At 42.4% G+C, this 71,469-nt stretch overlaps 3 protein-coding genes across 5 annotated transcripts; all 3 read right to left on the bottom strand.

Annotated features, from left to right (window-relative positions):
• Positions 1 to 6,822: 6,822 nt before the first annotated feature.
• On the bottom strand, positions 6,823 to 23,489 carry AP1S3 (adaptor related protein complex 1 subunit sigma 3). Its single transcript, XM_079314737.1, has 5 exons — positions 23,286 to 23,489; positions 10,617 to 10,795; positions 9,335 to 9,443; positions 8,261 to 8,398; positions 6,823 to 7,309 (listed from the first exon to the last, which is right to left on the bottom strand). The coding sequence occupies exons 1-5, from the start codon at positions 23,286 to 23,288 to the stop codon at positions 7,274 to 7,276; spliced, it is 465 nt and encodes a 154-aa protein (XP_079170863.1). The 5' UTR covers positions 23,289 to 23,489; the 3' UTR covers positions 6,823 to 7,273.
• A 6,697-nt stretch (positions 23,490 to 30,186) lies between these two features.
• On the bottom strand, positions 30,187 to 53,163 carry WDFY1 (WD repeat and FYVE domain containing 1). The gene is made up of 12 exons (XM_079315258.1): positions 52,925 to 53,163; positions 47,354 to 47,421; positions 46,580 to 46,653; positions 45,371 to 45,425; positions 43,889 to 44,039; positions 41,150 to 41,262; positions 38,690 to 38,816; positions 37,034 to 37,139; positions 35,560 to 35,661; positions 34,673 to 34,803; positions 33,610 to 33,718; positions 30,187 to 33,055 (listed from the first exon to the last, which is right to left on the bottom strand). The coding sequence occupies exons 1-12, from the start codon at positions 53,059 to 53,061 to the stop codon at positions 32,996 to 32,998; spliced, it is 1,233 nt and encodes a 410-aa protein (XP_079171384.1). The 5' UTR covers positions 53,062 to 53,163; the 3' UTR covers positions 30,187 to 32,995.
• A 6,955-nt stretch (positions 53,164 to 60,118) lies between these two features.
• On the bottom strand, positions 60,119 to 70,237 carry SERPINE2 (serpin family E member 2). 3 transcript variants are annotated; one of them, XM_079314794.1, is made up of 9 exons: positions 69,946 to 70,237; positions 68,632 to 68,751; positions 67,262 to 67,489; positions 66,003 to 66,200; positions 63,385 to 63,583; positions 63,146 to 63,246; positions 62,094 to 62,180; positions 61,555 to 61,638; positions 60,119 to 60,787 (listed from the first exon to the last, which is right to left on the bottom strand). In XM_079314794.1, the coding sequence occupies exons 1-9, from the start codon at positions 70,199 to 70,201 to the stop codon at positions 60,750 to 60,752; spliced, it is 1,311 nt and encodes a 436-aa protein (XP_079170920.1). In that variant the 5' UTR covers positions 70,202 to 70,237; the 3' UTR covers positions 60,119 to 60,749. The 3 variants fall into 3 exon arrangements, with proteins under 3 accessions (XP_079170920.1, XP_079170921.1, XP_079170922.1); XM_079314795.1 differs by having other exon boundaries at positions 68,632 to 68,748; XM_079314796.1 differs by lacking the exon at positions 68,632 to 68,751.
• Between the last annotated feature and the right edge of the window lie 1,232 nt (positions 70,238 to 71,469).

Raw genomic sequence — 71,469 nt, 5'->3', positions numbered from 1 at the left:
TGAAGAGAATGGGGGCAGCAGCGATGCACAAAGAGAGCAGGATGTGTGAAAGCTGTATTCCCCTCCAAATGCTGTGGAAACTGCCCCCAAAAACCCCCTTCTCACCCTTCCCCCTTGCAAAAGCCTCTCCTTCCCGTGGGCTGCTGACCCTCCGTGCCCTGCCAGGCAGGGATGCTGGAAGCAGGGCAGTCTGCCCTGCTCCCCCCAGCTGCCACTGGGCATTTCTCTGATGCTCTTGGCTGCCATCCCTGACTGAGAGATTTCCTGCTTCCCCAGCCTGTGCCAAGGGGAACTGTGTGCCAGAGACCTGGAGGATCTCCCTCCTGCTCCTGGCTGGGATCACCTTGGAGCAGGAGGGGAGCAGTAAGCATTTCACTCCTGTTGATTTGTGCCACACTGTTACTGCTTGGCCTCACACACACAGCCCTCAGCAGCCGCACAAAGTCATCTCTAGAAGAAATGGCAGACAGTCCTCAACACATTTATAAATAAATTTTGTATTTTCATTAAGGAACACAAGAAAAATGGAGGTTCTCGGTCTCTAAGAATCCATTTGCTTTTCTGATAGTTTTTCCTTTTACCAGAGTAATCTGCAAATATTTAGGGTCCCAGAATTTTCCCCTTTGGGAGAGAACTGGATGCTCCACTATGGCTACTGTGACAACCTTTGCACATGACACACAGGCTTCTCTGCCTGTTAGTGCATGGCAGGACAAGCCAAACAACAGCAAACCCTTGTGTCTCACTGCCAGCCCCTCAATTCCTTCTGCTGCCCCAAAGGATTTCTCCTCTCCAAGCCAACACATCCTGGGACACTGTTTGGGCACTTAGCTCCTGCTCACCCTCTGTCAGAGACCAGCTGTCCATGTGTGCTCTGAGCCATCCCCTCCACAGGCACCAGGCTGCAGCTGTGCCCAGCTGTGCTCCAGCACCCCACAGGAGAAGCCAGACAGCCAGACATCATCCCTTCTGAAATTCCTTCCTTCTCTCTCTGCCTTCAACCAAACCCCATTTCATATTTTAAGTTTCCAGCCTTGCCTGTTGAGCTCTTGTGCTGCTTCCTAGCTGGAAAATTACATGTGAGAACCTCACGCACAGAGCAGAACCTGTTAGAATTTAAACAAGCTTCATTTTTCATTAATTTTGTCTTAAAACATATCTCCAGAGTAATAAAAGTGAAAAGAACTCCCCGTTTCCTACAGCTGGAAAGGAACAGCTCTTTGCTCAGTGCTGAGCCAGCCAGGCAGGGGGTAATTTAAACTCAAGAATGCAGGTACCCCTTCAAAGCAGTCTGAGCTTTCCACCATGATTGTAACAGGGTAGAAAGCAGTTGCTGAGTCCAGGCCTCATGCTCAGCTGTTTTGAGCACTTACAGAGTGTAAAAAAAAACAGAAGAAAGAAATTGTGCTCCTGCTTTTCATCCATTTAGTTGCTATTTACATTTTCTGACCAGCTACTCATCACCACAACTGAATACAGTTCAAGGGAATCAAGGTTAAAACCACTCAAGAGCCCATACTGAAGGCACAGCCAGCCTTGTGCTTCACTGCTCCTGAGCATTACCTGGGAGCTGGACAGCAAAACAGAGAACCCCCCAAAAGGCTGCTGCAGGGAAATGGAATAGAGGCTTTTCCTTATCTGTGCCTGGTATCACAAGTAGTACTGGGCTTATGTTGCAATAAAGGAGCTGGCATTAGGAAAAGCATTTCATCTCAGACGGGGAGTTTAGATTCAGGGCAGATTCTTCAGGAATGTTTTGAAATGTCCACAGGCTGATTTGAAGAAGTTACAAAAACATCACGCAGAATTTAAGTGCAGCTGATGCTGCCTGTGACTGAAGGATGAACAAGATTGCTTGAAGTCTTAAGCTTTCCACTCTTGTGCCAGACTTGAACATAAATATTGGAATATACATTATGACATAATCCTTTTGACAATTAATTGTTTTCATCATTATTCAGACAGAACTGTCATGCTAAATGTTGATATTTCCTCATATTAACCCAAGAAGAATGAATCAATGTTTTACTACTGGATTTTAAAATAACTTATATTTCATTGCTCTCTGTGGTACTTTTTTGCCAGAACATTCTTGTCATTGCCAACACAGCACTGTGTCAGCCTTTGTCAAGCAATAACTCATTACCCAAGTCAGTTTTCCCTCTGAGAAAAGCAAGGACCACCTTGTCCTTGACAACAGACACCAAAAAAACCCCTCCTTCACCCCAGTGTAGCTGTCAGCTTACAAACCCAGCCAGCTCCTTGTACATTTTCCCAGAATTTTCCTTCTTGCTACATTGTCAGATTGTGTCTTCAGAGCTTTTATCCAGCATAATATTCACCTAGAACCTCACTCTAAGCCCTCTGGAGAAATAAAAAGATCCTTTCACTTGAAACTTCTGTGAAGATGTTCCCCTGTGACTTGTCATTGTTGGCTCAACCCAGCTAAGGCTGACTCCTCACTGTGAGCCTGGAGGAGGGCCCTGAAGTGTGATCTCCACAAGGCAGGGAGACTTAGAGCTGCTGGTAATTTATTCATGCAAGATCTTGGTCCAGAGGGCAGCTAAAATTCACAGCAAGCTGTAATGAATTTGTCATCCTGTGTAAACTAGGGATTCTACATTCAGCACTGTTTTTCACAACATACACAGAGATTCACCTCTGCAGGAGAAAAACATTCTATTCCCCACTGCAGAATCCAGTGTCTAATGATACATTTTGGGTTTGGAGCAGGAACTCTGGAAGAAAGAAGTCTCAGTGGGAATTCCAAAAGGAGATGGCAGAAAGGTGACACCAACTTTGGAACACCTTTTGTATGTTCCCCTCACCTCTTCCTTTCAGCATTGCAATCTTACCACACCAGTCAGGACTAACCAGATTTCTCCAAATGGTAAGTCCACAGAAATGTTCCCTACCTAATATCCCTGGACTCTCTGAAACCTACAACTACAGCCAAAAGGCAAAAATCCTCAGCTAAACTGCTACTAACCCTGGCCTATTGGGGCATTCCACAACAGTCACAAGTTCATCTCCAGTGTGTGCCTTCCACAAAGTTGAACAAATTTTGGAGTGTATTGGGAGTGCAAGTAACATGCTATTTATTTCTAGTCAGCCAAAGGATTAACTTTGATCTATTTTCTTTGCACAAAAACACACGGTTATAAGAGCTGCTGAATAAGTAAATAAGAAGACAAGGTTAAGTGAACTAGACAACAGAATCTGAAAAAACTAAAATCCATGGTATTGTATACTGCTGGTCTTGCTGAACACTAATTTCAAGAATAGCTTCTTCCTTTCCCTTAGCCTGTCTCATTAATCATGTTCCAAGGCAACAGGTTTCCATGACAGCAAACATTAACTCTCTTGCAGCACAGCCTGTTATTTCTGCCACAAACACAAAGCTTTCACTACTATACTCTAACCCAGCCCAGCTACCTTTATGAAAAAGATCCCTGAAATATGCTAACAGACATTTAAATCACAGCTCTATTTCATTTGCAGTGTGATCCTGCTGAAGAACACACCCAGTACTGAATTCAGCAGGAATGTCATCAGCCCCCAGAAGGACACTGGTACCTGGGCTGAGCTCACAGGCTCTGCCAGCTCTCTGAATGAGAGGTACAGTGATGCAGGATGATGATGCAGACTCCATGCTCATAAAGACACTGGATAAAGTTAATGAAAACCCCAGCACACGGATCATCAGCACAACTGAGACCTTTGGGCTTAGTCATCTCAGGCAGGGTGAGAGCAGCACCCCCTCACACAGGAGCTGTGCTGACAGAAATACTTTCGGACGCACTTTCAGTGGAACAGAACGTCATGCACAGGCAGGGATGGCAGCTCTCTGAGAACCGCTTTGTTATTTTGAGGGGACTCTGGACTCAACATCTCTGGCTATCTTTGCAAGCCCCACTCACACTCTGATCTTCCCTTATAAGCCAGCCCCTCCCAACAGCACATGTATTGGTTCTGGATGCTCCATTACTCCAATGCAGCACAGTGCTAAGCAGAGGATAAAAAATGCAAAATACTGAAAGGACTGTGAAATAAAGGAAAAACGAGGAATTCATACTTTTACAAGTAGATTGTTCTGTTCAAGGAAAATTCAGATGCAGAATCACACCTAAACTTTACCAGGATTTTCCCACTGGCATTTCTGAAAGCACAGGTGGGTTGCAGGAGCAGCTGGGGAAGGTGTTGAAGATTTTCAGTGGCCCTTGGTAAAACAAAAGTTGATAGGAGTCAGCCTAAATGTCAGTTTTCTTAAATTATTTCTAAGAATTTACACCTTTTAATAAACACTCAGAAACTCACAATGAAAAAAGAAACAAAAATGATAAAAAATCATGAATCCTGCCCAATCCTGCTGCTGCTATTGCCTCTCACTCACGATGATTTGTCACATTTCTATTACTTTTGACACGATTACACTTATTTTTATCCTAGTCTAATATTTGTCTCTTCTGCCTTGGTATGTTCAGAGGTGTCTCAACTCATGTGTTGCAAACAGTTGCACAACAGAGAAGCAGCTCTGTCCCAACCATTGAGCAGCAAGATCACACCAAGAATCCTCCAGGCAGAGATGCTCACATGAAAATCAGGCAGCTTTTTGTTACATGCAGCTGGTAAGAGCAAGGAAGGGAATCTAGGCTAGCAACATGACCATGATTAATGGTTATATTAGCAAATGCAATTTTACAAACTAGGATGTGTGCTGGAAGCTTGTCAGCAAGTTGAGAGTTTAGGTAACAGCAAAAGGTGAGATGGGGAAAACTTCAGAAGCCTGCTAATAGATTCTTAAATAATAATTTCATAAAGTTTCACAGAAAACTTCACATTGAGCATTGCCTAGGATAGTCAAGCAAGTTGGAAAGGGAAACATCAATGGCAAATATAGATGTAGATGTTTCTTAAAGCATGAACATAACTCAGCAGTTCTTTCAGAGTACTTAACATGCTTTCCATTAATCTTTCTAGCACAGGGGCAGGTGGCACAACAGGCACATCATATTCCAATGAATCTTTGCACTAGGGCAAGGAAACCAGACTAACTCCTTCACACTTACCAGACTAATTCTTTCACACTTCAAGTTGACACTGGTTACACCAGCTTGGCAATGCTATTTATTTCAGATGCTACACTGATTATGACTGGTATAAGTACCTCTGTCCAGTCCATTATTTTCTTCCATCAGGAATTCTCTTCAACTTGATGCAGAAAGAAGCCTTCTAGCTGTTCTTAAAATGACTGAAAAGACAGCCTTATTTGTACCAAGAAATCAATTTGGTACTCCTATTTTGATCCAATTCATAATTCAACCAATTTGAAGAGTCAGAGAATCACATCATGGCTCCAAAAGGGAATAAAATCAAACTACTGATGATTTCAGTTAGTAGAAGTCACTTATAAAAGCAAAGAGTTGAAGGACCCTCTTTGCACATTTTGAAGTGATTTCTTAATGATTTCTTAATCAATTAAACACTATACTTAAAAAAGCCATGAGAAAGTATTATACAAATCATACTATTTCATTAATTTACTATTAAATTGAATGTCTTCAGAGCTATTAAAAGCCCTTCAGCAATTTTCACTGTTTTTTCCAGGCTGAAAGTATGCCTTTGACATCAATACAGAGAAAACAGATGGATAAAGTAATTATAAAAAAGAGCAACATGATGCTATGAACCAGTTTGTTACGGTTTTACTAGCAGACTGGAAAGCACAGGCAGAATAGTGGGCTGACAATGAATAAAGTTGTGTGGTGTGCAAGTGCCCCCACCCTCCAAACAACCCCCAGTGTCCCTCCTGCAGGAAGATACAAACTCACAAGGAAGGAAAGAAAGAGCAATGACAAAATCAGAGTAAGCACACAGGACATTTAAAGGTTAGAAAGACCTCAGAAAGAAAATACTGACTGTACATGCCAGAAATCAAGGGAAATATACATATTGAAGGGAAATGTGACAATGCTTGGACCATTCTGGCATATTTGTCTCACAACTTCCCTAATTTTTGTATAGAATGATTTCATGATTTTGACAGAAACAAAACATCTAGCTTGGAGTTATGGCCTCAACTAAACAGAATTTCTCTGAGCCTTGGATTCTGTTAAAAAAGAGGGCAATCTCTAAGGAAGCCAGTTCAATCAGTTCATGGAGATTAAACTGCATTGAAAGGAGTGTTAGCACAGCTGGCTCCACACGCACTCCACTGCAATGGTTTGTAACACACGGGAGGGCACACAGCCCAGCTGACTCCTACCATTGTATCCTTTTCACAGCTTGCAAAGTCATAAAAAGCTCATCAAACTACCCAACCTTCACAAAAACAGCATCCTCAACTACCAGAAAGCTGATCATCCCAATAGGTGTGTGAATCTGAGATTGGAAAACTCTACTAGTAAATATGGGTTTGGGATACCAAAAGATATACAAGATTATCTTCCAAAGGCTGGTTTTTTCTCTTCAGGCTTTTTCCTGTGCTCATGCTGTACAATTCCAAAGTTTGGAGCCTTTGCAGAGGTCCAAAGGATCTAAGAAGGGGATAGGAAAACAAGGAGAAAGACAGAAACAGGCCATTTGCATGCAGCAGCTAAAACAGAACTCATTAAACTTAGGAGAAGCCTATCTCCAAATAGTCTTCCAGATTAAATGGAGGTATGGAGTGAACTCTAGGAGCAACTGGAATTGTCTTATTAGCAGACTAGAGCCAGAAAAAAAAAAGTGAAAAAAAGGGGCTGCCCCAAAGAGACAATGTATTTCCTTGTATACTTCAAGGGTTAATCTTGTCACAAGTTTGTGAAATCAGGGCCCACAACATTTTGGCTTTTAGAAAAAAATTATTATTACAGCAGAATAACCATTACATTCAAAATAATGGACATTTGTACAAAAGTAGAGTCATAAAGTCAGCAGTGAACAAAACTAGTAAAAACACCTCTTTTCAAAGTATTGTCAGAGGAGCACTTTGTGATGACAAAACCCGTAGCTAAAAGACATGGTGCAAAACAAGAGCTGAGTCCAGCAAGGAGAAGAGAAACTAGATGGGGGTAATAACAACTCTGAGAAACTCACATACAGAGTAATGTAAAGCACAGAATTGTTAAACCCTTTGCTACATTAGCTGACCTTCATCTTCACCATTATACAAACAAGCCCCTTCAGTTATTGGTTTTTGGTATTTCTCTGAGGATCTGGCACATTGGGAAGCAATTTCAGGAAGTGCACTTCAGAGGTGCAAACAGCAGTTTTCTCTGCAGGTAGTTTAACATCAAAATGCAGGCTTGTTCATGTATTCTTCCACTGTCTAGGAAACAAAAACAAAACAAAATAAATAAAACTGATACATTATGGAGTGGTACAATAATATTCAGAGAAACCTTCTTGCCCTCTTTGAGGACAGCTATAGTTTTGCAGGAAATTAGATAAAATTCATTAAAATGCAGAAATAATTCTGCTTTAAAACATCTTAACAGAGTGGTTTAAAATCTGATGTTTAAATCATGCCATAGCACAGCTGTGGCTCAACTCATCACACCAGTGGCCTTTTAACACAGTGCCTGAGGTTCATGTGCACAGGGCAGAGCCCTGTGGAAACCTGCTCAACTCCCACAGCACATCCCAAGCCAGTTCTACCACTGTGCTGCTCCCTTCAGGGTATCATGATGGGTCTTTCACTAGTGAGGAAAAAAATGAATGAAACCCATCACATTCAAGTGTTTTTGCCATTCCTGGCTCAATGGTACCCCTTATGTTCCAAGTTACAAGACAATTCCTGCAGGGTTCTGTCTAAGGGTTACATATCTGTGCCCTGCAGAAAAACTACACAGGTGCTTCTGCATGAAAGCAGAATTTGCCAGCACACACTCTTTCAAATTTTAAATGCTTAACAGTAGGTCATGTTTCCAATGCATTAGTGAAATAGAAGAGACTTCTCTGTATTTAAATATACATATGCATACATAAAATACAACCTTAGATTATGTTCTTATATTAAAGAAGTATCTTAGATACATCTTAAACTACTTCTTAATAATCTGTAGAAGAGAGCAACAGCTTTATATAAAGAGCCTCCAGATGATACCAAGAGGGTTGAATTGAAAGCTTTTGTAACTGCACTGTTGTACCTGTTGAGACTGCATGTAAGACACACTTGGATAATTAAGTACCAGAAGTGCTTAGCTGTGTTTTCATCTCCTGTCAAACAAGGAAGATGTAGGAAGATGAGGTGTTTGCCTTTTGTCCTCCCCTGCCTTACCTCCTGCAGCATGTCAGACTCTTCTATGGCTTTCACTGCAATCTTCTTTGAAGTCTCTTGTACTTCTCCACCAATTATAAACTCATCAAGAATAAAATAAGCTTTTTCAAAATTAAAGATAATATCCAGCTCGCACACCTGCCAGAACAAGAGGCCACAACCACATTTAAATCACTTTTACAGTATTATAAGCACTATTAGGCCAAAAGCTGTTGTGATCATCAAATACCCTCAGCATATGCACCCCTGGGGCAGGTAGCAGGGTGAAGAAACCAACTGCATGTTATGTAATACTGAAGCACCTGCACATATTGTCTCCACATATACAGACTTACATCAAAGACATTGTACTTAATAATTAAGTTCATACTGGTTGTCAAAGTGACTCCCCACCCCACTAACCTTGTAAAAGCCTTTGGAATATGACTTACCTGCATTCACCATTTCACAGGGCAAGACAATTTCCTGCCCAGCAACAGCCACCAATTGCTTTTCAGTTTTGTAAAACTAAAGGCAGTACAGATATGAGTCATAGCACAGTGATTTAACTAAGATATGAATTAAGGTAGGCAGGATAATTTTTAAAAAATTCATAGAAAAGATGGGTCTCTTGTAGTCTCTAAAGACTTACTGAAAGACTTATTTGGACCCTCTTTAAGTCTTTTCTTTAAAAACCCAGTGATTTTATCTTTTGCCTCTATGTCCTTAATTACTACACAGTATTATGAAACAAACAAAACCAGTATATCTGAAGATGTCAGGAGAGAGAATTAAAATACTTTAAACTCTTTTGAGTTTTTTAAAAATAATTTTTCTTAAAATGTTCCCTTCAAATTCTATTCCAAGACAGACATAGAAAGCATCAAAATTAATTCTGGGTGAGTGGAAAAAGGATGGAAAAAACAATCTTATGATCATTTCAGCACTATTTTATAAAATACTCTAATAATTAATTTCATTCTGGATTGAGAGCACCTGCAGGGCAAGTGTAGCAGATGGAAGACAAAGCAAATCAGCTGCACATAATTTTGTTTACCAGACAGGAATGAGTTCATGGGAGAAAGTGAAACTCACATTTCCAAAGTATCTGTCCAGGAGCTCCACGTATCGATGAACGACCTCTAGTGTCAGGAGCTCGTTATCCTGGTCTTCTATTGCACAGCAGAAATACAAACTAGCATACCTGGGAAAACAGGCAAAAACATGGCAGTGAACAGCTGGGACCTCAGTGCTCTGCTCACCTCTTAGAGGTCATTCATATGACAGTTAATTCCTATCTAATCTCTAAAATAAACTTTTTATTTCTCTTATAGTGTCCTAGAGAACACTTTAGAAAATGAGATGATTTAAACAAATTGTTTTTTCAGTTGGAAGAACCAACTCCACCCTTGGTAAAGTGGGACACCTATAACACTAGACATAATAAAACAGGCAATAAATCAGTACTAAGTAGTGCTCTCAGGTGTCCTCCATCTGCTGCAATAGCACTTCAGTAAGTGGGGTTAATTAAACTGCAGGACAAGCTACCCCTTCTAATTAAAAAATAAAAAAAAGGCAAAGGTGAAAGGAGTTACATCTCAGCAAGCCTGCTAACTGTCGAATGACAGTGTTTTACAGAGGGCCAGAATGCACCAAGCTGCTTAGATCAAACAAGCTAAATTGCACCAAAACTTTATGTTTAAACCAACTCAAGATCTATTAAGCTTGCTGATACTGTGGCTGGAGGCCAACTTGTCACAGCTTCTGGTCAGATGCTTATATCCCTCCCTTCACAGTATGGAACTCAATTTTTACTAAATACGAGATGTTTAATCTACCCAGTGTAGTACACATTAAGGCTACATTTTTACTTTAGGAGAACAAACAGGCAGTTAGCATTAGCCATTGTGTAACTGCAGACCAGGGATTACTTTGTAAAAGGAAATGGGAATTAATACTTTCCAGAGCAACAAATATTTCAAAACCAAAATTTGACAAAATTATGAAAGTGCCTTGGAACAGTTCCTGCAGTCTCCATAGCTGATAAAACCCAGCACACACATCTCAGCCAGGCTATCCTGGGGAATTTGTAGGGGCAGTGAGGTCCAACAGCTTCTAAACACTAATACCTATCAGGTTCTTCCTGTTTTTCTCATTTGACATACCATACAAGTGTTTTGCACCCCACAATTACCCTGCTGGTTTGTCCAGGGACACTGCCCTGCTATACCCAGATTGCCAATGGCAGGCTCCTAACTCAGCCCACCACCACGAGTGTTGTTTGCTGCTTTTCCTTAAGTGAGCTTTTGTTTTTCCTCTTCTAGCATGTGTTACTCATATGAATAGCGATTATATGTTCTTACAAAACTACTCACACCTTTTGTAAACAAGCTTGAGGTCTTTCCAGTCAACAAAACTACTTGTTTTTTGATTGCGAGACAAAATAATCTGAACAATTTCTCGAATGATCTTTTTCTTCTCTTTATCAGGTAGCGTCGTGTACCATTTCTGAAGCCTTAACTTCCCCTGCCGACTGAACAGCAGTATAAAGTGTATCTAGAGTAAACAAAGCAACATGGTTAACACCAGGGCCACGGCCAGGGAAGAGCATTCCTCTGCCTGGGACCAGAAATCCCAGTCCTGGCACACACCTCCAAACCTGGACACGGTGTCAGTGAGGTCTGGGGGAGGCTCGGCATGGGAAAGATCCTTCTCTCTCCTGTTTCTTTCCCAGGCAGCTCTCCCCTCCCTGTGGCACATCTTCCTTAGGTAAACCCTTTACATCCTCTCCTACCTATCCTCCTTACCTTGTGCAAACAGCAGTTTTGCTTCCTCTTCTGCCCCTGCCCTGAGGAACAGGAACATCCCCACTTTGCAGTGGTGAGAAGAGGGCACCACCCCCTCCTTCAGCAAAATCAGATACCTCAGCAAAGGGAATAAAGACTTATTCACAACAGGAATAGGGAAATCAGGATCAGTGTGGCAGAAGACTAGAAACATGAATACTGAGGAAATTATGATAATCACTAACAACTCCAATATTGCACTATTTCAGATCACAAAACAGCAGGTTCCTACAAGAGGCAATAAGGGGCAGAAGAAACCTACTTTGGAAAGGAAGCTTGGCTGGTTTTACTGAAGAAAACATGATATTATGAAACTCAGACAGCTATCAAGACAAATGACAAACCTTAGTAAGTGATACTGTATTAAATAAAGTACAGTATCTATACTGTTCAAAAACTTCAACTTTAAAGCTAATCATAACTTTAAAAGGTTTGACCTATAATTTCTTTCATGCTTAGCATAAGCAGTATTACTAAAACACATAAGAGCCAGCTTTTAAGGGCTTTGAGGGAAAAATATCAATTCACATTTATACAAATAATACTATTAGCAGGGTAAAATAACTGAACATAGTGTATACAACATCTTTCTCCAACAGGACATCTTCTGCTAAATGGAAAAAACAAAACCCTACAAACCCACCGAGGGGCAAGGAGGAAATGGAGAGGTTTCCAATGGCTGAAGACATCTGAACTGCCCTGTTCTTGCCAGGCCTTGCTGTTCTCACCATTACTAACACCAGGACCAAGGGATCTGCAGGAAGGGTAGCTGTAGTTATATCCATCTGTATGGCAGGTACACTGCCAGCTGTCCACACAGTGACTGGTGGCTCCCCCTCATCCTGGGGGCACCAGGGAGAAGCACAGGAGCCTCACTTTCCTCACCTGCTCCTAAATCCTTGCAAAGCCCTGATCCAGCAGGTCTCTCAACACATCCCTCACCCTTAGCCTAACCTTATCCTTCTCTAGAGTTTTTCTATCTACACCCTAATCCCTTCTGCTCCATGTTTCATGTGCCAGTTTATTGTTGTACCTATACTTCATCACTACATTTCAAGTGAGGATTACACAGGTAACATTCACAATCACTATCAAGATTACAGTGCAGATTTCTGTGAAGATAAAATCATTCCACACTCTGGTAAAGTCCAAGCACAGAAATTTCTACACAAAAGAAAAAAGGAAAAAAAAAAAAAGAAAAGCTACTGGATTTTAAACAAAGCACTCATTCATAATTCAGAATTCTCTAGTTATTGAGTTGCATAGTTGTTGAGTAATCCGGAGATAAGAGTTCTGACTATACTGAGAAAGACTTCAAATGTGGGATCATTTTCAGGAAAGGAGGAAGTTTTAGTCATGTGTGTCTGTGGCAGGATCTACTGCTGGAAACAAGGCTCTTCCCATCATTAATCTAATGTGCTTGATAAAATTACAAGGATTTTGTAGCTGCCTTCTGTTGAGTCCTATAATACTCTCCAGACAAGCTAGCTAAATAAAAACAAGTATTCTGCTGGCAAGACACATGCCTGATTACAGTGAAGAGTAAAGCACCATGGGTTTGCCTTTCTCTGTTCCTATTACCAGCTGGGTCTTGACACAGGAATCGTGCAGCTGCCAGTTACTCCTTCCCAGGCAATGCAGGGACAGCCCTCACTGTCCATACACTTGCCCACTCAGAGGAGCTGCCTGAATGAAAGGCTATTTTGCTTGCTGCACAGCACATAAAGCCCTTGTAAAGATGAGGGTGTTTTGAAAAGCAGAGCATAGGTTCTACAGACGAGAACAGCAGATCAGCAGGAGTCCATCTAAAAATCTTCAGGCAAAGGTAGCTATTTGATAAACAAATTTCTAAAAATATGGTGAATTATCAGATAGGAGAGGATGATCAGAGTTGACTGATAATGCAGGGAATGAGTCAATCTCTGTCAAAAGCTGACAGCATGTTCAGCATAAGACTGAGTTTTGTGGCATCCTTTGCCTGCAGTGTTTCAATAGAAAAGGAAAATGAAAAGGTATTCTGGTTTAGGGTCAGCTCTTGGACCCAAGAGACCTTAAAACCTGAGTGCCTGCATGCAATACACACAGATCTGCAGAAGTGCAACCTTATGCCTCTAAAGGGTTAAATGCCAACAAACCAGGCAATCACTGTCAATATTACCACCACTTTCTGCCCATTAGTTACTTCAGGATGTTATGCTTCACCCATAGCAAAGTGAGCTGCTCTCCATTTAAAACTGCTTTGAGAACTCCACTGTTTCTTCTAGACATGCAGGTGATGTCTCACCACCATTTTCATGAGCTGAGGCAAGGCCCTTTACAACCAGAAAATATTCATTAATGCTCCTAAATGCATACACAAGCTCCAAACATCTCATTGTTTGGTCTCCTGTTTCACACTGTTTCATATGCAGACTATAATCACCTCACTTGGCAATTTTATTATTACAGTAATATATATAGGTAGAAAATAGAGCCTTTACTGTAGCACAATTCTAGATTTTATAGTCTGCAGCAATATAGCACACCCTCAAGCCTAGGTACATATGACTGGCCAGCTAAGAACTACTGTAACAAAACAATGTATTAGAAAGCTGCAGGTACTTGAAGCAAAAACATTGTGGGGGGCGTTTCTCCTTTTTTGGTTCTTCTTCCCTTTTTCTAATTTCTGAAGCTCCTTCAATCTGGGGAACTCTGTAGGAGGTAAATAATACATTCTTAAAAAGATAAATGGCTTTCAGCATTTTCAATTTCAACACCCAGTGCTGTACAATACACTGCTGAAGAACAGAGTTTCTAAGAGAGCATTGGCTTCCTTCTCATGTGGAGACTGATGGAGACAAGCTCTGGTCTGGAAGCTGAGAATAATTTTATTAACTTCTTCTACTGAATCAAACCCAACCACCCACAGCACTGTGCAAAATTACCTCCACAAACGTCAGTATAAGTAATCCAAATGACTGCATTTTCTATTTGTAGGCTATTGGAAAAATAGTTTGTTGGGGCATTTTTTAGATCAAACATTTAAATCAGATTTCTAAACTGGAACTCTAACCTCTTCTCATGCATTCATGAATCAACTGCAGCAGTAAGTTACTTACCAGACTGGAAAGTTATAGGGCCTTCTGTTCCATCAAGATCTACAAAACTGTACCAGGGTAAAAACCAACGCCCTGAGTTTCAGGGCTACAAAAAAAAAAAAAAAACATCTAAGGCTAGACTTTGGCATGAAATAATTTATCAATAAATAAAATAGACAACAAAAATGCAAAATAAAAGGTTTGCATATTCATGAACAGCAAATACAAGAGAGATGAAACTAACACTGATTTCTTTCCAGTTTCCTTGGGAGACCTTTCCCTTCTTAACTAATGGACTGTAATAATCTGATAAGCAGCTCACTCAAGCTTGTCTTCTGGACTGTTCCCTGCCAGGGCTGCAGGTCCCCTTTGGTACAGCCTTCCCCACTATTTGGCCATTATACACTTCAGACTGATCAAACACATTACAATTGGCTCAGTAGTTTCAAACTTAGATCATTTTTGCCTTTACAAAGGGTTTAAAATTTAACCTAATCTGCAACAATTAGTACAACTGTCTAAAGGGCTGTATTCCACTACATACATAACAAACCACCTGCAGGGGGAGAAGATAAAAATGAATACATAGGAAAGGGGCTTTCCTGCCTTTCCTTTTCTAGAGTAATTTCTCCAGTTTACAGAGTAAACACAAACATGTAAAAGATGCCCCATTTCTTCCTGCAAGCTGATCTCCAGGGGTGTGCAAGAGGCTCTAATTCACCCCACCATGAGAAAGAACATGCACTACAACTGCTTCTCCTCCTCCTGTAATTCAACCTGCATAACATTTGCTGACTGGTTCCAAACCTGTTCTGTGGCATCTGGCTTCGCCATGTCCCTGGGTGAGGGGAGGAGGATAAAGATGGGAACTCATCAAGGAGCCTCAGGGCAGAGGAGGCAGAAGAGGAAGACTGCAGAAAAAAGAGCAAGAATCCTCTTTCCTGTCTGGGTGTGTGGTTGGGCAAGGATTTGCTTGGTGAGACAGCTCTGTCACTCCAGCAGCTCTGGGCTTTTGCTCTGCTTCATCTGCAACCTTTCCAAATTAAGAGCTCTCCAAAATCAAAGTCACCTCTATAAAACTGACACCTGAAATTCACACGTAAGTAAAATTTGCAAATTAGGAATTGCTATCCTTAAACAGACATCTTGGCAGAGTGAGGAAACTTTCAGCTTTCCTTAAAACCTTTCTGTAGGGCAACAGACAACCCAGGACATGCTAAGCAATGAAAATTCCCAGACCACATGAAATGGGAAGTGGGATGAAAATCCAGACCTTCAGCTGCCAACAGAAGCCTGGGGAAAACCAGACTGACTGGCTGTACCTGGTGGAGAGGAAGTGACTTGCTATGATAAAGTTCTTTTTTAACTTATTTTGATTCCCCTGAAGTCTGTTTGATCTGCTGCCACTGATGTAGTCTAAGAGTTCATATTCTGCTTCTTTTTTACTTTTTTCATTCTTTCCTCTGATAAGAAAGAATCTATTTCCCAACATAGACAGCTGTCCAGATATTTTTATCAGTATTTATTTTTACATCCCAACTGAAAATGAACAAAACCTACTTTAATCAAATATTCTCTTTTAAAAAATATGAACATTCACATTATTCCAACAATTAGCTTTTTTTCTAATCTCCAAAACATTTCAAGAATAAAAAATTCCTTCTCATTTTTGCTTTGTTTAGTGAGGTTATTTTGTTTTGGAGGGAGGGGGAGGAAAGTAAACACTGAAATTAAAAAAAAAAAATAAATTGTGAACACACAGTTGGTTTGGAATGCCAGGTGTTTAGGGTGAAATGAGAAAGATGTGCTGAACAGACCTATTGACCTATTAACATTCTATTCACATCAGGACAAGACAGAATACTAGCACACTCAAGATATTTTGGTATTCTGCTGTTACATGAAATCCCATCTGGCTACTGACCTTTAATACACACTCTGGAGTTTCAGACATTTCTAAAGCAAATATGTAAAATTCAAAACAGACTACTTAATTAAAAAATATTAATTTCCTTACTTGTTTACTCTGTCACATTTATTCACAGCAGCACAGGAGCTGACAGATGTTTATTAAATACTGTTGGCTCTCAGGTTTAAAATTTCAAACACGTACTTAGCCTGCATGATGTAAGCAAGTAAGAAAAAAAGAAAATATGCACAAGCCCAGTAACACAGAAATCCTGAAGCAGTGCATTGCTGCCTACCTGGCACAGGATTCTTCCTCACTTAATCTCCATTAGGAACATTTCTGAGCAATTTCCTCCAAACAATGCATCCAAAGTCCATGCAATAAAAGCTATGCCAGATCATTACAGGCACACGTGACCATAGTTACACATTGATTTTATGCTTTTCATGATGCAGAAGTCACCCTTATCTTATTACCAAAGATTTTAAATGGGCCAGCACACCAGCATTTTATTTATAATATATGGTATCGATCTAGACAGCAACAACCTTCTTGATAGCCTCTCTTGAGTTAAATAAAACTATAATCAAAACAATATAGCTGAGCTCAAGCTGCTCCCTCCTGATCCCTAACTAAGGACCAGAAAACAAAGCTCAAAAAGCTTTCTACGTGCCCCATAAGTGCCCAAGTTCCCTCTAGCTCTGCTCACACTTATCTCTACATGCAGCAGGTCGAGTCCTCTGACCTTGGCTCATTCCTCATAAACTGGTGGCATTCCTCCACCAGTGTCCTCCCTGCAGCACAGGCATGCCTGTGCCTCCTCCTCACAAGCTGGGCTGTCCCACCAACAGGATGATTTCCTGCACTGCTCTGAGAGCAGAGGCAGAACAGCTTTCCAAAACACCTTCAAAGGGGAAGATTCAGGGAATGGCATCTAGTTTTTACAGAGGATAATAACTCTTCATTTTCTTAAATTTTTATTCCTGGAATTACTGGTTTTACTCCAGTTTTCACGTAATAAGCAAGCACAGACCCAGGCTGGAGTTTGTATGAAAGCTGCCTCAGGCTCTGCCATGGGAGAGCAGGCCAGGGAAGCAGCCACACCACTGTCCCTTCAGTGTCTCCAGGGACAGACACAGCAGGGATGTGAGCTGGCTGAACTCACAGAAAGCAGCTAAAGAGGTCTGAAACAATTATGAACTAGATAATCACATTCCTTCTGCCTCCTAGGGTGGGCTCTCAGAGGTGTTTTTATTTACTTACATGTTTTTGGGAGGCAGAGAACACCTTCATTAGGTTACTACAAGGAAAAAAGACCAGGGGAGAGGCGGAGCAAGTTGCCCAGAGCTACCCCTAAATCACCACAACTTTACAGGCACAAGAAGCTATTTTTCCAGCCTGTTCCTTGAACTCCAAGTGAAGAAAGAGAGCTAAAATCTCATCCGGTGAATTCCAGCAAAAGGTGCAGCTGTTTTAGTTTCATTTCCACTTTGCCTTATCAGTTATTTGCAAAGCCCTGCTACATGAAGGCACTGCAGTGCCCTTCCCTTGCCTCTGACCTCTGCAAGAGCAAAGTTAAAACTCTTTGCTCTGGGACAGGGCAAGCACACCCAGATGGTGACAAGCTAACCTGGCTCCTCAGGCAGCTGCCAGACACTGCTCCAGCCTGGGGATTCCCACGTCTGGTGGAGCAGGAACAGTGCAGATTGGCAGCAGCCTAACACCCGTTCCTCCTCCATCCCAACAAAGATGGTCACAGAAAACCTGAGCTCCAAAAGGACTAAAGATCCATGTGAGTTCAGATCATGTTTAAAACCCTGAAAAGATCATAGAATATTCTTCTGGAAACACTGAAGCATTTAATTTAGGGATTTCAATTAAGAAATTCTCAATTTTCCCTTTTAAAATGACATTTTTTTTCATTATGGTAAAAAAATCAACACAGATTTAGCCTAAGCATAAGCACAAAAGAAGCAACCACTGTTTACAGAAGGAAGGGCCAGAGAAAAGAATCTTCCAAAATTCTCTGGAGTATGTAGGCCCAATATTTAGCCTATAGAATGAAAGGATCACAAATTCATTTTCTTATTTATCCAAGTCCTGTCATGAGACCTGAGAGAAAGGAAATGCCTGAGGTACTGCCTCTTTCCCATCTCCTGAGCCCAGAGGCTGTTGAGATTTTCATGCAGCACTTCCCACAGCTTCTCTAGAGCTCAGAGCACACAGGAACTCGCCCAACACTTCACCTGCTCTCCTTCCAGCACACAAAGGCACAACATGGTACATTTCTGCAATTTACTCAAACAACAGTGAGTCTGGTTCTCATTCTTTTGTAGTTTGTGCCCATCACTTAACCCAGGGGACTAAGCAGAGGATGGTGACCACAGAGCTCCTGTGCTGGCTTACAAGCCACTGAGAACTGCAAGTGTCTGATCAAAACTAACCCCAAGCTCCAAGGGCAAGCAGCAAGGCAACAACAGGCATTTACTGGTTAGTGAAGAGGGATTGCAATGCCCTCCCTAAGAGATGAGAGCAGATGGATGTCCTACATAAACTCAGCAAGCTAGAGAAGAAAAAAACACTGTTGCATAGAGTACCTGGGATTATGTCTGTAATATTGAGAAACACACATCAGGACATTCCAGAAAGGCATGCCAAGCTTGCCTTCAAATACACAAATGTAAATTGCACCTTCCCATCCTACCCCAATGCCTCTGCATGCTGTATTCCTACTCCCAAATGAAGTGCCATGCTTGCAGGACTGGATCTTCCAACTCACCTCTCTCCATTCCAACATCTGCAGAAATGCAAAGACCCAGGACTGGCTACTCAAGAAACCACAGAGCCAATGCAGCCAAGAAAATGCAGATGACAGCTTGGAGGAATAGGACAGAAAGGAAATGAGTGGACAGGGAGGGAAATTATTAACTGGGCACATGTGATACAGACAGAATTCTTTTAACACAGGCAGTATAGTTTTAATTTAGGCATCACTAGCAAGACTGTGACTGGCTCACAGAAATGCCTGATGTGGATGCCAAAGCATAAATCTTGCAAATACCTGAGGGAGGGGCAGCTTCATCTGCCCTCCCTGACTCACCAGTTTCCTCAATACTTTCATCACATTGTCCCTTTTGTGGCTCTGGCAGGTAACTGGTGGCTTCAGAAGGTCCATGGGATCGTTTATAAAGCATAAGATTTTGAAATAACTAAAGGCACAGAAAAGCAGCAAAACCTGTCATTTGCTTGCCTCATGACAGACCAAGCTGCCTATTATCCCTCCAGCCTTCTTCCTGCATGTGCTCAGCCTAAATGCCATGGCTTTCTCTAAAGCCCTCTAGGCATTTCACATCCTAGTAACTCCTGGCTCTGACATGCCTGCAGTTTCCTTATTTGTGAGTGAAAATATATATATATAAACCAAGTATTATTATTACATTGCTGATTATTAAGTAAATAATCAGCAGATGATCTATCACAATATTTCCTCTGCTTTCCAAGAATAAGCTTATTATCCAGGGGCAGTAAAGTGTGAATGACAATTCCTGCAGGCTCCAGTATTAAACAGTGACAATCTGTAATGGTCATGGGCACTCAGAGAAGGAACATCCAAAACTGGCAAGTCAGAGATTACACACTTCCAAAGAACCATAAAAACATTTTTCCTCACAAATCCCATAAAATGTTACTCTGAAGTTCAACTGAATGACAGGGACTAACAGGAATGCCAGATTATGGATGAGCCCCTGAGCTGCACACTGATCTAAGCAGCTTCCAGAAGGACACAGGCATAAGGAACAGGGCATGTAAAACATCACTCTGGTAGCCCTACCTCCAAGAATCACAGGCTTAAGAACTATGGGCCAGAAACTGCATCCTGACAACCCACCTTTGGCCCCACCCTATATGAGCTGCATAACTACTGGGACACCCACAGCACATTCAACAGTGGATTGAAAACAGTCATCTACACTGTGTGAAAAAGTACCCCCATTCATTTTTTATACATTTAGTGCCTAAAAATTTCACAGCATGTACCCTGATTCTTTGTGTAGCAACCAATCTTTAGAGTGTTCATGATTTCATGTGTTTCTATCACTTCCCTGCAGTAATCTCTTTGCAAGCAGAAAGTCTACCAACTCAGAATCTCCTGAACAGGATGCCATTCCATTGCCATTATGTACTACCACAGTAAAAGTTCACTACAAGACAAATTAACAAAGAAATACCACAAGAACTTTTTTGTCATGTAGCATAGGAACTGCTGCCTTGAACATCAGACTAATTTATTTGTCATTTTCTCTCCTCTCACCTCTTCTAATCTGTTGCCCTCCTTGTCTTTCAGAGGTAAATGCCTAGAAGCAAAGTTCATTGTCTTTGTGAGGCCAATACCCACCTGTATCATGAGTAGAAAATAAGAAATCATTCTGTAAACAGCAAATTCTGTGCAGCATTGGAAACATCTTCCACAGATCTACATCCATTTTTACTTAAGGGCATTGAGAGTGTTGATGAGATCAATATTCAGAAGAGCTGAGAGTTCATTTCCAAACACTAGGCAGGTGTTAGCAGCTGCAGTCACAGCAACTAATATTTCCACCCCAGCTTCTAGATCAGTAACTGGTTATCAAATGTCTTGCTAAGTAGAAACAGTGCTTGCCAACTCCTTTTCTATTCAGGCCAAGTGCATTTTTAGAGCCACTGTGCTCAATGGGATTCTTTTGATCTTTCTCCAGGGTTTCAGATCATACCCATAAGTACTAATTTGTTTCCCTGTAGTAATGAGTAGCACAGGTAGGAGGGAATCAGACCCTTTACTATACAGGCACTAATTCTGCATGCAGAGCTATGCAAGCAGAGCCCTGCATTTATTCACAAAAGTAATCCTGATAACACTGAGGCAGCAATAGGATCGAGGTGTTGCAACACTTACAGGCACAAGAGACTACAGCAACACATGTCCTTGGGGAGACTTATCTTGTTCTCCTCTCTGCTCTCTCGCCACTCTTTGACTTTGTTGAGACAGCAATCCTTCATGAGATGTATCTCTGCTGCACCCACATATGGCAGGAAGCAGAATTTAGTCTTTCTAAAAAGTAATTTTTAAAAAAACATGTCACAATGCACAAGATAGGCATAAAAGCTGTGATTCTCAGTTGGATATGAAGTCAGCTTTGCTAAACAGACTCTTCCCTGACAACCTGCCTGGAAATCTGCAAGAGAGCAAACAACTGGAACAACCCTCTGGCTAAGACATGGTACCATTTGTACCAACATCTTTAATTCCATCTCAAAACACAGAAAAGGGTGGCAAGCACAACTCATTCCAAAACAGAGGAACCAGTCTATGGAAAGTTTAAATTACCTGTTGAAAGTTCATCATTCATGAGCCTGGATAAGGCTTATTCTTGGTTCTTAACACAGCAAGCTTTTTTTTCTTGATTCATAACTGAGTGTTAACAATCCCTTTCCAGAGACCGGATGACAGAGAAATGTAAAGCTAGAGTTCCCTGACAAAATTTTGCACTGTTCCATCAGCACCAGATCCTCAAGAGAATAACAGGCTAAGCCTGACAGCAGTAATATAACATAGTAACACCACCAAGTGTTGTAATATGGCCTCAAAAAACGGAAAACCAAAATTCTAACTTGCAAGAATGCACATTCACCTTGTAAAATTCTAACCATAAGTATAGCAGCCAGACTCCAGATTGTCAACAAGCAGCACTATTGTAAGCAGTGCTCCCCTGGGACTATCATGAGTGCTCTGAAAACTGGCAGTTGTGAAGAACATGCATCAAGGAGAGTTCTGAGATCAGATTCCCTGAAATCAGCTCCCATATTTACTGACCTTCAAGGGCAAAATAGGAACTCCAGTTGTTTACATAAGCTTTACCAGAGGGAAGCGGGTATGTAGGGCTGTCTCGGGGTGTGACCAGAGAAGTTACACCTCTACAGGGACTTAAGGTGTGGAGACTGCATTGCCATCTGTAAACTCATTACTGTGCATGTTCTATTTGCAAATATAATGACAGGTACACCTTTCTAAATACAGGAGACTAACACATATTTAGCATTCTGGCTAAACCGCTGAAGAGAAACAACATAGCTCTGCCTTTGAGGATAGAGACAAACAACAGCACTTGGCCTCCACTGAAGGAGCTGAGAGGCTTCTGTTCAGCTGCACGGCCAGTAACTGGTATTACAGGTGCACACAATGGGCAAATTGTGCAAGACAGCAGCTCGGGGCATGCCCGCAGAACCTGCCTCAAGCCTGAATTATCAAGCAGTGAGATAGTTTCTCTATTAAGAGCCATCGTTGACCAGCTCACTACTTGGGAGCCTGCAGCCCGCCCTGGGGAAAATCTAGCCATTGTTCTCAGGATGTTGGCCATCATTCTTAACAAAAGAGAGCATCCACAGCAACCTTTTCGGATGGCAGCAAACCAACACCAAGCGCTGCAGTGGAGAGGCAAAGGGTCTCCCTTCCCGGATCCTGCCCTTTACCCTGAAGCGCTGCTGCCCCTTCCAAGTCCTAGAGCCAGGTCGCACAGCAAGGCCGGCGACCGACAGACAAGAACAGAACCAGACCCACACGCTCTCTCGCTGATGGAAAGGTGCAGCCAAATCCCAGCAAGCCCCATCAGAGCCGGCAGCGGTGCAGAGGCCCCCAGGCTGCAGCTAATGCTGCTGTCCAAGCCCTCCACTTACCTGACACCTGGGAGTACAGCCGGGGAAAAGCTCTTCCCAATGATCCCGTCACAAGAAAACCCACTGCCCAACACTGACCGCTCTGCCACCAGCCAGCCTAAAGACAGGCACATCCATACGAAACCTCACTCCTTCTCCAGGCACCGGAGCCGACTCGCACCTCAGCTCCTCGAGTTACAGGAAGACTTTACAAAACCTCTCTGTATCAGCCTTGTTTTCCTGGTTGTCTACGAGAGGCTCTGGCGTGACCCGAGCTCATCGCGAGGCCCGGAAAACGGAAAAGAGCAGAACTTTCATTTCCCCCAAGCAGGTGCAAGCCTTGCCCGAGCCCGCCTGGGGATGGTTAGGGCGTCCCGGTGCCGAGGGGCGCGGGCAGCCGCGCTCCGCCCGGCCTCGCTCCGGCCCTCACACCGCGCCCGTCGAGGGGCCGGCGGCTCCGGCGGCACGGCGGGCTGCTGCTGCCGCCCGGCCCCGCTGCGCTCCGCTCGGCCCCGCTCACTCACCATGGCGCGGCGGCTGGCGGGGAGCCGGCCCTGCCCGGCCCGGCCGCCTCCGTCCCGCCCGCCCCGCTCAGGTGAGGCCGGGCCGCATCGCGCCTTCCCACAATGCCCCGAAAGGGAGCTCCCGGCGCCTCCTCCCGCCGCCGGCAGCGCCCGGGGCGCGGGCCGGGCTCGGGGCTCGCTGCGGGCCGGGCAGGGCAGGGCAGGGCTGGGCTCAGGGCTCACTGAGCAGGGACAGGACAGGGATCACAGACAGACCGACCGCCCAGCGTGCGCACAGGCCGCGGTGCCGAGCCCGCACCTGCTGCCCTGGCGTGCGGGAATCGCTCCGAGGGCGCCCTTCTCATCTCGGCATTCCCGACGGTAATAAAACACAGTTTATGTCATCCGCTGGTTCGAGCTACTCCCCTATCAACCATTCATGCCCTAAAGACACGGGTAGATCGACAGGCATGATTGCTCCGCTGGCCATCTCCATCAGAATGGAACTCTGATAGTTTAAATACCTTCAGTGGCTGGGCTTGGCTCACCCGTGCTTTGTGATGCAGCTGGATGAAAGGGCAAGACATCAGCAAATCCCTGTAACCTGTGGCAGGGATTTGCTGATAAGCAGCTGGTGCCAAAAGAATGTGCAACATCCACAGACTCAGCACTTGAATCGAAAGATCGAAATCCAGGCCTAAGGCTTCTCAAACATGTATGAGGAGCCTGATCCAGATGCAAACTACCATCCCAGCATAAAGTGAGAAGACTACATGTCTGTAGTCTAAAGGAGAGGCATTTCCCAGAGCACAGCATGCATCAGTTCAGGATATGGAGCACAACTGCTCCGGCAGGGAAGAGCTGTGCCCTGCTCCTGGTTGCAGTGGTGCATGTGAAAAAGGGAAAGAAATCCAAAGGGGATTGGGAACTTCAGGGATCCCTATGGTGTCAACAGACAATCCCTCTGGCTTCAGAGAAGGGAGGGACATCCCTGCCAAGAGCAATTGTGCACGTACTGCTGAGAGAGAGCAGAGTGCAAATGCAAGTGTGTGCTCCTTATTCAACAGTGGAAGTAACTTCCACATTTCCCTAACTGTGCCTGAGCCTAGTCCCCTCAGCCCTCCCTAAGTTTTGGTTTGGTCTACTCAGACACACAGTTCTGGAGCCCTTCCCTGCTGCTTGCTCAGTGCTGGTTTCTGCACGTTCCAGCCCCAGCCTGCTGAGCAGCACATCGCACGCTGTGCTGTGCTGTGCTGCTGCCCAGTGCTCTGCTTTCACTTCTGGGGTGCAGCACACACAGAGCACAAGGCACAGCTGCCCCACACATGGGTGACACTTCATCTGTCACTTCCTGAGTGCACACTGCAGGCCCACAAAGCAGCTCTATCTCCAGAGGGCAGGAACACCTCACCCCGTGCTGTGCATGCAGCACACACCGTGCCGTGCTGCCACACAGCTCTGGTTTTACTGGGCTCCATTTTCCTCCTTCAGTGAGCCTGCCAAATACATACTTAGTGCAATCAGAATCTCTTAGACCAAAACCTTTTACCAGATTCTCTGAAAGACCACACAAAGTGCCACAATACCCACACTGCCTCTCCCAGGAGATAAACACCTGCCTTCCCCACATCCATGTTCATACCCTGTCCCTTGCACCCCCCAGCTCTACCTGCTGTGGCCTGTGCAGAACAACAGAGGGCTGACTCTGCACTTAAACACTCCCTTGGTGAACAGGAGTGTTCACAGACAGCACTGCAGCTCTGGGAAAAGCCAGGTCTCAGAGAACACTCAGAACTGGATTTGCCTAACACACAAGAATGTGGACAACACAGTGCAGCTGTATTACAGATATAAGACATCAATACTTTCATCTCCAAAAGGAATTTAAAATTAAGGAATGAACATACTCCTCACTCCCTACTTGTGTAATTTATCCAGGTGATTGTCAGTAATATTTTTTTGCTTAACAACTGTTTCCCAATAATTTCACTTTTCTATGCAAAAACCTTACCTAATTAGGCCATAAACTCAAGAGAACCAGCCTGCTGCTTGTGTGTTTTTGCAAGTAATCAGAAAAAAGTGCCAGCAGCAGCAAATACAACAGGCATATCGTCAACATCAAAATCAGTGGCCAAAGTGAGCCCTTTATGGCCAATCTTGGAAGTTGGCCCAGAGAAGCCCAGCAGAAACAAGCCTGCAGATATAGGATCATGCCTAAATTAGATGCTTTCCAGCTCAGAAAGCCAGGCTGCACTTAGACTGGCTAACTAGCCATGATAAGGACTTGGAATTCTCCTCTCCCTGCCTCTCTGCTGCTAGCACTGTGTAGCTGCATAATTTTCTGATAAAGAAGATAACCATCAGTAGTTCCTAGCTGGGAAGTTTGAGCTATTAATGTCACTCAGCAGTGGGAGCACAGGGAGGCAGCTGGGGCACACAGTTGTGCCAGGTGAACCAATGGAGTGAACTTATGTCAATTTAATGCCATTACATTAACTCCTTCCAGTACTTCCCTTAGGCCCAGTTAATTTACTGGAACATGAATGGTTGCAAAGTAATGCATACTTATTTCTCCAACTCAAATTGCTGCAAAAGGCAGTTTTAAGACCCTTTTTTTTGGGCTTCCTTTTCTGCATGGAAGGAGTATGAACATTTTCTTTCCTAAGGGTTCTTTGAAACAGGCTTTTAAGAGAGGCAAGGAGCTTGTTACTGTTGTGGTATATTTCATCCTCTTTGCTTATATTCCACTCTCCTAGCTGCCTGTCGTGTTCAGAAATAGAAAACATTCACACCAAGAGTTACAGTGGATTCAGTGACCTTTGTGTGCCTACCGATGAAAAAACTTCCCTAACTCCCAAGTATCAGTTTTGGTGGGTCTGGGCATTATTTATGTGAAAAGAAGTCATTGCTAAAATGTCAGATGCCTAAACCTGCAACAGGCTTTGTCTTGGGTCTTCCTAATCTCTGCAAGCTTTATGCACTTCAGAAGCTAATCCTGAACCATGTAAGTAAAGCTGTATATTCAGCAGTGATTTGCAATTAATTGGGAAGTTCTTTTCCTGTGCATTTTAAGAGAAACAAATCCTGTCAACTTCAATTAAGAGACACAAGCTATTGTCTAAAGAACAGTAGGGAATAAACAAAATCTAACATTCTCACTTCCTTCTAAACAAAAGTGCATAAGCCTTTTCACTGACAGTGAGTACCACAACAAATGAGACAGAACAGTGAACCCTTATTCTGATTCTAGCCAGCAGATGCTTTGGTGCTGATTTTCAGCATCTGAACTGAGCTCAGACTACTTCAGGTAAGTTACCCTGTGCAAACCAAGGAATTGAGGCTGATGAACACTCCATTTGGTGATTTTATAGGAGACCTGCTGTGCAGGTTTTTTACCACTTGATACTAGGTCTATGGGGGAAAGAAAAAAACTTTAAAAGCCCAATTTAAACTCAGCTGCAGGAGGTAGCTTTTAATTGCACTTTGGATCAATAGAGAAGCAGCCTAACACTTCCACTTGGTTACTAGGCAGGGCTTGTACTTTTCCAGATTGCTTTTCCTAGGTTCCCTTTTCCTTGTTTGCTCACACAGTCTGGATTCTCCACAATTTAAGTGCAGAACAAAGCATTCATATCACTAGAGCACATACCAAATTATGTATCTGTGCTACAGATGTTGATACCTTATCAGCAGCAACATGTTCAGTAAATTGAAGTAGTTAGTGTTAAAAATAGCAATCCAAATCATTGTAGCCTGTACTAAAGTGATAGGTGTACACAAGTGTACACAAGCACTTAAAGGGTGTCAAGTAAAATTTTATTTGATTTCCCAGCTGTATAAAATTAAAAGCAGGGCAAAAGGTAGACAGGCATTACCAAAGCTCCATTGAGAACTTTTTCAATCCAGAGAAAACGTGTTCTTGTAGCCCTCTTGTGTTCAGTTGGATTAACAGCTATTACATACACAGCATCCTTCCTTACCTCCCCAAAATCACAGCTCTGCATGCTTTAACCACACTGGCCGTCAGTTCTTTGTCCTGTACACCTTCACTCAGTTTCTTTCATGGTTTTCCTCTTTCCATGCTGGTTGTAAAATTGAAACCCATTCAGGTTCCCATGCTCCCAGGCAACCCATGCTCCTGAAGCAACAGAGTTGGTATATTCATGCCATAAAACAGGGAACTGCTGCTTTGGAGTAGGAGGACTAAAGCACCCCTCATTGCCTGTGAGCATGCTAATATTCCCAGCATTTTTTTTATAAAAGGACTGTAATGATCACAATTTACAGCCTTGTTTCTCTCTTTCAGTTAATGCCTGTGAGTTCAAGTTTTAAATCAAGTGTCCCACAAACACTGTTTAGACACATGCAATTCTCTACCCTTGCAGTAATCACCCTGACATTCTCCAAACTCTGACTATTGACAGTTCTCTTTATTCCACATCTTCCCTGCCAATCACCAGCATGGCTGCACTGCTATGGGTGTCTAATGTGGGATGGAGCCTTGTAGCTGAGGATAAGGAAGTGGGTTGTGTCTTAAACCACACTCACCTTCCATGTCTGCTGCCTCAGTCATCCTTCATTCAGCCTCTGCAGCAGAGATCAGGAGGTCTGGGTGAGCAGGGCAGTTGTGCTTCAGGAGCTGCTATCACCTGTCTCAGGGAGCCAAACTCCAATATGGATGTGCTGCTGTGGAGGAAACCTGGAGAAGGAGCCATATACTATGGAAGAAGGAAAGAGATATGAATGAGAACAGAGAAAAGACAAAAGAAAGGACAGCACTAGAACTGACAACCAGCCATGGCTTACAGCAATGCCATCACAGAGTACAAGCAAGCAGTGCCCACTCCTGATCAGCTGCACAGGTGCACTTGAGCTCATGAAAACTTAGCTTTGATAGATACACACATGTAAATTTTGAGAGCAGCTGAAAACAGGCTTCAGAAAGACAGCTAGAGTAGCAAAGCTAGGAGCAAGTTAAACCCTAATGTCTGTTTCTCTATAAACAAGGTAAAGAGGAGAAAAACATGTACCTTCACAACCCATAATTTCTTTGTGATACAAAGCAATTTAGGAATGAATGTACCAAATTTTCTGCAGACAAGTCAGTCAATCCCACAAAAATTAATATAATACATCAAGAGTAAGTCAAAGAATACGCTTGTATTTCTTTGTGAGCAGATTATACACTAGAACTTGTCAGAGACCCTGGGTACAAATGTGAGTCAGACAGCAGGTAGTTACAGCAACTCAGAGCTACTATGTTGAGGGGAAAAGGGTCATGCATAGGAGCAGAAAACAAAACTTCCGATGATCCCATATATTTCAGTTTATTATTTGGTATTTAATTTTATTAAAAAGTGGTATAGATTTTATTATACTATTTTGATACTTCCATTGCCAGAGTAATGAAACAAGTAATGCTGTCTTTGAATCTGTTCAACAATTAGCTTTTGCATATTAAAAGTTGAGCAGACTACACAACTAGCTACAGCCCATGCCCTTACATCTTCCCAAGGGACAAAAAGCTTCATAGGATCACTTGATATCAGTGACCTAAGAGATCCCTGATCCTTGCCTTTTGTGAATGAGAGGCAAACAAAACCTTCAAATGTCACATTGAAACTCCCTGTAAGATGGCTAGTTGATCACAAAATCAGTTTTTAAACATTAGGCTGGCAGAAATTAATCCTTTTCTGTAGCGTTTGATGACAGCATTTCACAGTTAGTCAGGTCATTCAGCATTGAGGATTTGGTTAACAGAGATAAAAAACCTTAGCTTTCCTTCTCAGCTCTGTAGTAGAGAATCTGATCAACATAAAAACCTGTCCTTTTCCTGCATCTAGTGTATTCTTAACCTCCTCAATGAGTGAAGTCAATACTACAGGTACTGCGACCTGGCTCAGCTATCTGAAATTTAAATGAAATTTCCAATAACAGGAATTTGAGAAGTGATCAACTGTGCATTCTCGGTTAGAAAACCAATACATCTATTTTTGTGCTTTCACTACAAGGACACCATTTCCAATTCTCCAGCATCTTCAACTATGAGTTCATCTGCATTACTCAAAATATAAGATGGTCTACAGGGACATCTAAATAGGCTTTTCTGACTATAGATCAGCAACAGCTTCATTTTTTTCCAGTCAGTTTTTGTTGGAACTAGAAAACACAGGAATTTGCCTTGGGAAAGGTGAGAAGTTTAAGCTGTTAAAAATGAGACAAGTTAAAAAAAAAAAAAAAAAAAAAAAGGAAAATTATTATATATCACACAGGCTCTTCAGTCCTCATTCAAAGGGGGCGAGTTTGTCAAACTCTTCCACACAACACACTCATCAACCAACATTCAGACATTGCAAGGGTTACAAAGCCAACCAGTGCAGTATTTGAGCCTGTAAAGCCAGGAGCAACTGTGAGGGATAAGGATGCTTTCCAGCATATCCCCATCCTTTCTCTGTGAGAAAGGATCATGAAACAAGTGCAAGCACCTTGTGTGGCTGCAGTTTGTGTCCTCTGTATATATTACATTGTAGGTTGTGCTCACCCATCCAGCAAAATTAGCATTTCTTTGCAACCTCAGATAGGTCCAAGGCATCTCCTGTGGTATTCTGTAGATAAGAAACTTAGCAGAGTCCTGAAGGGGAGCCAGATGAACCAGAGATGTCTGTATGAGCTGGCAAGCAGAACACAGGATAGGGTTACACATCCATAACTGGAATCACACAGCAATTGCTCATCTCTCATCTCAGGGGTTCATGGTGGGCCTTTGACCTGCTCATTCAGTTCCAAGAAACACAGACAACAAGCTCTCCCAGGAACCTACAATTTGTACATGGGGCATGTAAAGGAAGAGCCAGAGCACAAAATGTAGATTGTGCTTTCACAAGATGGGAAAAAAATAAAAGGATCATCCAAACAGACTAAGTGAATATCAAGAAATATTTTATTGTACATGTAATCAAAGTTTAAAAAACAGACAAGGAGGAGCAAAGGACAGATTTATCTAGATTCTCTTAACTATGCAGGGTACAGAAATACAACTAGGAAAGAATTAGCACATATTAGTACCCTTTGCTCCCCTTCCCTGACCCAATGGAAGAGGTTACACAAGCGAGATCTGTAATGCTTCAAATCAAGGCTTCTCAGTAATTGCACACTTGAGCTGACATAGTTTGAAGTACGTTCAGTTTCATGAGAGTGTGTGCCTTCAAAACAGTTGTTTATAAACAAAACTACTCTCTCTCTAGTGGTTTGTGAGCATTACTCATTCAACACCAAGAGTACACTTAAAAGACTAATGATTTAGTGGCCATAATTGTCATTATATCTGAACCAACACTATCTTTAAGTATATCAATTATAGAAAATAGATTCCTTAGGCTGTAGAGAATATATTATTTAGTGGCAAAAACATAATGTAAAGAAGCAGAGGAAGTATTCACAGGGAAGGGAGGGAGGGAGCTGCGTGCTGGGCAGGGGCATGTTGAGTCATCAGAACTAAAAAAGCTGAGTTCTGGAGTGCTAATGCAAAGGAGTCATACCTCAGCATGATGGGTATAGGTTTGAGAATGTCTGGGTAAAAATATGGTACTCATTGCACATCTACATCAATCTCCCAGCTTAACTCACACCCTAGATCCTCCTAACCTATTACAGTGGGACATTAAACAATTCTAGCACTGTAATTCATGTTCTGCCTTACATGCTGTGAGGAAGAAGGCTTGTGTTCTCTTCCAGAACCAGACAGGACCAAGTCTGAAAGTGAATGCAGAGAATTATCAGAGTTTATTCACCCCTGCAACACTCCCCTTCCTAGTTTAGAAGGGTGAAGGCCTTCAGAGCATAAAGCTGCAACTGCTCTTCCAGTACAAGCTGATTTTCTCTCAACAGCTTAGAAATAAGTCTTCCCAAAAAACCTAAGCTATACAGCATGTAGCCAGAGTTGAATCAAATCACTGTGACAAGTGCTAAATCCTGGATTGAAGGCAAGACAAGTTTTGGGATCCCCACAAAAGATGGTTTTGTTTATTCTTCAGTGCCCCAATAAGGCTAGCAAATTAAAAACTCTTCACAAAACGTCCATAGAAGGCCCATGGGAAAGCAGACAAAGTAACAGTAACTATCATATGCTGGATTCTAATGCCCTTTGGAGACTATCAGATTTTTGGCTTAAAATGCAAGTGAATTACGATCTATTAATGATCTTAATCTATTTCAGCCTACAGCATGGTCCAATGCAGATTATTAGTGTCAAGTTACACACCTAGGACTTGAATTCACTAATACTCATAGCACCACTTGATTGTTGCTGTAAGGAAAGACAGTCTAACCCTCAACTCTTCTGCCAGAAAGAACGTATTACCTTTGATAATTGTGTAACACCACCTATTCCAGGCCAGCTGACCTACCCTTTTTTGTCCTCATACATATTGCAGCTGTGTTCAGATAAATCTTAACAGCTCCAAACTTAAACTCTGTGACATATCACCTTAGCTTCCAGTTACAAAATGAAGTCTCCTTTACAGTATTCAAATGCAGGAGATTCACTCAACTGACAAACCAGTTTACTGACAGTATCTCTCACTACTTATTTACTTTATGTGCCAACTGCACAGTCATAAAAACCTCACAGCTCTTCTTCATACTTCTCAGCTTCGAAACAGGAAAGGATCAATATAGGTATCTCAGGATTAACACTCCTTGGTGCAGGGGAAAAAGCAGCTGTTCTGTACCTCAGTAATTATTGCTCAGTATTTATCTGTTTTAAGCAACATCAAGACAGTATTTGAATTTATGATGGACTTTAGCAGAGACAGGTTCCCTAACATTAAAGAACATCAGGCTTTCCACAGAAAAAACATCTCTAAAATTTAGCTGGCCATTTTTCCTTAACTGTTCCTTGTAACAAGGCAGGTTTGTTTAGGTTTCCTTTCTAACAACATTATAGTTGTCAAAGTACATGGCTCATACCTGTGGCCAGTCTTTAGAGTAGGTGGGCTGCATGTTTTCAGAACTACAGAAGTTTATCAGCTATGCTAAAACACTACATAAAAAGCCCACGATTGTTTGCAGACTCACCAGCTACCTACACAGAACAGCTGTTCCACAAAAGTGATTTCACTAACAACTGAACTTGAAGACAAATACTACAAGAAAGCCAATAAAGGAGCTTGTGTGATCAAAAGTTCTCTTACTATCTCATCTGAAAGAAGCTACCTTCCACTTTAAACTATCTCCTCCTTCCACAGGAATAACCAACATACCTTTTGGAGGCAATTTAGACAGTGACTTGTCAAAAACATTTCAACAGAACTGCTTTTTGGAGGAGAGAATAAGTTATTTTACTATTTGCACAAGTTGAATTTACTACACTCATTTTACTCTGGTAATGTTTTAGCTACAAGGTATCTGTACAAGATATATCAGCAGATATAGCACATTGTTAACACTACATATGTAAACTGAGAGACAAGAGGTCCTTCCATCCAGGTGTCATATTGCAGATAAATGGTTTTTTGTCAGTCCGAGAGGCTGCGGAATCACACTTCAGCAGCACGGAGATTCCCGGGGAGCCCAACAGAAAAGCTGTGCTCTACAAGGGTGACTGTCCATCCTGGAACAGCAGCAGGAAGAGAATCAAGCAACCAGTGTTTGCAGTAATATTCTTGAGGAGGATTCCATTCATTCGGTGCATATTGCTGTACATAAGGTGCATAAACCTGCCACAGAGGAGATCAGCGGGAAGAGAAGCCAGTGGCAAGGCTGCAACCAACTACTGGCGTCATGTCCCAGATCTGCAAGGCAGTTGTGGAGAATTACACAGCATTAGTGTCAGACTCATAGGTCTTTCTGCAAGAGGCATACAAGCAAACATAAAGATATTCCTGGACACAAGGTAACAACTCCTTTTTAACCTATGCTTGAGGAAAATCTCAGAGTTACACCAGCCTTACAAACCAAAAGCCGAATTTGGGGCTCAAGAGTCTTTTTGCACTTCTGTGTAAGTCTGTTTTAAGAAGTGCTGAGCAGTTTGTCACAAACATGCTAATGTAAAACAATGGCAGAATGGCACAGTCTCAGTTCTGACATGCATGGTGAATGTAGAGCTCAGGCACAGCAAGATTCTGTATCAATCTGAGCTCCATGTCACTGACTAGTAACAAAGGCTTTCAGTGGCCCTGCTCCAAGCCATGAAGCTCAGAGCAAAGGAACCTGCATATTTCCTCAATACAATTCCTTCTTCCCACAACAGATTGCTTGTAGCAATAGTGGTCAGAAAGAAAGAATATACAAAAAGAACTCTCTATTAAATATCTCTTAGGCATGCAGGAAAGAGATGCAGTGATACCTTCACAATCCGGTCGCTCCCACAAGTCACCATGAGCCCTCTGGAGATGTCCATGGACATGTGTGAAATGTTGTGTTTTCCTTCATGAAAGGTTGCCAAGGAAGTACGGCTGCACAAGAATAATTGAAATGAAAGCCAGCCATCAGATGAAGCTTCATGGCATCACTACAGCAGTGCAAAATAAACTTAAAAGAAAATTAAGTTGCTCAAGTACTAATAAATGTACTGCAAGAGCTGCAGTGCCATATTAAAGGCGACAGAATTAAATTAGCAGGTCATGCTAAGGCACTGCTTGTGGAGTTGTACAGGTGTGACATCTCCTGACCTTCTGAAGCATGACTGTTAGTAATGCTAGAGCAGAAGTGGGACACTGAATTAGCAAATACTTCTACTCCTGGTTAAAGTCAAACTCAGCTACACTTTTCCTCTACGGGCTACAAAAGCTAACTAAAGCACAACATCCCACTTTTCAAAAAAGCCCAACACCAAGCAAACAAAAATTCCCAACAAATGAGAAACCCAATAACACAACAAAAAAACCCCAAACACTCCCAAAATTTTCACATCTGATTACTCTGTTCATATCAAGAGGAAAGGGGTTCCTTCATTTCTGTCACAAGATTAATAAGACAGCATATGATGTTTAACCTGATTTGCTTGCATGGAGAAAATAATGTTGAGCTCTGAAGAATATTTCCAAAGTTTTTAGAAAGTGCACATGAACTAATGCATATACTGTAGTGCACTGTCTGGCACCCACTTAGCAACATTAAGTGCAATCAATGGCTTTTAACTGAACTGAAGTGTTGAGACAAATACATCTCAAGTTTAGATCTGGACTCCTGGAAAAGAAGAACTAACAAGGATAAAAATGCTGTAATTCCACACCTGACCAAGTGTGCTTGCAGAGGCAGACAGGGGAATCTCTGCCATCACAGTGCTTTCAGCCTCCAAGGGCTTATAGCAGAGAGTCAGCTGAGTGTGTTCTGTAGTATTGTGTGTGGATGTGGAGCAAGCCCAAGGGTTTCTGCACGCCAGCAGAGTTATACAGTTTATTACTCACTCTTCATCCTTGATCGACTCAAAACAGGAATCACAGACACGGACCTGGAACTCAAATCCCATGATTGGGTAGCTCGACCGTTTGGTGCTGCACTTGCCACACACTGCTTGCCCACATTTTCTGCAATGATGCTTCATGGAGGAAGAAGAAAATAAACAAGTAAGTCACTATACTATGTCACTTGACCAGCGTACCAAGTGTCCACTGAACAACAAAAACAACAAAGCTTCTGTTTTGTGACCTGTCAGAAAGCAACCTGTTAGGAAATGCCCTGTTTCTTCAACAAAAGATCAACATCTCTGGAGTTCTGAACAGTTGTTTGGAGCATTAATGGATTTATCTCCATACTCTCTGGGCATATCCTCTTCTCCTGGAAGCTCCTTCTGGGAGAAGGGGAAAAAGAAGGTTGAACAAGCAACCCAGTTAAAGACAGTCTAAGGAAGCCAGAAACAGGTGAATGTCTTGGTGCCTGTCCAGTCCCTTCTTAAAGAAAACTACCTGGAAAGCTTTCCCATTCTGGTGCAGCAAGAAAGGGCCATTAGTGCTTCACTGGAGTGAGCATCTACATGCTTAGTTATGGGGCACTGTTTGTCATTTTTCACAACACTTGAGGATTAGCTGTCCACAGTTCAAATCATGGGAACATCCAGAGAAATACAACAGAGACTCCTAGCACAGCCTGGTTTGACCTGTGACAGAAGTTTGATGCAACACTTCCACAGAATTTGGAAATGTCTTAGCAGTGCCTGGAAGCTGTAACTTCTGAATATACCTCACTTCAAAGCAGCAAAAATACCAAGACTTGAAAAGATTAACCAGCCTTAGTGGTCTCCTGTTTACAGCTCAAGTGCTGAAGTACAGCTAAGCAGTGAAACCAGATATCTCACCTGTCTCAACCCTATTGTCTTTGTGTCCCACATTTGCTTTATATTCCAGAAGAAAGGCTGTTCACACTTCTGACAGGAATCGCTTTCTAGCCATTGAGGAGCCTAGAAAAGAGCAGATGTAAGCAATCAGAATTGTTTTCCCTCATACAACAGTCAAGGAAGTTTGTTTTAAGAACCCAAAATAAAGTCTTGCAAGTGCAGCACCGAAGTAAAGTCTTACTGGTTCAATTCTGGACATTACAACAATAAATTGCCTAGAGCATAGTACAAATAAAGTTTAGCACAAAAACCTCAAACCCAAGAATACAGTTATTGGTTACCTACACACCTCCTATAGTTTTTAAGCCTATAGGAATATGTTATGTTACTGCCTTAATAAGAAAACTCATTCAAACATCTAAGTTACTACTCAGATGCAACTAAAGTACTTAGTAACCCTCTGCAGGCATTCAAAGACTGCTGCTCTGGTTGTCTGAATGGCTTTTAAAAACCAGTGTAGTCCAAACTGTAGAAGCTATGAGGCAGTAATCCCCTCTAAGAAAGAGGGTGTCCAGAAGTAAATTCTATGAGTAATTGTCTTTTCTACTTTCATGGAATTGCAGTTTGAAATAATTAGGAACTCATCTGCATTTTCCATTCTGCCCACATCTTTGTTAAGCATCCCTTCTCCCACCCACACACTTTTCCTGCCATAAATGGACAAGGCCAAATGAAAATAGAGCTTTTACACATTTCAGCTCTCTCAAATACTTTAACTGAACATCCCTTTAAGAGATAGAGAGGCACAATATTTTTAGTACATAGACTTGAATTTGAACATGTATATTCTATACAGCTTTATACATCTCATGAGGAAGTCTCCCTGAGACTTGACAGGAGAGCTGGAACAACGCAGCATTTTTTTCTTTTCAATTCACTTAGATTGCTGACAATAAGAAAACAAAAATATTCTCAGTTCCACCACCATGAATATGAACTGATGCAGAAAGAAAGTGTATGGCCAGGTCAATTGGTGTGTACTGAGATCTTTTTAAAAAAAAAAAAGTTGCCTGGGGACTGAACCTCTGCTTCTAATCTACATCTCAAAATCTGCCTCTCACTTCTTTACCTGCTTTGACACGAGTTGAGAACTTATTTCAAGACTATTGAAGCACAGTCCATTGGTTTCTTTACCACAAGAGTAGTCTGACTGCTTTAGGTTGTTCCAGAAGCAAAGCCACAGGCATTCCAGTGAACCTGCTGTCTCTCTGAGATAAAACTCTAAGCAGTCCCAAGCATCTCCTGCACTTTGCCTGTCTGTGGCACCCATTTACTACACTGCAGCATGGGCAGTCACTAGAACAGAATATAATAGTGATATCATTCAGCTTGAAGTGTTAGACAAGGTGAGGAAAGCAGCCTGCAGAACTAAGGAAATCCACATTAGTCTCTGAAAAAAGGAAATAAACATCTTTGACCTCTAACATGAAGTTACCTCTTCTCGGCTGATATCCATGTTCCAAACAGCAATTCCCCCATCAGCTGAACAAGACACCAGCTGCCGTGTCAGCTGGATGTAGCAGATAGCCTGCACCTTGTCACTGCAAACAAAGCACACGCTGTTTACCACAGCTATTTAAACAAAGCTTGGTTTCACAGCAAACCCTCATTTACACTTGTAAATAAAGCTACTGAGGAAGCCCAAAACTGATTTCCAGTTTGCTAAGTTCACTAAGTAGAGCTCTGAGGATGAGTGAACAGATGCTGTCACCTGAGCACTACCCTAGCATCAGGATGTTGAGGTTGTTCATTCAAGCCTGACCAGAATACCAGAGGTACAGTCCCATGTTAACATTTGCTGGCAGTAAGCCCTGATGGCCAACTGAGTGTCAACTGGCTCAGAGTGCATGTGCAAATACTCTTGTGTGTTGGCAAGGAGAGCCACTTGTCAAACAGAGACAACTGGAAAAATAAAGAGAAATACTTGTTTCAAGATGCAACTAAGCAGCAGACAGAGGTTCCACTTTTTCTAACAAATCACAGTAAGTCAGGCTGTAGCTGCAAAGCAAAGTATGCATTCACCAATAAAACAATTTAATCCTAAAGAAAGTAATGGCAAAACAAAAGTCTGCCCTAAGAAATTAAACAAAGAATCTGAGCTGCATCAAATTGCTTTGCAACATCTAAATTGAATTAAAGAGTCATTCTGCTTCTCAGAAGTTACTTTCCCATTCAGTATGAAGAGAACCTAAGTCTTCACCAGGACACATGAGGCAGCAATAACAAGAGTATAAAGTCCTCCAGTTACCAGCTTCAGTTACCTTTCTGTAACTAAGACTCTTTTATGAATTCTTTATCCATAAAACTAAATACTCAAGATTTAACAAGAGCTCTAGAGCTAAGACTATCAGTCTTGATCAAAGATGGACAGAGACATGCATGGAATTAGACAAGAGAATACACTAGACAATTATCTTTAAATGTAAACAAGATCTCTATACCAGTGCATTTCTAAGTAGAATATATCTTCAGTGGTGAACTTCCTGTCAAACTGAATTAGAGCCCTACATTTAAAAATGGCAGCTAGTGTTGAGTCTCTAAAAATTAAGAGTTGATTGTACACAATTACTTCAACTTCAGAAGAGGGGAGACATGACACTTTCTGAGGTTGAGAGACTACTCCTGTAATTTAACCAACCAGTTATCACCTCAATGAGAGAAAGATAGAAAACAGGAACCTACTGAAGCTCATTTTATATGTGAAAATGAACATTCTTATATGAAAAGGTTCTAGCCCTCCTCTCACAGGTAACTCAGTGCAGTATTTACAATACAGACATGTGCAATTTTTACATAAAGGCCAAAACAGATTATTTAGGATTTTTACACAGCTCTTTCTATAAACTACTTCTGTGTTACTTCTAAACCATGGTATTAAGAATGTATTAAACGTGAACAAGAAAAATGATTTATCAGTAAAGCTTTTATAGTACTGATTATTCTTCTTCCCCTTCAAAGTGCTCAGGATTCTGCAAAAAGAAATTTTCTCCTTTATTCACAATGATTCAAGTATCTTGCCATGCTATTTAGTCTTCATGGGACTGTATGTTCATTACAGGACATGCAGGAAAAATAAGACTCCATTACATACTGGTGTCCCTGGAGCAGCAGCGTTCGCCCCTTCCTTCCACCAATATCCCACATGATAATGCTGTGGTCAGAGGCACCTGAGAAGAGCAGCCGTTGGACAGGATCCCACCACAGGGAAGTAATACTCCCTAGGAAAGAACATTCTGCAGTTAGATCTAAGGGACTGGCTCCCCAACACAGTGATGCCCTCCTGGAGCATTGAAGTGAAACCTGAGGTACTGCCTTACTCCAGTAACTTATTGAAAGCCTTAAGGCAAAGGAAGCATCCAACAGCTAAGTGCAGTCCTGCCAGAGAGGCAAGGAGTGCTGGACAATAGAACAGTTGTCCCTAAGAAGACAGATACAGCACAAGCCAGAAAGTCTGAGCTCTGCCCCTTGTATTTAGTAGGTGATTTTAAGAGTTGCCAGGCTATGTGAGCTTTGGAAGATAGAAGTACTAACACTTGCCAAGCAGAAACCAGTATCTACAACAAAGTGAGGTGCTTGGTCAGTACTTGCAGCACAGCACGCAGTGTTCTCAGGTAAAGCAACTCCCTAACAACCATTTACAACCTTAAAATAGTTGGACTACGAAACAAAATGAAATGAAATGCTCACTGATGTGAGCACATCTGCCACGACTCACTAAATTACAAAACCAGATTTCAGAAGGTCCAGTGTGACTGTGAATTAGTCAGTGATAGAAAGAAATGAGTCATCTGACAGTAGCAGCGTTATACTAAACCCATATGCATGATGGTAAGGCAGCCAGGAGACTAAAGGAGTAATTTTGTTACTCATGCCACCTATAGCTGTGAATTCAGGACATTTTATTCCTTTGCAGAGATCCTTCCTTTCAAAGAATCCTTCCATTGCTCAGGTGTAATCAAAAGCCTTGCTAGTCCAAAACCAAGACAATGAATAATAATAAGGGCCCAAATCAGTTCTTTCCAATGCTCTGAAGCAAGAGATTTTTTTTGCCTTCTTTAGGGCTATGCTGCTTTCAGACTGACCCATTTGGGAATAGCATGTGCACCAAAAAGGCACTAACTTTGACAGCATTGCATAGAGGAGGCTGATATACATGGTGAATTCAGGAAGTTGAGAAGAAACTCTGAAATCATTTCAACTGCAAAGCAAACACTGCTTGCTTATGAAGTCACACTTAGCAAGAGCTAGAAAGCAAACAAAATAAAATCACACTCTTGAAGTCTGTCAAACACAACTGCACTCAAAGAATTAGATGCCATTTAAGTTTAGTTACTACATCTTGAGTATATTGCACAAATATGGTGGAGGAAAAAAGGTTACACATAATCTGATTTGCTTTAAAAAATAAAAAAAGGAAAAATATTAAATAACTAGTACTATACCAGTTGGAGAAAAATCTGTTTCTGCCCCTGAAATCATCTTTTATGCTGATCTCAATTCTCTTTTTAAATATCACAGTCCCCATATAGAAATATATGAGCCAAGGTTGGCTGCTGTGTAGACAGCACTGTTGAAGTTGGTGCTTGGAAGTCCACAACTCAAGAGACAGAACACACACTATAAGAAAGTGCCACACAGACATACTGCTTTTGGACTAACTGCAACATCTACCAAGAAGTTGTATTTGAACACAGACCAGTGCAAAAGCATAGAGAGGGAAAGGAGTCTCGAGGGCCAAGAGAATTATTTTGCTCTAAATAGAAGCAATCTGAAATTCTTCTTGGAAGCAGAAGAGACATTTATCACTTGAAAATCTCAACTTGCCTCCTGCATTCAAAATCAGCTGCATCATTTTACAGTCATCTGTAGATCAGGAATCTACCCAGCTTTAACAAAGCCTACTCTATACTTCCAGTTGTTAAACAAGGCAGCCTTTTCCAGTGGGTCAGAGACTCATGACCCAGTAGTTTATCCCTACCCACATGCAAACTGTCAGCTGATTTGGAAGTTGCCAGTACCACATGGGAAAAGGCATTGTCTTGTTTATTTTTCTTAGCATATTATTAAGTTACATATTACTCAGTGATTTGCATTCTTGCCTTACTCATTGCAGCAGACATTGGCTCTGTATCATGTTATGGACCACCTGATTCTTCATTTGATGAAAGGACTTCAGCTGTACTACAGAGGATGAGACATTTGCCTTAGAGTAGGCAGCTTCTCTACCGATAAGGGGACTAAAGCTTTTAAAGGTGGCCATCTAGTGGATAACTTGTATTTAACTGAATGCACATGCTTACTTCCATTTTTCATCTATAATAAAAATGCCTGTAGGTTATAAGGCTAAGATTTCCCTCTAGCAAGAATGTGCTTGTTCTTTAACAGGAAGTCACGTACAGCTTACAACAGCTTATGATAACCACTACCCTGGACTGGTTTTTCATCCAGTATCTACTCTGAAGAAGCAGAGATGCAACTGAACATCTCACCCCAACTTACAAAGAGGTACCGTACCTAGGACAAGTGGCTTTAAGACAAAGAGTTACTTTACCTTCATGCCCTTTGAGGGTTGTGATAACTGAGCAGGTATTCTGCTCAAGCTTCAGAAGAGTGATCTGTCCAGAATAATCACCAACAAATGCATGCTGAGTTTCATGATCATATCTGAACACCAGTCAAGGAGAAGCTTCATTTGTTCAAAGAGTATTTTTCATGACTGAAACAGTCTGCTATAGGGTCTAAAAAAATTGGAAAGAACATTTTAATATGCTGGGTGAATGTGTGCATAATTACTTTTAAAGTGGTTGGAGACTGTAATAAACATTTTTTATTCCTTTCTTCTCATCACACTTCCCTACAAGTGCAAGTAAAACTGTACAGAAGATAAGAGAGAAGAGTTTTAGAAAGCCACTGGAGAAAGCCATGAGATAATCCATGCCCTAGTTTAAGGCAAGCCAAGCAGCTTCAAGCCATTTCTAGCAGATATTTACAAAAAACACTCATGCTTGTCTACAAGATGCCAAAACTCATCAGGATACTTGTTGCAGTGCAGAGCTCTCTGTAACCATTACTAGCACCTCAATGGACATCGGGCAGTATTCAGTCTTACCTGGTGTCTTCTCCAATAAACCCTTTGCTTTCTAGCATGGTAGTAGTTGATATCCCCAGGAGAGGAAAACCAAGATACAAGGATGCTGACCCTCCACAAGCGTTCACCTTATAGTGGAAGTACACTCCCAATGTTCTAGCTATTGCCAAGGTGAGACTGTCTCCCTTGTCCTGTTCTCTAGACTTCCCAGTTTACCAAAGCAGGTTCTTGAGTGTGATATTGAAAACTGAGCTAATTTCAGAAAAGATTCTTTTAGTTAACACTGAGCTAAAAGCCTCACCAAAGCCTAACATGGGATTCATTAACAAGGTGGCACATTGGGCAAAACCATTACCTCGTAACAGTTCTGATACTTGGCTTTTGCCATGATGCAACTATGAACTCCAGAAAACAAAGCATGGCAAGCCAGTGGAACTAGATAATTTGCTGCTTTTAGAAGACTTTTGTTATTCAGACTATAAGCAAGAGCCATGAAAGGCCTATGCAGCTGACAGCACATAACCCAAGAGCAGTGTATAAACTTAGGTGTCCTCCTTGAATCACACAGAACCAAGCAGCAGCCTCTGGTATCCAACAGAAAAGGCTAACTTTAAAAAGACAGTCTACCAAAAAGCCTAACACCCTGAGTGAAAACGCAGAGGCTTTGCCATCTGATGACATTCCAAAATCTCTTAAGCCTTCAGGATCTTGAGATAAACAATTTGCTTTCAACAAATCCTCTAACTCCCCGAACATGTGATCCTTTCTTCATCTTGGAAGTTCAGGATTGTCTTATCCCCACTAATCCAGTAAAGAATAGGCACTCTGCTGTGTTTTTCAGAAGCTTACACATAGGATCATTAACAAACAACTTCTAAGGAACCTCCTGATAAGGGAGGCCAAGCACCTAGTACACACACAGCAAGCTGATTCTTCCAAACACAAATCCAAAGGCAGATCAATTACAATGGATTTCCAAATGTCAAGTTCTTCAGTGGAAATTTATTTTTATATTGATATAAAAGGTCATATTCTTTTCTCTACTTTAATAATAAACTGTGTCATTATTTGCAATAGCATTAGCTGTAGAAGCCACTGATTTCAGTGAGGCTCAGACTGTTCATCAGACTGCTGTGAGCTGGTCTCCAACACACACACCAGCTTTAACCTATTCTGTGCTGCACTCAGCTGAGGGAAGCTGCACATGGAATGTTTTGTGGGACACAACTCCCCCAGACTCTAAAGAAGAGCAGCAGTACAACAGTATAAACCTGACAGTTCTTCAGTCAGTAAGGCAGGGTCTGTACATATGGGAGACCTCAGAAGGCCAGACATGCAGATGGCAACTGAGTTTTCCTCACAGCTTCTTACCAGGGCACAGGTATGCAGCCACTCTACAGAGGGCTTCATGTTTTCAAGAGATATTGTTGACCAATGTTTCAGCTTTTGAATCTTGCTACTTCTAAAACATTACTGCCATTAAACCTCCTACAGCAACCAATACTTTCAATTACTGTCCAGCCACATCTAAACTGCCACCATTAATAAGTGCTAAAAATAGTTTTAGAATTCTCAGTATTTAACTTTCTTTCAAAAGCTTTGATATGTGAATTACCTTTCAAGCTACTGGATTTTTAAGTATTTTACATAGGGTAAATAATGCCCTGAAGTACTTAGAGCTGAACAGACAACCAGAGTGTCTAAGCTGCAAATGCTGCAGTTAAATGTAGTTTACAGAAATTGTATGCAAACAAATTACTACTGGTGAATAAAATTTCAATGTATATGGCAGCTTAAAGATAGAAAAGATTAACTTGAGCAAAGACAGAAAAATTAAAGTAGTCCAAAGGGTTTTCATGTTTTATGCTCTAGAAGACTCAAAGGCACACTGGCATCTGTTGAACAAAGTGACCTGCCCAGGAAGTGTACAGGCCAGGCTATAGATACACTCACTGCCACAAGATGCTACAGACACCTCAAAATCAGGAACTAGCACACACTCGGATTTCTGCAGCTCAAGGTCTCTTCTGCTAATAACCACTAACAGAAATAAAGGTATTAAACTTCTAATGAGAATAAGGGTTAGCAGACTTGCAAGAGATGTCACTCTAGGTTTTATACATGAAAAGTTGGGAACAGCTTGAGGAAAAGGAATTAAGTACTCTCCCAGCTTCAGGGCAGCAATCATTTTTTAAAGGATACTGTAGACATGAAGCCCAAGAGGTGAAGTAATGTCTCCCCAGCATGCTCCCACTCCTGGTGCACATCCAGCTGATACACTTGTCATGACCTGTGCTGATAAGCCACTCTGATGCCAGGCAGAAAATAATAGCAGACACTCGATTCTGATGAGCTGCAAGAAGAAAAAGATTCCAGCTATTTTTCCCCAAAAATCCAAGTACTGTGTACTTCCATTCTAATTCAGACAGACAAAGGTGATGATATCTATGCAATGCCCCAGGGAGAACTTCCAACATTACATTATACTTGCATCTAGGCTGAATGAAAAAGTTTCCATAATTCTGTTTAGGATTTGCCTTTTGAATAGCTCAAGTGAACCAAACCCATCATCAGTTGATGTAAGCCTTTCTCCCAGAGAGAGAGAAGCTGAGTTCAGCCCAAATACCCAAGTTTAAGGAACAGGCAAACCTTCAGCTTCCTCTAGTTGGCTCAGAACTTCTGGGAATAATGAAACATATCTAAAAACTTGAATTGCTTTACTAAATGCATCTTTTTCTAACTCCAGAGAGCTATGTTCACATTCATCATTCCAAGGACCTGAAAGGATATCTAGTCCATGGCATTCAAACTGCTCCCTGTGACAGCAACAAAATCTCACCCAGCTTTGTTGAGAATGCTGTCACTAAGCAAGCAGTTACACGTGCTTTAAAAAGAGACCTCCCCCACCCCCCAAGATGCAAGTACTTCCCTTGACTGAATTGTCAAATCATCTCCCGTAGGATAAAGGGAGGTTTTGCTGCTTTAGGAACAAGGTCTTTTTCTCCCAAGCATGAACATTGCTTCTATCAGTGTCAGGGAGTCACAAGACAAACTGCACTTTGTTTTGCTACATAATCTGCAGTCTTTAAGAGCTTCCTTCAGGCCTAAAATATTCCAATTTTAATCAGCAATTGAGTTGAGTATTTTTCTAAAGGGTGTGTAGACAAATGATGAAATTATAATTTCTATAAATATTATAAGACATACCCTGTTTCCCACATATTGGAAAAATAAGCTCTTTTTCATCCCATTTGCTCTCCTAGGATGACAGAGAAGGTAAAGACTTTTACCTTGAGCTAGGAGTAACCAAGCCCATTGATTACAAGAAGCCAGGAGAGAAATTGCAAATATCAAAATGCACCTTTAAAAAGTTGTTACACCAACACTCATGGAGTACAACTACTCCACCTGAAAAGCAAAATCTGAGCTCACTAGTTCTGGCTCATTACACTTGCAGGCTAATGATGTAATGAACTTAATGACAATGACTACAACTTGGACTCAGATGTTTGACAGAATGTTCTTCTTATGGCAGTTATGCCCCAACTAAGTGACAACTATAAGGTCAGTCAGAGTTAAAGCACATCTGGATCTGATTAATCTGTGACTGGGTCCAGTTTCCCTAACATTGTAGGTACCTTCCCTTTACACAAATGTTAGTGTAGAGAGTGGTTAACAGTTTACCTGGATAAGTCTTCACAAAGTTCATCTTATTAAAGTCCTCAGAAATATGAAACTCCTAAAAGCAAAGTGAAATTGTTAGAAGATACCACAGTGGCATAAGCAACATTGGCACCCTAAAAGGAGCAGCAACCTCACTGACCAAAATTTGCATAGCAGCAGTATATCCCACAAAAAAACAGGCAGCTCCTGAGACTGGAGTAAAGCACACTGAAATACCAACTGTAAATTCAGGTTTTAAGTGAGCTGAATTTTCAACAGGGAACATCCTTTCACAATTGAGTTTGCTGAAGTGAGATTATAGGAAGAGGTAAGATCTCATTTGTCCACAGCAGGAACAAACAAAACTGTATCTCACAGAACTTAGGATTTGCATGTTCTTGACTTTACAATGGACAGGTTTAAGTAACAGTGTTCTCTATTTGATCCATTAGACTTAATGAAATTTTAGAACTTGAAATTTCCAGTAGTTATCACCAGAATTCTATGCACTTCTTTGCAGGCTATTCATAGCAGTTATCTGTAGAATCACTCTTTATGATACTCATGCAGTTCCCTGGCTTCTTATGGGGCAGTTATTATTTTGACCTTATTTTCATAAAGAAAGGAAACCATTAAAGCATCTGAGAGTCACAAGATCCCTCTCCTTCACCAAGGGGGGCAAGAATAAAACCCAGTTTCTGTTCTGCCAAGTCTGCTCTCCAAGACAGGGATAGCAATTACAGGAAGAGTACAGAAAGAGAGAAGAAAGAATTCCCAGCAAGAAAAAAAAAGATGAAACCAGCCTCTTATAATTTTATAGCTAGTGTTGAAATTTCTGCATCACAAAAAGATCTGCAGCAAATAAACCCAGGATGGCAGGATACAGATAGATCCATACTCTTGGCCAGTGGCAAACTAACTGCAGTTCACAACCCCACCATGGCACTCTGTCCAGCTTACTGTACTCCCCTCAAAACTACTCCTTGGCAAAGTGTAATTGTCTGGGTCCACTGCTGCACTACTGGCTCAAAGGCTCACAGCTAGCTAGAAGAACCTTTGCTTTGCAGTCCTCCCACATTCATCTCAGCTTAACAGTCAAGAAGCTCAGCCATTCAGCAGTAGCTGCATTCCAAAATGAATGGAAAGAAAACAGACTATCAGCTGCCAGCAACACATGGACAATCTGAGCAATTCTAACCTACATTCAGAAGAAAAGTCACAACAACTTACCATGATAGCTCCATTATCCTGGCCAACAAATATCCGTCTGCTGTCATGATGATAAGCCATGGCAGAACATGGTGCTGTGAAAAAAAAGGAAAGTACATTACCATATTTAAATAGAGGTATTAGGATACACATGACTTTTATTAAAGTAAATTCTTTCACTCAGGACAAAAGCTGTTTAAGTAGTTTGATAGAAACTAGTCTGCATAGCTTACATCCCTTGGAAAGACAGTTCAATTCCCATGTGTGAAGCTGAGGAACATGACTACTGTAACTCAGACACACCAACAGGGACCATATGCAAACAGGATTTCCTGCCACAAGGTGCAACTCAGCAAGAGGAATTTTACACAGGCTGAAAGCTGAGCTAACAGCAACAGCTGGTTACACTTAAGAACTTGAGCTCACTAAAATTATCTCAAATGCAGCCCTTAAAGAGAAAAATGCACACCTTGGAAAGCTGAGAGTATTCTTATGTCTCAACTTTCAGCTAGTGGCCAGAAAAGTTCACTTAATTGGCAGACAAATTATTTACCATCACCTCCAGCTGCAGATCCACAATGATTTACCTGGTGAAGGATGTGGTTCTGACAGAACACTGCCACAGATCTCGCCTACTATGCAGCTAGTTTCAAATCAAAGTCTGATCTACATTTGCTGCAAAGCTCCCAAAATCAAGATCATTGAGGGAATCCAGGCCTTGGGGAAATGAGAAGGAAGAACTCCTACACACAAAACCCACACTACGCCATGGTGCCACATCCATGTTGTACTTACATGCCATGGTGTGATAGATGCTGGGCCAGTACTGGCCACTGTCTCTCTTCAGCCATACTCGGATTGTCCTGTGTCATGGGAAGAGCAGGGAGAAGCTCGCTGTAAGTGCATCACCCCTTGCATCTGAACCACTTCATTACCTATGGAGCACCTCCACTCCCCTTAGCTTTTCTGCTACTCAAATACAATAGAGGAATGACATAACAGAAATAACAGCACTCTAACACTGCTGTTAAGAATAGGTACCCTTGGACTTGGAAAAGTTTTCTTCAAAATTATTTATACATGGAGTTTCAGTAAGTATTAAATGTAAACACTATTTCAGCTCACCTCAGAAATTGCTACAAATTGCATCCCTTTACCTCTTTCTTGTCCTTGGTTGATATAAGTCAAATTCAAACTGCAGGAACTTTCTATCTTTGGCAGAGCAAACCACAGTTTGTTTATAGCAGATTAAGTAGCTGATATGTTAAAAAAAAAAAAAAATTGCAAATAATTTCATTACAGAAGCCCAAATTTCTTAATTTTTACACAGCACCTCTCTGTAACTCACCCTTCAGCAAGCCAGATATTGAATACTAATAACAGAAGCACCTCATCTTCTAGACCAGCATATTATTGACATTTCCATCCCCAAATATTAGGAATTCATAGAGGACCACATATCTAAGTCAGTATTATTTCCTCCAAGCCATGCCTCTAATCCCTCATGCAGGAAGACAAAGGACAAGCAATGTTACTTGTTGTTGGTTTGCACTGCTTCTCTGCCCCAAGTATGATCAGGATTGATGAGCCAGCCAAACAGAATGTGAAAAGCTGACAAGATGACTTGGACAGCATGCTAAGATTCTTTATAAAATTTGCTTTAGTTTGCAAATTTCCAGAATCATCTCTTGGAAGGAAAAGATAAGTGATCTTGAGAACATTTAGCATTATACTACTCTGATGACTGTCAAATCCAGGGAGGAGGGATGTAAGAGTACAGCAATGAAGTGGAAAGCTACTGTCAATTAAAAACATTCTTATAACAGACACACTGAAGGGACTCCATCAAGAATTAAGAGCACACATGTAGTCAGCATTAGGGTTAATTTAAGTCCTCTTGAAATTTCTTCTCCTAACCATTGTTTGCCTTGTTGCTACTGTTTAAATCACATTTCCTCATTCCTAAATGATCTGTAAATATATGTACCTGGAAACACTGTCAAGAGGCTTCACTGAGATGTGCTGTTCTATTTACTGTTAGCTAATAAAAGTTCTGGCTCTAGAATTCTCTAGAAAAGTACTAGGGGACTGATTAGTTAGACATCGTGTAGGATCAACAGCAAAGAATTTAACATAAAAAGAGCAGTTGTTATTTCTTGGTAACACAAAATATGGGGAAAACTGTTTTCAGGTCATTCTAATAGCAGAGGTTAGCACCTATGCACCTCTTTCAGCTTTTTAACTGGCTTTTTAAAGCAGCTCCATCATACTCAAACTGTTCTGACATGTCAGATGGTGGCTTCCACCCTTACTAATTCAACTCTTTCACTTTTAGGCAAAGTCATATAATTATTTTTTATTTTAAAAAAATTACATGATAAGTTATCATGGTGATCAAAATCTTCCATTGCTGATTTTTTCAAAAGCAGACTTAGCTTCCTCTCGAGTATTGTGGTTAATTGTAGTTAATTAACTGAACTAGAATAAAGGAATCAAAGATTTGCTTTTCTAAGAAATTATTTAATGGAAGTATAAATTCTGTGTTGGTTATCAACAGAACAGTCCCTCAGTGAAGTTGAGAGCCTAAGCAAACAGCTGCAAGTTAGCAAAATTAACTTCTGAAAGCTTCTTATTTTAGTTTAAGAAAGATTTAGACTTTATTTGCCCCATGCTTGCAAAGATAAGCTGTCAGCTTTATATCTAATTATATAAAGCTCTGACTGAGCAAAATTTGAAGACACTGTTTCATAGTAGTCAGCAAGTGACCTGTGCCAAAATGCCTCTTCTCCCTGACTCCCTTTCCCACAGACCTGTGATGCATCTCCTTTTGTTAGAACAAATTAATTTGTGAAATACTAGTTCTTAAAGGACTAGAGAAGTCCTCCAGTAATGCTGCTCCTACAATCTCCTTCAGTCACTCAATTGCTTTGTTATGACAACTGCCTTAGAGTCTTTAGCAGTTTCCTCAAAACTTGGCCTTTATCTCATGGAGAATCCTGTACTCATACCTGAGAAGAGCTGGCTACCACTCCCTTCTTAAGCATTCCTAAGGCTCTAGAAAGACACAGGATTGTTTGACAGTAGTCTCAGTAAGGATATAAAAACTCATTAAAGAGTACCCAGAGATAGATATAGACTTTTTAAACTCTAGACTTAGGTCTCTAAGAGTATCAGGAGGAAGCAAAACTTTTTAAAACAAGATTAAAAATTACCCCCAAACTTCCCTAACATTCAGTATTGAACCAGAAGCTGCTTTCAGCTGGGGAGCATGAACCTTTATAGAAGCACAATTCAAAGGGGTTTTGGCATAAGATTTTTTAATGTAACATAAAGAAAGACACTCAAAAGCCATCTTCAAGCAACACTGACTGTGGCCTTACCAGTTTCTAAGAGTTTTTATTGTTCTCAATCCTGTTTCATTTACAGAGTGAATAAGCACCCAACAGTGTTGGAGAAAAACCCTGGGGTTTGAGAGCAGAGACAATGCTGTGCTCCAGCAGTGTTTGTGCTCCTGCTACACAAGCTGCCCTCTGCATCTTCCTAACTCCTTCATACCAACAACTGCTTTCCTACCCAAAATCAACCACTGACAGTTGTTTTCCAAGCAAGAACAGAATACTGCCTCTTTCTGGTAGTTGAACTAAATCAAAAATATTTATACTGTTATCAACCTTGTTCTCAAAACAGCATTAGGCATCTGGTTTAATCACAATGCAACAAAAGCTCAAAGACACAACTGATAGTTTTTATCAAATTTCTGCTAAAACTAAATCATGTTTTGACCAATATTTAAGTTTCATAAGCAAAAAAAAAAAAAACCCAAACAAAACAACTAAAGCTAATACTGTACTTTAAGCAGCTACTGATGGTCACCAAACACCAGCACTGGAATGTGCCAGTGACTCCAGAGCTCCTGTTAGTCTGTAGTAAATACATTACTTCCATCTTGCATTTTGGGTCTTGTACACAGCTTATCATCCCTCAGCATTCCCTGCTGCAGCTGGGAAACACTCCTCTTGCCTTAGCTATTTGTCTGCTGAGGGACACACAGCAACAATTCCCAATATTGTCTTGCAGCCAGGGTCAGACAAGATGCCAACGGGAACACAGAGTTAATCATCCTTTCTAGATAAGTTCTGAGAAAGATTCACAGATGGCAAGTGTCCTGCTGAAAAATCCAATTGGGAAAATTAGCTCTTTGTCTCCTACACGTACATTTGTTTCTTTTTTCATCTTTAAAATGTTTTTCAAAAATCGTAGAATTTTGCTGGCATTCACAGATCTACTATGAATTTTTTTTGTATCCTCTAAAAAAATAAAACCATTACTTTCAATTCTAGGAAATATAATTTAAAATAGAAAGAACTACAATGTGTAGATCTAATGAGAGAATAATCTACAACATTCCCAGAGAATGTTTGTGCACCAATGTTTTCCTCACTACCCAACTTGTAAACACATTCCTCAGACTGGTTATTATGAAATACTTGACAGCCTTAGCTGCATTAAGATGTAATAAAAAATACTTTAGCCCTGCTCTTAGTACACACAGCAGCTCTTTTGCTCCTTGCACTCTGCACTTTGCTGCCAGCAGCATAATCAGTTACGCAGTATTGACACCTACACCCCTCTTGTAGCAAGCAAACAGGGGAGCACTGTTTGACAACATGTTGAACAGGTGAAAGCTTTGATGTAGTGTAGGAGGCATCCCAGATTAGAGGCAATACAGTGCAATAGTTTCTGAAAGTTTAAAGATTTAAGTAATTTCTCACAGTAAGACAGGTGACACAAATTCAGCCACAAGCCCACAGAGTCACTTGGAAATTACACACACCCAAAGGTGGGCAGTGGCCTCTGCTGTCTTTGCACAGGTCTGCATCTCGCATCAAAACTTGCCCAGGTAAAGATGCAGCTCCATCCTTGGCTCTTATCAGCAGTTTAAGCATGAAGTCTGCTTAACCTTTGGCATTAGGCCTTGAGTTTAAAAACTGGCACTGTCTGCCACAGACAAGCCTCTGCAAGCCCGCACCATGAAACCCTGAGAAGGCTGAGCTCTGACATGGAGTCTTAAAAATCACTATTTCTTCTTCTCTGAACACAAACTGAACACAAACACAAACAATCACACCTAAGTGACTGGAAGGAAAGGAAGCTGCCCATTCCCATCCAAAAGCTGTTATCCAGCATATGCTGCACAAAGCCATCTTCACAGGAAGGGATGACAACCAGAGAGCTGATCTGTTTGCACTTTTTGACCTAAAAATAAATGCCTGAAAACACAGTTCAGATAATACCGCTGCTTTGCTGATTTTCAGCACTCATACCCTCCTATTTCTCACAAGGTCGAGCAAAAATTCATGCAAATATTAATGCAAATTTAGTTTCTAAAGCTTTATAGTATAACATTATAATTATCCCTGCACCAAGCTATACCTCAAGCAATGCACTTTTGTACTTTTAACATCGTTCTTTCAAACGGAGCCATAGTTTCTTAAGAAGCATCTTCCATCTCTCTTCACTTTTCAGAGTCACTTTCCACATAGCACGGGTGAAATTCCGTCTCTCGCTATACACTGCAGACCCCTCACCACTCTCCTGGCCACATCCCTCTGTACTACCTGCTTCCTCATTTCCACCTTCCCTCCATCTGAGTAACTGCTTAGCGATGTTACCAGCTTCTGTGGCAGACCTTTCATGTGCTATGCGAGCCGGGGCAGAGAAACAGGGTTAGACTGTAAAGTCACCTTCCCTTCCAGGCAGAAAGCACCGTGCCCAGCAGCTCATCACCCCTCTCCCCTCAGATCTGCCAACTCACTCCCTGAGCGGCTCAGCCCAAGGGAAGCAGGGTTGGGACGCGCACACCGAGCCACCAGAACGGGCTCGTTCCGAGCGGAGCAGCTCGGGCACTCCAACTCTCCCGACAGGCAGGGGAAGCAGTGACACACTGCGAGTGCTCCAGCCAGCAGAGCGGAAGGCCGAGGGAAGCAGATTCCCTCCCTCCTGGTCTGCTCACAGCCTCTGCGGGACCCATTCGCACACAGGGCGAGCTGTGCCTTTCCAGGGCTCGGCAGGGCCGGGGCAGCGCTCTGTGCCCGGAGCGCAGCAGCTTCTCCCGCCGCCGGGACAGTGCCAGTGCCAGTGCCAGCCCCGCGGGCCGGGCCCATCTCCGTCACAGCTGACGGCACCTTCCTGCCCGGGACAGCGGCTCCTTCCGCGATCTCCTCACGGCTGCGGGCACGGGTCCCTGCGCGCCTCCGGGCAAAGGCACAGCGCACACACGGCTTCCCCTCAGCAGCCCCCGCCGCCCCGGCTCCCGCCCCAGCCCGCGGCCCGGCCCTGCCCGGCGGGGAGCGGGCCCCGGGTCACCTGTCCTCGCCGGCCGTGATGACGCCGTCCTCCTTGGGGATGAGGAGCGCGGCGCTCACGGCGTCCTGGTGCCCCTCGACCTTGCTGAGCAGGACGGGCCGGCGGCTCTGCGGCCGCGAGTGGATCTCGGCAGCCATGGCCCGTAACGCTGCGTGTAGCGGCGCCGCCCCGCCGGCCGAAGTGTCCCGAGTAGCGGCGCAGCCCCACCGCGCGCCGATGGCGTCACGGCGGGGCGGGCCCGCCAGCCGTATTGGCTAGAAGAGAAGGGCCGCGGGCCGTAGCTCATAGAAGAGCGGAGGAGTCAATCTGTCGGTGGGGGCTCCGGCCGCCTGCCCGGGGCGGGGCGTGTCCGCTCCAGTGTCCCCTCCTGTGTCCCCAGGCTCAAACACGGGCGCTTTGGCCCGGCCCGCTGGGCTAGCTGTGCTCTCCCGTGGGGTCTGTCCAGGAAAAGTCGCCGGTGACCCCGGCTCAAGGAGCCCGGTCGCTGCCCATCCCCGCTGGCATGGGGCCACGGCAAGGCAGCAAAGGAAAAGCTGCTCCCCCTGGAGTAATTAACGGAGGGATATGGGCTCAGGCAGGATGTGTAGTCACAGGAAATACATTAGCTCCTCTCTGTTAAAGCAGCTGTAATCCTTCATCCTATAAATCCTTAAGCAGCTGGATTGTGCTGTTATTTTCTCTGTGTTCACTGCATGGGAATGTTGGCCACGTAGCTGGGTAACCAACAGAATTCCTCCCCTCAGCGCTTGGGTTTTGGTATTATATCTGAACAGCAGCCTTTGGCTATAGCTAACATACACTGGGCTTAACTGAAAACCCTCACTGGGAGCTGGGTGAAGCTATTTGTGCTCTGGATGTCCAGACAGAGCTGAGACCAAAGAGATATAATCTCCAAGAGGAGGTCAGACAAACCTCCTGGAGCAGGGTGCTGGGCATTGTACCATTTGATAAGCTGTCACAGGCCATGTCACAGAGCTGCAGCCAGGGAGGATGAATGAGGCTTCCCCAGGATCCTGAGGGAGGGCAGAAGACAGCGATTATCTTCCCCCTGACCTGCCCCAAGAGAGGAATTTTGTAGCCGAGAAAGTCAGTAAGGGAGATTGGCTATACAGCAAAGGAAACAGACACAGGAAGAATGGGTCCAGCTTGAAGCTTTTAAGATACATCTGGTGGAATACACTCTGTTTGGCCTCAGTTTTTTCCCTGCTTCCTTATTTTTCCTGTGTATTTCCAGAGTGACTTGGTCACTGAGGACAAGAGTGTTACTCCAGGTCTGGCCTAACAAATCATCCCAGTCAGGACAACAGGCAAGGACAACTTAAGCAAAACACCTGGCATAGCTGGACCTAAAATCCTCCAAACAATATTTCAGGCCTGGACCATGTTTGCTGTGCAAGGTTTCCCTGTGCTTGCAAATAGCAATGCAATGCTTGGCTCAATGGACATAGCTATAATCAGGATGATAACTTGTGATGCAAGTAGACACCAAAAGGCATCTTGTTGCCCGATGCTCTGGTTATTATTCTGACTTGTACACACCTATTCTGCTGTTTTTTAAGCCTGACCTGCTTAGCTGCTGCTGGTTGTCAGAAGTGAGTTTGGCTCTCTGCCGGAGGAGGGGAACACAGAGCTCTCCACACACAGAGACTGCACAGCAGGATCCTGAATGAATGTGCAGCCCTAGGATGGCATATCCACAGGGAAACGTTTTTAAGAACTACTATCCAAAACCTTTATTTGATGACTAGTGGTTATGAGCTCTTTTTAATCTGAGACATTCCCTCTGGCCTCATCACCCTGCTGCCCCTGGCTAGGGACGCGTGGCGGTGTTTCGTCTCGGAGGTCCATCCATCCCTCTCCGCGCTCTCCCGTCTCCGGGCTGGGACCCCAGGAGGTGCCGCAGGAGCGGGGATGTGCAGATCGCCGGTGTTTTGCTGCTGCGGCGCCAGGGCCCCGCCGCGCCCGCTGAGGGACCGGGCCCGGCCCGGACCGGCCCGCGCACGCACGGCCGCCAGGGGGCGCTGCGGCCGCGCCCGGCCCGCGCTGAGGGACCGATCCGCCGGGACACGGGAATGGGGGAGCGAGGATACGGGGACACAGACAGACACAGGGACAGATGGACAGCGGCACCGAGGATGGGCGGTATGGGGAGACACGGATGGGGGGAAAGGGGTACAGACAGGAAAATATGGGGAGAGCGGGACAAGAAGCTACAGGGAGAAGGAGACAACAGGATATGAACATATGGGAAGCTGGGGACTGGGAGATGGGGACAGTGGGATGTCGGGAGAAGGGGATACGGGGACAGGAACTGGAAGGTAAGGAGCAGGGAGAAAGGGGGACAAGAAGATACGCGGTGATGGAGACAGCAGGAGATGGTGACAGGGAGGCAGGAGGATATGGGTCTGGAGAGGGGGAGATGGGGACAAGAAGATATGGGGTGATGGAGACAGGGGTACAGAGACAGCAGGATATGGGGACAGGAGGACACGAGGAAGCTCCTGTTGAATCACTGCAGAGGCCAGCCATGCACAAAGTCACCTGTTCAGCCCCTCTGCTTGACCCTGCTGCTTAGAGGACACTGTTAACAGCTACCAACAGGAAAAAAAAAAAAAAAAAAAAACCAAAAAAACCAACCAGAAACAGAACAAAACTGTTCAAATGCCATCATTTTCCTCAGAATAGGTTTCGAAGGGCTTAGGGAGCTTTTCTGTGGTTTTGTTGTTGCTGTTTTGGTTTGGAGGCTTTCTTAAGCCCAAGGTGGAGCATTGAGGGTGGCAGTGCTTCTCAGAGGGACTGACAGTGCCCTGTCCCCCCAAAGCCCCATTGCCACTGGGGACAGCTGGCAGCCAGCCCGCTCCAGGGACAAGAAGGGCCAGAGGTGACACAGGGCTGTGCTTCCCACAGGCACACAGCTGCCAGCAAAGCCTCGACCAGGCCAATTGCAGTGCCCTCGCCTCCACCATTTCAGGGAGGGAGAAGAGCCCAGTTGGTCAGATACAGCAAAAGATACAGCCCTGCCTTTCTCCACCACATGTTCTGATCCCAACCAGCCAGCACGCACTAGTCTGGAAGTGAAACAAATGCAGCCTGTGATCCAAGGAGACAAACCCAGCCTTCTGTCTAGGACAGAGTGGCTCACAGCCAGTGTAATTAACTGATGGCCACAGGCTCCAGGTGCTCAGAGCCCCAAAGAAAAATCATCTGATTCACTCCCTCTATTGCACAAACACCCTTCAGGAGCTTATACACTTAATTACAGAGAACATGGTGCATTAGGAGCCCAGATCCAACATTCAAGGGAGATGCCATGGATTTAGCAACTCAAAAAGGCTTGGGGAAGATAATCCTTGGATCAGGGTTGATTGTGCATTGGAAGGATGTTGGAATGAAAATGACACTGTGTTAATGGCACATGCATCCCAGACAGGGCCTAATCTTTCTTCCAGTCTGTGCAAAGTTATCCTCACCATGGTTTGAAAACAAAAACTAGCATCCCTGGAACACTGAGCACGATCTGAAGCACTCTGAGCTGGCAATACACACCCATCACTACTCCAGCAGCAGCACAGAAGTGTCATCTGTAAGTGAACAGTGCCCACCTGGCCATAGCAGCAAGCCCAGAAACAAGAACAAGGAGAATGTACTCTGTCACCAGCATCACCCTCTTGGGGAGGAGGGCAACTTTCACCTTTAGGCTCCCCTACAGCCTTTGACAGGGGCTGATCTCCTCCTCCCCCCAGGTGTCTAATACACAGCCATCACAGCTCCCTGGCACCACAGTAATAATGGAAATTATTAGTGTTAGACAAGTTCCAACCACTGCAGGTATTGGTATTATTACTAATAAATGCACACAGTTTAAACTGGTGGGGCTAAGCCAAAGGGTTTTTTGTTTCTTTGAAGCATGAGGGAGAGTTTTTAAAATGTTGCTTACAAAAGAGGTATTTGAACTTCTTGCTCTTTTTCATCTTTATTAAGCCACGTTGCTGCTGGGAGGCAATGCAGCCATGTTTCTAAGAGAGAGATTGCTGTCAGAAGAAGGCTGCCAGGAGGGAATGTGCTGTGATGCCAAAGGGTGAACAGCAGTTATCCCTTTATACGGGCTGAGGAACTGGCCCTTCCCTACAATCTCCACTCTCTCCAGCAAATAGGATTTGAAATCAGTGTTAATGAAATGTGGAAGTCGTAAAAGAAAACCAGCCTTTTTAGAGCTCTCTGAAGTTAGAAAAACAAAGTTAAGACATGGTTTGGCAGATTAATAGCTTGCTATTTTACCTGTTAATTACTTCATGACTAACTACTTTCTTCATTATATACCTGACTCAGGAAATTTATGGCAAGGTTTACCAAACTCTTTCTCCCTACTTATTCTCCAGGCTAAAGCAACTGTAATCAAGTATTTTCCAGTCATTTCCTGTCCAGGGTTTCAGTCTCAGTGCTGAAGAGCAATCAGTCTCTCAGGGCTTTCCACCTCAGAGAAGTTGACAAAAGATGTGTAATCTGTGCTTTTAAAGACTGAGAAACAGGCATCTGTAGAGAACAGTCAGGAAGAGCAGACAATGAGACAATCAGAGCTGCAATTCTGCATCTCCTGCTGGAAGTTACCCATCCATTGTTAAGTTTTGCACATTCACGGTCTCGTTCTTCCTTGAGGATGTGGTCCCTTCCCAGCCCTCCTACCCTCAAACATCGAAGGGCTCAGGGGCACAAAACAATCTCAGCTTTGCCAGGATGACAAAGTTAAACTGTGAAGCAGTTGGGAGTAAAGAAGGAATAGGCTGAACCAAGCAGCATGAACATTCACCTTGACCAAGTCCTAGAGACCAAGATGACTTTGAAAAAACTTAACATGCAACTTAACATGGCTACTGACTGCAATCAGATTCCCCAAAGCCTTTCAAGAGCAGCTAACAGACAGCCACACTAAGGGTTAACAGACTACAGTAAACAGTGCCTTAATGCTAAAACATCACGCTGAACTCATTTCTCTGTCAAGCAAGACTGGAAACTTGGTATTAATCAGCTCCCAGGATGGAAGAGCACAGTGCTTTTACAGCACCACTAAAGAGGAAATTTTCAGCAGCTAACCTGACCCTTACCTTCCAAGGCTTTTAAATCATTTCTCTTCACCCTGAGCTCCTCTACCCAGTTTATAGACAGATATCACCAGCATCTTAGTCCAAACCTGCATTTTAACTTATATTTTCCAGCACTGAAAAAAAACCAGAAGTGCTACCTAAGAGTGGCAGAGCTGAACTCCCCTTTCTCTGCCTGGTGACATACTTCATCCTTGTACTGCAGAAGATTAAACCTCACCAGGAATATTTACTACATGTGGCATTCCCTCTTCACTTTGCTCAGAGCTCAGCTTGGGGAGACAAATAGTAAGACTAAATAATCCCATTCACATTTGCCAAGCCACCCTCTTCACTGTCCACTTCTGGGGAAAAAAAAAAAAAATAAATCTCCAGTTACTCACTGTTCATGCTCTAAAGCAATCATCTTATTTTGTAAATTATTTCAGGACTAACAGAAGGGAGTGACAGTTGTTTACACAGAAACTGTGCTAAGGCAAACCTGAAAGCTTATGTCACTGCCTTTTTTTTTCTTGCCCAAACCTAATCCCAAATCTGCTTGCTACCCAGAGCAGACAGTGCTGCTGTGTGTGAGTCCTGTGGGAGTTCAGCTTCAATGCCAACCCTGTAACACTTGAATTCTTAATACAAACATTAAATAGAAGCAACTGGAAAATTAAATCTCATATTGCAATTTTATTTTGATATTGAAACAGCAGCTGTTACTCTGAAATACAATCCCACACTGCTCCAGAGCCCAAAGATGACATCTTGTACCCCAATAGACAGAAAAATACAATGTGTATGGGAATTAAGTCCAGCTCAGGTCCTGGCTCTGTAGTTTCTGTGAGGCAACATTTCTCTGTCCTTGCAGGACAAATGGCACCCAAGACAGATGCAAAACAAACCAATGCACATGTCACTGTAGTTGTTTACAACCCAGTAACTGTTCTGCTGTTACTTGTGCTCCTTACATCCACAAGATGCAAGGAAGTGAAGAGAGGTGTGGCTGGGCTAGCCCAGAGAGCTCTCCTGCTCAGCACCAGAATCTTTTGTTACATGATCCTCATATATATTCTTTGGTTGCTGCTTTTGAGTTTGTCTTTTTTTTTCTTCCTCACCTGCAGGGTTCACTTTCTCTTCAACAAGACAGGAAGACAATGAGGCCATGCTAGTTTCTCCACTCACCTATTGAAAGAGGCCAAGCCCCCAGCACGCATCAGGAGCATCCCTTTCCCAGTTTATGTGGATTGGGTGGTAGGCAGCTAATACACCCCATAAAGCACCCTAAGATTTATTCTTCTTCCACAGATAACTGCAGTATTCAACTCAAGCAGGAAGAGAGAGGCAAGCAGATTGGCTTAATATCTGACAGCATATTGTGAGCCCTCAGCCTGGGGTTTGGACTGGCCCTGCACAACACATTCAGGTATTTTCAGCTGGAAGCATTTTCTCTTCATCTTGTTTTCTTACCTGACCAATACACACACTCATTCACCCTCCATTTTATGGATACATACATTCACCTACTCCCACCAGGGCTGAGTCTGCTGGAATTTCTCCCCTGAGACCAGCAGCCTCTTCTCCCTATGAGCGTGCCCTTCAGAGCTGCCAAAGACTTACCTCACCCACCCAAATCTCTCAGTTGCCACAGAAGCAGTACAACAAAGAACCATCTGTGACAAGCCAAAGGGATTTACTGCTTATTTTTTGGAAAGAATTTTGCACTCAGGAGAGTCCCACAAGGGGCATGAAGAGATGTCCATGTACATATAAACTGCAACACAGGAACAGGAGGAAAGGCCCCAGAGGGGCACTGATGTCCTCATGGGGCAGTTTTCAGCAAACTAGAGTTCTCTTCAGATATCAAACCTATGAATAAATTCATCCACAGCAGAATGATTTTGTAAAAGGTTATCAGAAGGAGGGACTAAAACAAGCAAAATCCAAAAAAAACAAACCCCACCACAAAAAAACCAACCAACACTTCCCTACACACAACAAAATGGTCTCCCAAAAGATCTCCCTCCTTTCACCCTTCTTAAAGGTAAATCTCAAACAATTACACAGGGCTCTGGACCCCAATATCTATCAGCACATCCATGATCCACAATGCTGACTGTTCATAATGCAGTTTTATTTCTTTCCTTTGTACAAAAACAAATATAAAATTTAAATCCAATAGAAAGTGTATACTAGCAATGACAAGTTTACATTACAGTGAGACAGGACAATGCGATGTGTATTGAACACCACATTAGTTTTAAAACTCTCAGTGATACATGCACTATATAAAAACTGCTAGAACTTTTATTCTATTTCTACCAAGAATATCCAGGTACCAAGATACTCAAGAACCAAAAGTAATCTTGATAGGTGGTATCTACAAAATTAGACCTTTTCCACACACAAGAAGAAACCAACATTAATAGAAACATTTATCATTCTTTGTTAAAATCCTCTCACAAAAAGCCATACATAAAATTCTTAGTAGATACAGAAAAAGCTCAGAAGCTGTTAGCATAGGTAACCATTCAGTAGTTTAGAGAATCTTTTAGACATTTTGAAGAGATACTGTAGTTTTCAATCTGTATTTTCCCCACAAAGCCAGAACTATGTTGACTCCTGTTTCAAAACCTAGTCAGTGGTTAAAACTAGTTCTTGAGTGAAGTCAAAGAGCAGTGTACAAAATATTTAACAGAACAGGGGTGTGCCTATTTACTTCTTGAAGAAAATCTTTTCCACATTCAAGGTTTGTTTATTTGTCCCATAAACAAGATTGTACCTGAGGGATGAAACAAAAACAAGGATTACTGTCTGTAAATAGAGTTAAACTTTTCCATGAAAGCATTAAGTCCACAGAGCACAGCCAAGCCACCTCATAAGTCTTATCCAGCCTTGCTCAGGTCTGAGCCCAGGGAAGTGCATGTTTGGATAAGTGGCCAGCTCCTATTTCTAGAGACACAGCCCTGTTGATGCTCTGTGGTGCCTTGGGCTGGGGCCTGCTGCCAGCAGCCTGCTCTTCCCCCAGTGCTGGCAGCAGCACTGCTCCCCACTAACTGACATATTGATCATACACATCACTCCAAGGAGGGCAATTCTGCTCTAGCAGAGTCAGCCCATACTGCAAAGAAGCCATGAGCACTATATTGAAACTCACTTATGTTCAGAGCAGGCTGGAGCAGCACCCTAGATCCCCAACCTCCAACTCTGCCTCACTATCTGACTGTCCAGAAATCTAGGGCCTATTCACCAATTCACTATCAACAAAGAGCTCTTTCTTCTGCACTCAGGGGATCTACGACTATTAAAGATTCTTCTTTTATACCCACAAATCTGCCATGCTTGTATCTGTCAACCTGACAACCAAAACGTATGTTTTCCCTGTTCCAAGCCACATTCTCAATAAAATAATATAAAATTAAAGGTACAAAAAATGCAGGATTTTTTTAAATAGTTATTCAGTAGCTCCAGCTTCTTTTGTCACTATTACATCATTGATTACTCAGCTTCCAAGCCACAAAGTACTTACAGATGTTAGATGCTGCTTACCTGTAGGATTGTGCCGAATGAAAAATACAAATGGTCTGTCTACTATGAACCAAGGAGGGGATGACCTAGCTATTAAAATTGCAGCTTGCAAAAAAAAAAAAAAAAAAAATTTGAGTAAGACAAATCAAGCACCATAATACATTATACACTCTATCAAAGTTTCCTTGTAGATATATATGTGTGTGTCTATATACATAGGCTTGAATAGATGCATACAAATGCCTAAAACCTACCAACCTGGACATTTAAAGTCACACATGTCACAGGATATTCTTACAAGAATTTTTATTTAAAAAGACATAAGATCCACAGAGAGCTGAAAGTCTTGGAAGCTTTCTTGAAAGTAAGCCTGTTAATATTTGTTACAGTGATAAACACTGGCAAGTTGAGATTTTACTGAGAAATTACATAAAACCCATTAACTGATGTGATCCCAAGCATACTGCCACAGTGATCTCCAAGTGGGCTATCTTTGCCTAGTGCCATAACCTTCTAACGAAATTTTTCCAAGTCTAACAATCATCAGCACAATTGCTTACTTGTTGCTGCAGAAGCTTTGGTTCCATCTTCACTAACCTCAATTTTTGTCTTTTGCAGAACATTAGATACATGAAGACCTTCTGTTCCTGAAAGACCCAAGGAGAACAGCACCTTCAGTAAAACTTAAGAGTCCTGAAGTACTGTGTAGCTAAGCAGCTCTGCCAACATGGCTCAGAATACTAAAAGCTGCAGTGCAGAACAATACCTTTGAATACAGTCACTAAGTGAGTTATAACAAAAATAGGGAATAATCTTAATTCCTCCTTCCTCTCCATTGAATAAGTTTTATTATTGATGGTTTAAGAAGTGCTCATATGCATTTTTAGTTTTAATTTTAATAAAACTGAAAAAATTTGGTATCTGAATTTAAGTTACATTCCCATGTGTCTCAACGTTGGGGGGAAAAAAAAAGAAACCAGCAACATCTCTTACTTTCAATAAAACACAATTTGTTTTCAAATTAAGCCAGCACAAGGTAAACTTTTTTGTTAGACAGCTCTATAGAAGCTAATCAGGATTTTAATGAAAGCAGAGAAGATAAATAAGATAACATTTTACAGCCATGAGTTCAACAGTGCTGACACACCATTTTCAGATACTAATATTTATAGCTCTGAGTTCATTCAGTCGCTTGAAGTGTGAATGTTTTTTATCCATGCTTTCTTGCAGCTCAAGAAAAAGGCCCTAAACACATACTTTAGGGAAGGTTACACACTGTAGTTATAGTATTTGCTACAGACTAGGGTATGGTATTGATCAAGTCCTGACAAATATTTCAGACAATGGTCAAGACCCTGAGGTTGCAATATCAAATCTTAGGAAGCTGACCAACATGATTTGCTGTTGTAATGTAAGATCCGGGAGAAAAAAGCAACTGCATTGCTGAACAGAAGCAAGAAGTTATGCCTGGCTGGCTACAACATAAAACCAGCTCAAATGTCATGGCAACACTTAGCCAAGAGAAAGCAGACAACTGCATTGGTAAAGCAGCACTTTATTCACAGCTAGAAACTATGAAGGACCACCATGAATTAAAACAAAAAAACCTTACTTGTTATTTTTGCAAAGTTTGCCTTTGACTGGTCAAACATATCTGTAATACCAAGTGCTTGCAGAGGTTCCTTTAAGTCTGTTTCTGCTTCTGCTGTAAATCTGGTTGGAACAAAAAGAATGCATCAGTATTATGTAGCAAAGTCACTTGAAGTATTCCTTCTCCTGTATCATATGAGGTACATATAAATAACCCCCCAAACATTTCCTGAAGAAGGAACAGATTATATAAGTACTTACTTTGGTAAAATAACCTGCACTCTTTTTGCTACCATGGTTGTCATCCAGCTTCCTATTGTTTTTGTGCTGATGTGGGGGATGATAGCAGAGAGTGGAGTTGTGCTTTCAGTGGGCAGTGCAATCAGCATGCTGATCATTTCCCCATGGTATGGCAGCTCAATGATGTTGTACCACAACTCATTTGGGGTACTTGTAGTGCCTAAAAAAAATAGAAACAAACCCAAACAAACTAGTGAGCCATAGCCATTATAACCTTAAATCGCTACCTTAACACAGCTACTGTTAGAGTCTGTCAGGAAAGCTTTGCCCACACCTCAAAACCATCTCTAAAGTCCCAGAATGGGCAACCCTTCAAAAGGCATGAGCTCTGCATGAGTATGACATAAAATACAGACAGGATGACACTATGGAGCAAATACTCATTTAACATACATGCTGCTTCCCAGACTAACTCACTAGCCCAGTGCAGCAAGCCAGCTACATTTTAAGTGACCAAATCTATGAATTAGCTGGATCACTGCTTCAGATCTCAGCTGCACCAGAATCAACTGTGAACTGAGAATAAAAAAAGGCAAGGAATAGCAGCAGACTATCTTTCCAAACTGAAGAGATTTTGCAGACAAGCTTGTTCCTTCAAGAGTTATTGCAAAATCTCCTGGTTCCTATCTGAAGGAGTCTGCTGCATTTGCTTAATTTTCTTGCTTAATAAGGATCTGATTAGGAAGCAATCTGAAGTCTTTCAAGATAGTGGGAAGCAGCCACTTGGAGAAAGTGCAAGAGGCCAATTAGATGAGATGGAGGGAGATAGCAACACATCCAAGTTACAGCAAGACTGTCTTTGAGACACCCTCTCCCCCTCCAAGCTCCCTTTGCTTACTGCGAGATTTCTGGCATGTGGCTAGGAAGCAAATGCTTTTTATAGAAGTTAAGTTAAAATTTGTCAGTTTACCTACAGACAGTGTTTCAGGCAAGCTTTTAGGATAGCAGCAAGATCTTATTATCTTTCCTCTTTCCTCATCTAAATCTGTACTTGTCAGCCCAAGCTGAAAAATCAACAGCTTCATTACAAATCTAATCTTGTTGCTAGGGCCATGAAATCTGCTCTAAACTCATATTGCTACAAAAACTGGCAGCATTGCACCTCTGTTTTGCAGGAATCATGTCAAAGTTGACAGTTTCACTATCCCTTTCATTATGGCAGTAGTTCTCAGGCTGGAGCCTACAGATCTAACACTGGTTGCAGAAGTCAGCTGCAGGACAGTCACACAAGGCAAACTGGCCAACAGGTAAGTGCTGCTTTCCTGACACATGCTGCTATCATTACTGAGGCAAACTGAACAGGAGGGGAGCTCAGCTTCAGTCAGTTGATGGGACTGAAGATACTTAAGATATTGAAATATTAAAGATCCCATTGCAAGCACAGATAAAATAGAAGCCCCTGTGCTAGGAAATCCAGAGATACAAAAACCCCAATGAGTCTTCAGCAAATGAGTAACTCAGCAGTATTTCTTTTGTTCCTTTCTAGTCTTAATAGTTTCTCTAGCTTAAACACATAGCAACATAATAGATATTAAAACCACCATCAGAAGTCAAAAGCCTTCAAAAGATAATAGTCTTGCTAAACTCCACTTTAAGTTAGGAACTTTTTTGAAACCCCAAAATTAGTGTATACTGCAGTAGGCTTCCCTACCTCCCCCAGCTTACACTTTCAGCAGTTAAAGTATTACATTACATCCAATATACAGGTTCAGGACAGAGTCACAGCTGTTTACTTTAACATAAGTCTACTAATAGTAGCTGAGCACTACCAACAGTTAAAGCAGGCATTTAAAAGCACAGTGTCTTGCTTTTAGATTTATAGCAAGCTGTATTCTCAGGCCTATTTCTCACACTGTATTTAGTACACATAAAAGTAAATTCCAGGCAGCACTTCTTAGAAGGATGTAACACTTAAATCAGAGCATCCATCTTACTTTGACCACTAAAATCCCCATAAGGATGCAAACTGAAGCTCTGAAGTATGTTGTCAGTCACATCAAGCTGCTGGTGTCAGCTCTGAGAGTCTCTGATGGAAGTCTGGCAGAACCTGCTGAACTACTTTTCACTTGTGACTCAATCTGAAGAGCAGTTTCACACCTCAGGAGATAGAGCCAGCATTCTAACCCAGCTCCTCTGGCTCCCACAGGACTGGAGACTCTCTAAGTCCTATTTCTCTATCTGCAGTAAAATATAAACTGATTCTACTCCAGTCTCTCTCAAATACAGCTCACCACCAGTAAATCTCTACTATTCTGCCTCTTGGCAGCTTTCCTTTATTCTCAGCCCTTATAAAAGTGTTTTCTTTCTTACAGCAAAGCTTAACTAACATGTAAATTTCTCCATTTGGGTACTTCAGACTTCCCCTTTTGAAGGCAAAGGATAAGGCAATACTTGAGAGAGCATCCAACCTTAAGGCAACTATTAAGTACCTTGCCCATGCCTCAGCAGCAGGAGGCTCTTCTGCAACAAAATCCACCTATATCAGCTACAAGGAGCAACAGCAAGCTCTCCTTTCAGTTTGAAAGAAAAGAGCAAATTCTATGCCCATTGTTGGTGGTACTGAGAGCCACTGAGCTTACCACAGCGGAAGATGGACAACTGGGACAGCATAGGAACCTGGTAGGTTTTCCCATCAGCTCCATAAAACGGGCGCTTCTTCGTATTCTCGGGTCGAAATCGCGATTTCCATAAACCCTTGAAATACACAGCATTCACTAAAACCAGTCTGGTCAAACTGCCTTCAATATCATCTGGAGCTACAATCTGATCAATCATACCTAGAAGAAATAAAGGAATTCTTGAGTGTTTGCTGTCATAACACCGGCCACCTGTTTTTGAAGAACCTGACACTCATTACTTTAGACCCCTTTACCTGTGAGTGTGCCAGCTCCTCATGGGAAAGCATATTTAAAATTCATAAAGTCAATGGTATTCTTTGTCAAAAAGCAAACTTTTGGGACAACTAGAAATAAGCATATCTTGCTAAATGATAGCATGTTGTTTTAAAAACTAACAAGGCTTTACCCTTTCCAGCATGTAAGCAGATCTAAGACTACATGGAATAGTTTCAGCTGAAACACCTCCCCATTCACACACTGCTTGCAACATTGCTATGCAAAACTGGTGATGTGGTCGAGAAAGAATTTGACAGCCTCCTTTCACAAATACCACATCCAACATCATTAACACACTCCTCACATCCAGGAGGGACTTGTTTTAGCTCCAAAAGGTACCAAACATAGTTCACCTAGACTGGGAACATTCTGCAAAACATGATCTCTGGCTTTAGCATTTGCAGGCTTCACAATTGGTTCAAGAGGCTTGAAGCATGAGGAGTTCTGTCAAGGCAGGGTTAGTTAAGAATCCTCCACTAAATACAAGTCCTAAGGACAGAATCATATCTTAAGACAGTTTAGGGCAGTCAGAGCAAAAGATGAACTGCCTATAGCTTCCCCTAAGTCTGATTTACTGAGTAAAACATCTGAGTTGCCTGAAAGCATCTATGTTTGAGAAAGCATGGCCCCAAGACAACTCTGCTTCGATCTCTCATCAGCTACATGAATGCAAAGAAGAAAAAAAGCTGCTCTGATCCCATGGAGAGATGGAAACAACCCAAGCACATCCCTCCAGGCAACCACACAGGCACATCTGCTGGGGCAACAAGACTGCTGGTTCTTGACCCACCAGCTCTAAAACATCACACTAATGCCAGCTAAAAGACAGTTTTGAGGTGCAGAGCAGAGATTTCTCTACTCCCTATCTTTCTCCAGTATTTCCATCTGAATTGGAGGTCTCAGACACCACCCTGCCGTGCACAAAGGCACTCACCAGTACTCACCCCTTGTTTCATTTTTCACCCATTGATTGATGGAATCACTTGCTGCATTTGCGTCCTCGAAGTCCACACTCTTGACACTGCACTGAAACACCTCTTTGTTCCTTGTAACAAAAGGCACTTCCATTTTAAAGCCACTCTTGGCAAACACTGCATTAGCAATTGTTACAATGTCTTTATTCTTTTTTGAGACTATCAGCCTGTTTATCTTCTTTAAGGCTTTACCAACTCCTAATTGGAAAAAACAGCAAGTATAATTTAGAATAACATGATAAACCAACAGCCACTTTATATGCAACCATAAATGACATGAAAAGTCAGACATTAAGCGCTGGACTAGAAAAGGAAGACGAAAGAAAGCAATCTGAAAGGACTTCCAAAATACCCATTTTTGATGTCTCATCTGCATTACACTACTGATTCCCAGCAAAAATATGAACCTCCACTATAATGCCTGCTGCACCTCTAGCTGTCTGCTCAGAATGTTACAGACAGTGCTTGGGATTACACTGAGGTTCAAATATTAGTGTAGAGCTACAAATCATGCTTTTCCACATAACAAACTGTCCCAAGAATATTTCATACCATGAGAGCCAGGTAACTTGTCAGTTCTGTGACAATGACAAAGAAAGTCAAATGGTCAGCCTACTCACTCAGGGCTCTGCAGGATTTGCACAACAAATGGTCTTGAGCCTCAGAACGTAAAGCAAAAATTGTTTTCTTTACTTCCTTTTCATTTACTGAAGAATAAAGGAAGCTGTCAAGATTTTTATTGTAAACTTTCAAGTTGAGTCTTAGTTTCCTTAAAGACTAAGTCCTGGTCTAAATCAGCTACAAGCAGGAGTTACTCTTAACACATGAGCTTGCCTCTAAAAAAAGGAAAAGGGAAAGTAGTAGGTTCCAGTGCTTAGTCGAGATCCTTAGGGCTTGAAAGCAGATTGCATGAAGTGCTTGCTAGCTCCTCCTCTGTGTGTGAGGGAAAGCATATGGCAGCACAGAAGAACTGCTGTGCTCCCCATACCCAGTTCTACATTATGCCTTATCAATGAGTGCTTGTCTACACAGGGAAGCTACTGCCAGGCAGGCATGTTCAACCACGGTATCAAACAGAAGCCTTGGCTGGCTGGTGGTAATGGGTTCCCTCTGTTTCCTAATAATTTGGGCAGAAATATTTCCTGACTACTTTCTTATGTAGACAAACAAGAGATATGAAAGGAATAAATTAGTTCAGAGTTATTCTCTTAGCTGCATGTAAGAAAAAGCCTCAGATGGCTTTGCTGTTTCACATATCACAAATGCTTTAACAGCACCACTGGTATGAACTTCTACATGTTCACTCTCCATTATGGGCAAATTCTTCCTGGAGAACATACCATAACAGAGGTTCTCAAACTGTATTCTGTGAACCACTGGTGGTCCACGGAGCACTTGCTGGTGGTCCGGGGAGAGCTGGCTGGTCTCATGATGCTGGCTCTCCTCTTTGCTTCCAGCTGCTAAATTGCATTAAAAGACAGCTAAAGACAAATTAAATACTTTTCAACTATTACCTTTCCAAAGAAGCAGTTGCTACAGTTGCCAAAGGACTTTAAGGTAGCCACAAATAAGAGCAGGGGAAACCTGTGCAAGGACATAGGCAGCATCCCACAACAAGTCTCTAACCAGGTAGTGGCTCCCTTCTAAAGTGTTTGAGAACCTCTGTGTCTCAGTTAGGATTAGAAAGTCTGAGGGCCAAATAGAAACAGCTGATATAATGCTTTAACATTTTTGGGAGTACTTAGATTTTGAGCATTCAAATGAGATTATCATTTGAGATATCATGAGAGCTGATTATCCCATGAAGAGATTTCAATCTACATCATTTAGATGTTAAGGTGTCAAATCATTTTGTTGTACTTGAAATCCAGGATCAAAACAGCAAAGCAAATGAAGACAGGACAACATGTTATATGACAATACTGCTCAAGATTTAAATGTGCACTTACCTCCTGGAGGGTTTTCTATTCTTGGAAGTAAGGCAGAATGCTGGCACTAAGATGTTAAGTCTTGCTGGCAAACACTCACAAAAATAGCATGCAAATTAAAGCTGTAAGAATCTTCAGCCTACTCCCTCTGGAGGGGCAGACATTGGCAGAGGAATATGAACACAGATGCATGCAGTGTCAGGCACAGGCAAGCAGAAATGGCTGTTTCAAGAGGAGGGCACTACAAGAACTACACATACAGGGATTCTGACAGCAGAAACACACAAAACTCAAGAGCAAAGTGAACTTACCAATTGTATGTATGTTAGTTTGCACCGCTTTCAGTGAGGTGCCAAGAAATATGCCCTGTTATCTATGGAATGGCACGTTAAAGGTTGTTCAGTACAGCCTGAAACAGAGTACTGCCACCTTTCTGCTCAGAACTAGCACTGTATCACCATCCACCCTGTTCTGGAACCCCAATTTGGCAAGAACACAAACAGTTCTAGCCAGGGCCCTGAAGTCATTAACCAAGCGGCTTAAAAGCCAGTTTGGGTATATGTAAATGCCCATGCTCAAATTGCCAATTAACTTCACCCATGTCCATTCTGTGCTTTGGTAAACAGAGTTAATTGGTGCATGATGCAATCTACCACACTTTGAAAGCTTTCTCATACATCATGAAGTCTGACAAAACACACCCAAAACCACCTTGGGATCACTGACCATTTACACTGTATCTCATCATAGTTGTCAGCTGCTTCTTTGTCTTGCCATCCGCTCCCAGCTGCAACACCCCCAGGACTGATGCAATCCCATGAGGAGAAACAACAACATTGTCCTGAGGCTTAGCTTTCACTATTTGATTGAAGACCTGGATTCCAACATCAGAGCTAAGCTCCTCCAGAGGATAAAAATTGAACTGGGAACATACAGACATTAAAGTCCCAAGAACAAAGAGGAGTGAAAACTGCCAGTTCATGATTCCTGGTTGGAGATACCTGTAAGAAAACAAGAGGGGAAAGTTACGTCAGCTTTCACAAGTACGGCATTTTTAACATACATTCTTATCTAAAGAGCAGGCAAGTGCCACACACCATTCACAGAGCTCTGGCAATGGAACTCACACCTGTGTTATGCTCACCACTAGCAGGATTTTCGATCTAAGAGTTTCTAGGTGCAGTGATAATCATAACATAGCTAGATTTCAGTGCCTATGTAAAGGACAAAAGCCTTAAAGTCAGGAGACTACCTCCCACCACACCTAAGTTCAGAGTTTTGTGTTTCAGTCAAATGAGCTTCGGCATTTTATTTAGATTGCCCTTTATGTTAAGTGAGTGCTGAGAAGTGTTGTGGTATAGTCCTCACCCACTGTATGTATGCACAGTACACCTCATAGATCATTTTCTGCAGTGAACACAAGCATATATACATATGCAAACGGCCCTTCTGTTGTGAGAATTTACACCTGCCTAGAACAATAAGAGTGAGCTGCATAATTGCCATTCTCAGAACAGGAATGTAGAGGAAAATTTTAGATTTTAAAATGCAAATACTGGACTTATATTTCAACCTGCACTTTTCCATTTGAGAAAATAAAGCACCTAGTGGATACAGAATGAAGGTAACATTCAAAATAGACAAATCTCCAAATGCAGGACTAACGCCTGACAAAAGTCAGTATCATTATCCATGAGCTCCAAAGAACTGAAGCACAAGCAGCAGCAGCAACATTTGGTTCAGGACCCATCAGCTACTGATTACAGAGAGCCAAGCCCAAATATCAAACATTGAGCACTGTAACTAATGGGCTGTTTTTCCTCCTATGAAACTGCATTCAACCCTTTTTGTTAGGGCAAAGGGATACTTAGAGAAACATGCAATAATCTCAAACTTCCTTAAATTATGTTCCCTGTTCACAATATTTTAAAGACGTTTCATATGCAAGGTTAACAGCCCCGACTTCCAATTCCAGACCAGCCAGGAGCCTGTTCCCTCACCGAGCTGACTTCAGAACAAAGGTTGCAGAAGTGTAGAAGGTACATGACTGAATGAAGTGTTATCTGCATAAAAAATACAAAACCAGGTCTCTGCTGCCCTGGAGCCCCCTGTGCAGCAAGTGCAGCACACTTACCCTTCTAGGTGCAGCAGCCCAAGGTCCTGGGGCTCAGCAGAGCCACAGCCCTGTCAGTGCCAGCCTCCTCCACACACCCCAGGGAGCTGTGCCATCGCCAGCCTACCTACGCTGCG

This window comes from Erithacus rubecula (assembly GCF_903797595.1).
Source record: "Erithacus rubecula genome assembly, chromosome: 11".
NCBI classification, from domain to species: Eukaryota; Metazoa; Chordata; class Aves; order Passeriformes; family Muscicapidae; genus Erithacus; species Erithacus rubecula.
This window is presented reverse-complemented; position numbering and strand designations above follow the sequence as displayed.

What these genes read in the sequence shown, in the direction of transcription:
- WDFY1 (XM_079315258.1), bottom strand. Translation starts at nt 53,061, where the DNA reads ATGGCTGCCGAGATCCACTCGCGGCCGCAGAGCCGCCGGCCCGTCCTG. An exon ending in CTGCTGCTCCAGGGACACCA is followed by an intron (nt 37,140 to 38,689) that starts GTATGTAATGGA and finishes CTTTGTTTGCAG; the next exon opens with TGACAAGGTGCAGGCTATCT. An exon ending in TGGATATCAGCCGAGAAGAG is followed by an intron (nt 35,662 to 37,033) that starts GTAACTTCATGT and finishes GCTCTTTTCTAG; the next exon opens with GCTCCTCAATGGCTAGAAAG.
- SERPINE2 (XM_079314794.1), bottom strand. Translation starts at nt 70,201, where the DNA reads ATGAACTGGCAGTTTTCACTCCTCTTTGTTCTTGGGACTTTAATGTCT. An exon ending in GGTGAAAAATGAAACAAGGG is followed by an intron (nt 66,201 to 67,261) that starts GTGAGTACTGGT and finishes TATTTCTTCTAG; the next exon opens with GTATGATTGATCAGATTGTA. An exon ending in GTTGTCCATCTTCCGCTGTG is followed by an intron (nt 63,584 to 66,002) that starts GTAAGCTCAGTG and finishes TATTTTTTTTAG; the next exon opens with GCACTACAAGTACCCCAAAT.
- AP1S3 (XM_079314737.1), bottom strand. An exon ending in CTCAAGCTTGTTTACAAAAG is followed by an intron (nt 9,444 to 10,616) that starts GTGTGAGTAGTT and finishes CTGTTTTCCCAG; the next exon opens with GTATGCTAGTTTGTATTTCT. An exon ending in TGGACAGATACTTTGGAAAT is followed by an intron (nt 8,399 to 9,334) that starts GTGAGTTTCACT and finishes TTGTTCTGGCAG; the next exon opens with GTGTGCGAGCTGGATATTAT.